This window comes from Stegostoma tigrinum, chromosome 8 (assembly GCF_030684315.1).
Source record: "Stegostoma tigrinum isolate sSteTig4 chromosome 8, sSteTig4.hap1, whole genome shotgun sequence".
Taxonomy (NCBI): domain Eukaryota; kingdom Metazoa; phylum Chordata; class Chondrichthyes; order Orectolobiformes; family Stegostomatidae; genus Stegostoma; species Stegostoma tigrinum.
In genome coordinates, this window is record NC_081361.1 from 92,990,805 (window position 1) to 93,062,893 (window position 72,089).

Below are 72,089 nucleotides of genomic sequence, written 5' to 3' on the forward strand. Positions count from 1 at the left end.
TTCTTCAGAAATGGGGGAGGGGGAAGGGAGCTCTGAAATGAATAGAGAGAGTGGGGTTTGGGTTGGGAAAGGTAAGTGGGATGGTGATAAGTGAGTGCTGGTAGGTAGTAGTGGGGATTGGTCAGTGAGATGGGAGGAGTGGATAGGTGGGAGACTAGACGGACAGGTCAAGGAGGCGGGGATGAGACAGAAGGTTGGTCTTGGGATGAGGCCAGGGTTTGGGGGAGATTTTGAGGCTAGTAAAGTCCACATTGAGACCATTGGGTTGTAGTCAATGTTCAGTTTACCTTCTTAACCAACCATCTACTTGTCCCATTGCCTTCAAAGACATCCACTGCAAGGTTCCTCTGATCCTCCATACATCCATGGGTCCTACCATTCATTGCCTACTCCCTTGCCTTATCAGTCCTTCCAAAATGCATCATTTCACACTTGACAGCGTTACGTTCCATTTGCCCCTGTTCAGCCCACTTGTATTGTCCTGTATTCTATTTCTTTCTTCCTTGCTAGTTACCAAACAATTAATTTTCATGTCTTCTGAGAACCTACTGACTACGCCTTCAATGTTCATGCCTAGATCATTAAGGTATTCTACAAACAGCACCAAACCCTGCAAGATACTACTGGACACAGACTTTCACTCACAAAAACATCCTTTGACTGTGTCAGTCTGTGACTTGGCTCTCCAACCACAACATTTTCCATCTTGGCTCTTGACAATCTCAATGATAGGGAGGCAAATTTTTGTTATGTTCACCACACCTAACAGTACATCTACAATTTGGAAGCCAGGACAGATGAAATTCCCACCATGGGAAAGTTACTCCTCATCCCTGCTCACTCCAATGGTAACAGATCACATTCGGAAAGAACTGGTTGCATCCAAAATTCCAGGGATTTTCCCACTATCCTCCATAACACTGCAGACCAACTTCTGTTGGATTGCATGTCTGGCCTGCTTGTAATTCTGACCTCCACCTGCTTATTTTTCACAAGCTAATGATTGTTTCAGTCTGGCTGGGGAATTCCAGATCAAAGGATGTAGCCTTCAAATTAGACATAAGGCATTTAGTGAAATGGAGAGTAGTACAAATGTGTAACTGTTCCACAAAACAGGCTGTGGGCACTGGGAAAAACTGGGTCTTTTTAACATTTTTCTTAATAGTGTGAAGGGACATCAATCCAGGATAAGTAAATGGAGTTCATGTACAGAGATCCCAACTGAGCTGTGGAATTGTATCTGAATGACTCAGTTCCTGCCCTGTGGATAATGAAGTAAGCAATAGTAAGGGGCTGCTAATAACGGAAGGAATGGTTTATGGGTCACTAAACAGTAGTCGTAACAGGGGACATGATCTAACTCAGAAACTTACAGGGGACTGCTTTAATCATGGATGATCTCAATCTAGACTGGGTAAATCAAATGATCACCAATGCAATGGTAAAAGCATTCTTGGAATGTGTTCCAGACTAACTCTAATTGCTCTAATCCTTAGGACCTGATGATTTTCATCCTGCAGCAGCTACAGAGGCATTGGATGCACTGCTTGGCCACAGCTAGAGTATTGTGTCCAGTTCTGGTCACCTCATTACAGGAAAGATGTGGGAGCATTGGAAAAGGTGACAAAGGAGATTTACCAGGATGTTGCCTGGAATGGAGGGAAAGGCTTACAAGGAAAGGCTGAGAGAGCTAGGGCTTTTCTCTTTAGAACGATGAAGGATGAGATGTGACTTGATAGAGGTGTACAAAATGATCAGAGGTACAGATAAAGTTAGACAGCAAGAGACTTTTTCCGAGGGTGGAGGTAGCTTTTATGAGGGGACATAGTTTTAAAGTGAAAGGAGGTAGATATCGGGGAGACATCAGAGGTACGTTCTTTACTCAGAGAGTGGTCGGGGCACGAAATACATTGCCAGAGAGGGTAGTGGAGGCGGCCTCATTCACAGCACTTAAGTGGCTATCAGATAGGCGTATGGATGATAGTATAAGGTAGGGATGGAGGTTAGATGGACCTTAGGTTTAGGATAAAAGCTTGGCTCAACATTGTGGGCTGAAGAGCCTGTACTGTGCTGTACTGTTCTATGTTGTATGTTCTATTGGTGATCATCTTTCAAAATTCTTGAATTCAGCAATGGTGCTTGCAGATTGGAATATTGCAAATGGATCCCATTATTTAAGAAAGGGGGAAGAGAGAAAGAAACAGGGAGCTACAGACCTGTTGGACTTAACACCATGAGAAGGGAATTTAATATTGTCTACTTTAAACAATGTGATTACTGGACTAGAAATAAACCACTGATTGGGCAGACATTTAATGTGCATTTATAAAGAGAAAATCATGTTTGACAAAGCTGCTATAGTTTTTTGAAGATGTTACTCATAGAATTAAGAAGGGAGAACCTGTGGCAGTGGTGCATTTAGAATTTCAGAAGGCTTTTATTCATATTTAACACAGGAGGTGACTAAACAGGCCAAAGTGCCTGAGATTGGTGGGTGATGTGCTAGTACGTATTGAGAATGGTTTAACAGGCAGAAAACAAAGAGTAGAAATAAATGGGTCATCCTCCAGTAGATCAAGTGTGACTCCAAGGATCAATCAGTGCTTGGACCCCAACAATTGACAATGAACTGCAATGGTTCAAGTAGGCAGCTCACTGGTTCAAGACAAAAATGAATAGATACTAGTTATTATTAGTTACTAATGATGTAGAAACATAGAAAATAGGTGCAGGACTAGGCCATTTAGCCCTTCCAGCTTGAACCACCATTCAATATGATCATGGCTGATCATGCCATTCCCACCCTCTTCCCATGCCCCTTGATCCCTAAAGGTTAACTTTCAGGTAGAGAAAGCGAATGTAATGCTGCCGTTTATCTACAGAGGGTTGGAATATAAAAGCAGCGATGTGCTTCTGAGGCTTTATAAAGCTCTAGTTAGGCCCCATTTAGAATACTGTGTCCAATTTTGGGCCCTACACCTCAGGGAGGACATACTGGCCCTGGATCGTGTCCAGCGGAGATTCACACGAACGACCCCTGGAATGGTAGGCCTAATTTACGATGAATGGCTGAGGATCCTGAGATTGTATTCATTAGAGTTTAGAAGGTTGAGAGGAGATCTAATAGAAACATACAAGATAATACATGGCTTTGAAAGGGTGGACGCTAGGAGGTTGTTTCCGTTAGGCGGGGAGACTAGGACCCATGGGCACAGCCTTAGAATTAGAGGGGGTAAATTTAAAATGGAAATGAGGAGACATTTCTTCAGCCAGAGAATGGTGGGCTTGTGGAATCCATTGCCACAGAGCGCAGTGGAGGCCGGGACATTAAATGTATTCAAGGCAGAGATTGATAAATTCTTGATCGTGCAAGGAATTAAGGGGTACGGGGAGAGTGTGGGTAAGTGGAGCTGAAATGCCCATCAGCCATGATTAAACGACGAAGTGGACTTGATGGGCCAAATAACCTTACTTCCACTCCTATGTCTTATGGTGTTACGGTCTTATAACAGCAACACTATTGTATTCCCTATTCAGCAGCATAGCAGCAACATCGCTTTATCCCATATCCAGCAATATAGCAGGAAAGCTAGTGTATCCTCTGCATTGTAACAGGGAAATCTTTGGAGCGAAATTGATGTTTTGCCTGGGGCAGTGTTGAATTTGAAAGTGAGGACACATCTTTTATTTTTTAAACTCACACTCCATTTTTATCTTTTATTTGCTCATGAGATGTGGGCATCGCTGACGAGGCCAGCATTTACTGCCCGTCCCAACTTACCCAAAGGACAGAATAAACCACATTGCTGAGGGCCTGGTTTCATATGTAGGCCAGACCAGGTAAGGATGGCAGTTTCCTTCCCTCAAGGACTTTAGTGAACCAAAGATAGTAGGAGCTACAGATGCTGGAGAATCTGAGATAACAGGGTGTAGAGCTGAATGAACACAGCAGGTCAGGCAGCATCATAGGAGCAGGGAGGCTGACATTTTGGGTCTGGAAATGATTTCTGAAGAAGAGTCCAGACCCGAAACGTCGGTTTTCCCGTTCCTCTGACGTTGCCTGGCCTGCTATGTTCATCCAGTTCTACACCTTGTTAGCTTAGTGAACTAGATGTTTTTCTTCCCCTTTCAATTCACGGTCATCATTAGACTCTTGATTCCAGATTTGATAATGTGGTTCCAGCGGGTATCAAAGACCTCGTATTCAAAGCATCCTAAGAGATCTGTTGGCCAACATATACCCCTCACGAATGAGCATTCAACATGGTTGCCAACTTTGTCTATGTATTCATAGTTACTGAACTTTGAAATGGCTCATTGCAGATGCAATTCCTTGCAAACATTCCTTTCATTACTGGACTGATAGTTCAGAGGCCCAGGCTAACTCTATGGGGTCACAGGTTCAAATAAGGCTGCAGCAGTGTGTTGAATTTAACTTCAAATTATTAAATTTGGAATTGAAAACTCATCATGGCGATTGCCATCATGAAATGTTGTTGACTGTCTCAAAAACCCATCTGGTACACTGATACACTTTAGGGAAGGAAATGTGCCAGTTTTATCCCTGGCCTATCACTATCCTACATGTCACTCCAGACCCAGAGCGATGATGATGACTATAAACTGCCCTCAGCAATTGACTAGTGAGTCACTTGGTTTGAGGGCAATTAGGAATGGGCAATAACTGCTGGCCTTGTGGTTTCCCATGGAAGAATGAAAAAAGCACAGCTGGGAGAACAGAAAGTGGAAAACTGGACAGCACTGTTACTGACCTCATATCACTGTTCATTTCTTAAAATGGGGAAATCAGCTAGTGCTGTATATGCCCAAACCCCTTTCCCTTTCTATTTTTCCCTGGCACTAAGTCCAAAATAGAGACATAGAGCCAAACAGCAGGGAAACAGACGATTCGGCCCAACTCGTCCATGCTGAACAGGTTTCTGAAACTGAATAAGTTCCATTTAAGATAATAAAATGTGAGGCTGGATGAACACAGCAGGCCAAGCAGCATCTCAGGAGCACAAAAGCTGACGTTTCGGGCCTAGACCCTTCATCAGAGAGGGGGATGGGGGGAGGGAACTGGAATAAATAGGGAGAGAGGGGGAGGCGGACCGAAGATGGAGAGTAAAGAAGATAGGTGGAGAGGGTGTAGGTGGGGAGGTAGGGAGGGGATAGGTCAGTCCAGGGAAGACGGACAGGTCAAGGAGGTGGGATGAAGTTAGTAGGTAGCTGGGGGTGCGGCTTGGGGTGGGAGGAAGGGATGGGTGAGAGGAAGAACCGGTTAGGGAGGCAGAGACAGGTTGGACTGGTTTTGGGATGCAGTGGGTGGGGGGGAAGAGCTGGGCTGGTTGTGTGGTGCAGTGGGGGGAGGGGATGAACTGGGCTGGTTGAGGGATGCAGTGGGGGAAGGGGAGATTTTGAAACTGGTGAAGTCCACATTTATACCATATGGCTGCAGGGTTCCCACGCGGAATATGAGTTGCTGTTCCTGCAACCTTCGGGTGGCATCATTGTGGCAGTGCAGGAGGCCCATGATGGACATGTCATCAAGAGAATGGGAGGGGGAGTGGAAATGGTTTGCGACTGGGAGGTGCAGTTGTTCCATTTGCCTGCATTTGGCTCATATCCCTCTCGACCTTTTCTATTCATGTACCAGTCCAAATTTCTTCTAAATGTTGTAATTGTGCTCTCCTCTGCCACTTTGTCTGGTAGCTCATTCCATGCACACAACACTGTCTGTGAGAAAAACTTGCCCCTCGGGTCCCTTTTAAATCTTTCCCTAGTCACCTTAATAAGATAACGAAATGTGAGGCTGGATGAACACAGCAGGCCCAGCAGCATCTCAGGAGCACAAAAGTTGACGTTTCGGGCCTAGACCCTTCATCAGAGGCCTGCTGTATTCATCCAGCCTCACATTTCGTTATCTTGGATTCTCCAGCATCTGCAGTTCCCATTATCACCTAGTCACCTTAAACCTGGTTTTGGACTCCCCTACCCTGGAGAAAGGACCTTGACTACTCACGCTATCTATGCCCCTCATGATTTCCTAATAAAGTTATCCCTCAATCTCTTACACTCCAGGGAAAATAATTCTACCCTATCCAGTCTCTCCTTTTAACTCAAGTCTTCCTGTCTCAGTAACATCTTGGTAAATCATTTTTACACCCTTTCCAGTTTAATAATATCTTTCCTATAACAGGGTGATGAGAATTTCCACAGTACTCCAAATGTGGACTTACCAATGTCCTGTGCATGACATCCCAACTCCTGTACTCAATGCTCTAACCGATGAAGACAAGTGTGCCTAAGGCCTTCTTCACCACCCTATCCACCTGTGACGCCACTTTCAAGGAACTATGCATCTGCATCCTACGTCTCCCTGTTCGACACAACTCCCCAGGGCCCTACTGTAAACTGTGTGGGTCCTGCACATTACTCATCCCTTTCTGAGTCAAGCTACACCATAAGGCATCAAAAAAATGGGATTTAGTTTGCTTTAAACAAAAAAAATTCCAAAAGAACTCTGGATGCTGGAAATCTGAAACAAACACAGAAATTACCGGAAAATTTCAGGTGATTAGCAGCGTTTGTGGAGAGAAATCAGAGTTAACATTACAGCTTCGGTGATCCTTCTTCAGAACTTCAAAGCTCAATTCTGAAGAAATGTCACTGGACCTGAAACGTTAACTCTGATTTCTGACCACAAATTTTCCAGCAATTCCTGCTTTTATTTAGTTTGTATTGGTTTTCCCATCCACAGTGATTCCAATTCAGTCGTCGTTAACCACACACTGGCTTTGAAATAGGGACCTTTAAGTAAATTTCATGGATCACAATGTTTGCTGATTTAAATGGAAGGCGCACTTCACATGAAAATGAGAAAGCGCATCAGAATTGCTTGAGAAGATGAGTAGTTCTACTCTGCTTTTTTTTTCTCATGATTCTTTCAATTATAGAAAAAAAGTCCTGTTTTAAACAGCAGCTGATATCTGTTTTTAATGCTCACTACTGGAATGGTCAAGAAATTCTGATGGGTTGAGGAGTTTGCATTCAAAGTCACCATATAAGACAATGGAGCAGAACATGGAGGAGTAAAACGCCTTGGGTCTGTTCCATGAAAGAACTCTCAACTTTTGACTTTTCATTTCTTCTTTACTCAGCATTTATTTGAAAAGCTATCACTGATTTACAGGCAGCATGGTGGCTCAGTGGTTAGCTCTGCTGCCTGACAGTGCAAGGAATCTGAGTTCAACCCCACCTCTGGGTAACTGTCAGGATGGAGTCCGCACTTTTTTCTACTGGTCTGTGTGGGTTTCCTCCTTATGCTTTGGTTTCTTCCCATAGTTCAAAGGTGTGCAGATTTGGTGGATTGGCTATGGGAAATAGCACATAGTGTCCAGGGATGTGCAGGCTAGGTGGATTAGTCATGGTAAATACAGGATTGCAGGGATGGGGACATTGGGTTTGGGTGGGATACTGTTTAGAGAGTTGCCGCTTGATGGGCTGAATGGCCTTCTCTCACCATGCAGGGATTCTATGATTCCATTGCTGTATTTTGGTAGGAAGGGAAAATACACACAAGGACCATATGACATAAGAGCAGGAATTAGTCCATTCAGCCCATCAAGTCTGCTCCGCCATTCAATTGTGGCTGATAGGTTCCTCAACCCCATTTTCCTGCTTTCTCCCCGTAACCTTTGATCCCCTTGATAATCAAGAACCCATCTATCTCAGTCTTAAATGTACTCAATGATCTGGCCTCCACAGCCTTCTGTGGCAGTGAATTCCATAGATTCATCACCCTCTGCCTGAAGAGTTTTCTCCTTATCTCTGTTCTAAAAGGCCCCTTTACTCTAAGGCTGTGCATTTGTGTCCTGGACTCTCTTAACAATGGAATCATCTTCCAAACATCCACTTTGTCCAGGCCATTTGGTATTTTGAAAGTTTCAATTAGATTCCCCCTCATCCTTCTAAACTCCAATGAGTGTAGACCTCAAGCAAGAGCATGTTAAAGGTATAACAGTCCAAATGTGTGATTGGCTCCTTGTGGCCTGTAATTTGTCTGATCAAATGTAATTACTGGAAGGGAGCTTGTGCATTATAATCCCATAAAATCTATTTATTGTGTCAGTTACTGCGCCAAAATCAGAAATAATTTAACCAATCCAGCCCGCGAGGATTAGTCTTAGTCCCCCAAGGCAGGTCTGGTGTAAATGGGTTAATTGCCATTATGATTAGTTGGAGGAAATGAATTCAAACACTGCTTAGAAATGTCTGCTCCATGCTGAATACCACTGGGTCCAATTTTTGCCACAACATCACCATGAGTGTGCAACTCAGTTGGAATCATTACTCCACCGCTACATACCACTTGATGTGTCAGAAAGCAGCTGATCCTATCAGTGTGTGCTGTGCTGTTCTGCATTAGTGCAGATCAAAGCCTGGATCAAATTTATTAACAACTTTTTACCGCAGTGTCATTTCACATTTCTACCTCCTCAAGGCATCTTTGCTGTGTCAGACTTGTCTGTGCGAGAGGGAATGAACCTATCAAATGGTTAATTTATTTTCTGCTGTTAAATGTTCAGTCCAGAGATGAATGACAATTGACTTCTGAGTTCAAAGCAAAAGCGTACTGAACTCTTACAAATTATATCTTCAATATAAATAGATGTGGGTTAGCATTTGTGTCAAGATCTAATCTTCATTAAACAATATTTTGGAAATTCCGAGAGTAAAAAACAGCTACAGATATTCATGGTAATAAAATGTGGGGCTGGATGAACACAGCAGGCCAAGCAGCATCTCAGGAGCACAAAAGCTGACGTTTCTCCTTGTGAAATGTGAGCTCACTTTCCAGTTTGTGCTTTGCCTAATTTATGACTATATTAAGGGAATTCAATAAAAAGAACCATTCAGATTCATATAGCTTTTTATTATTTAAGATATGCAAGTTCCACTCTTTATCATTTTTCCAATGAAGTATTTTGAAGTATGAAGAACTAGAATTCAAAGGTTGACAATGAAAAGACAAGGCATTACAAAAAGCTCAGTATATTGTAATAGGTCATCATCAGAAATAAGGAAAGATCCACTATTGATTTCTAGATTGCTGCAATATCTAGGTTCAAATATTTTGCTGCTGCTTATAGCTACTTTTGGCATGGGATCTGCTATCATGGAACATTACATTCATCTGCCTTATTCGATTCTCGCATGCTCACTTCAAGCACTCTGTGCCAACAGGATGGTGGTAGCATAGAGGTAATGAGTTGGTCATTCAAAGTGCCAAGCTGATATTCAGGGGTGTGTTCAAATTGCAACATAGCGGATAGAGAAAGTTAAATTTATTAATAAATTTGGCATTAAGACCCAGAAAAAACCCATCTGGTTCACTAATGCCTTTTAGAGAGCGATATCTGCCATCCTTACTTGATTTGATCTATGTGTAAATCCAGATCTACAGTAATGTAGTTGAGTCTTAACTTCCTTCGCCAATGGCCAAAAAAACACTTAGATACAGGGCAGAGGTAGTAGGAGCTGCCAATGCTGGAGAATCTGAGATAACAAGGTGTGGAGCTGGATGAACACAGCAGGCTAAGCAGCATCAGAGGAGCAGGAGAGCTGACGTTTTTGGTCTGGACCCTTCTTCAGAAACTGAACTGAAACGTCAGCTTTTCTAGATACAGAACAATTAGATTTGGGCAGATAATGGACTTGACAGTAACACCCACACCCCCTGGACAAATAAAAAGAAGTCTGTCACTCAATTATGTCCAGGTTGACCTCTCTTACTGTTGCCTTCCAGAATTGATCTCTCTAGCTTTTCAGTTCTGATAAAATGGCTGAAAGACTGACATTTTCATTTCCAGATGTCACTTCTAAAAATTCTTTTTTACTCTTGCAATTTCAAGCACGTCTTCATTTCTCTAATGGTATTTGTCTTTGGGAGTTTCCTTTATATGGAACTTTTGGTGCAGGAATTTGGATTGAAAACAGATGAGAGAAATATGGTACAATTCTGTGAATAGGAACTCTAGGGAAGCCTTTAACATATTGCTGACTTGTAATCAGGCAACACTTCAAATTTAAAATTCTCATCATTGTGTTCAAACCATTTCCTGACCCTGTCTCTCACCGTATCTATAGCCCCTGCCAGTCTGTAACTTCTCAAGAACTTAGCGTAGCTCCAATTCTGATGTCTCGTCCACCCCAACTGCCTTTGTCCCACTGTTTCTTCAGCTCCCCTTTTATCTTTGATACGTTTTCCTCACTTCCCTTTACAGAGTTCAATATCAAATTTCCTTAAGTGGCACTTCTTGAAGTGCATTCGGAGTTACTACATTAATGGCGCACTACACATTGATTTTTATTTATTTATTCATGTGCTGCGAGCACCTTATTGACCTTGGGAAGCTGGTGAGTGACCATCTTGGACCACTGTAGTTTGTTTCGTGACAGTTTGGGACTTTGATCAAGCCACAGTGAAGGAACAGCAACAAATTTCCACCTTAGAAGGTGCATGACTTGGAGTAACTTATAGAGATACTCCCATGCACTGTGTCTTGTATCCTTGCCTGGCAAGTAAGGTTCCTTCTATTTACAAAATTTCACCCATCACAGTTTCTCTCTGATATAACTTCCTTTCCCAATGAAAAGACTGTAGATAAATATTGTCTTAGCAATTCTGTCATGCTCTTTCTATGGGCATGCAAGATCTATTCCTAGTGATCCATCACATTTAAATTTGTATCCACTCTGTTTGGAAATATTCTTGATCCTCTTGATAACCACTGCAACTTGTTATTAATACACTTTTTGCCACCGTTCCCATTCTTTGTAAAACTCATTTTGTGCATGTCTTTGACAAGGCCAGCATTTGTCCTCTGTCACTAATTGCCCTTGAATAGTTTGTTAGACCATTCCAGAGGGCAGTTAAGAGTTAATTACATTGCTGTCAATCTGGAGTCACATATTGGTCAGATAAGGATAGCTATGTTCCTACCCCTAAAGGCCATAAGTGAATTGGATTGGTTTGTCAACATTAGGAGATAACCATCACGGTCACTATCACTGTTGCTAATTTCATAGTTACAGATATTATTAATGGAATTTAAGATTTTTCAGGAATCCGTGTCCCCAGAAGATTAGCCTGGCCTACTGGAAAGTCCATTACACTTCAATCTTGCCTGTTTTGTGTAGCAATTGATCTTACTCAACCATTGACTGATTTATCTGACTGGTTCTTGGCCAGGCATAGCTTTCTTTGTCTGTTGTTCTTTTCTGACTCTGTTTCCCATAACCCAGAGTAGCTCAAATAAGGCTGTGCATTTTCCATACCCCACAACTGAGCCAAAGTCCCACTGGCAGCTGTAGGAAAATAATCAAGACGGAATGCTGGCCTTAAATCGAGAGGACTGCAGTATAAGGAGAAGATGTTCAGGTGCAACTGTACAAAACACTGGTTAGACCCTGCTTGAAGTACTGTGAGCAGGTCTGGACACCACAGTTTAGGAAGGATAAATTGGCCTTGGAGGGAGTATAACATGGAGTACATCATTACAAGGATGATACCTGGACTTCAGGGCTTAGGTTATGAGAAGAGATTACATCAATTGGGCCTGGTTTCACGAGAATTTAGAAGGTTAAGGGAGGATCTGATCGAAGTCTTCAAGATATTAACAGGAAAAAAACAGGGTAGATAAAGATAGGTGTGGAGCTGGATGAACACAGTGGGCCAAGCAGCATCAGAGGAGCAGGAAAACTGACTTTTAGGGCCTAGACCCTTCATCCAGCTCTACACCTTGTTATCTGCGTTTATCCAGCTCTACACCTTGTTACCTGCGTTTATCCAAATCTACACCTTGTTATCTGCGTTTATCCAGCTCTACACTATTCTTTACACAGAGAGTTGTGAGAGCATGGAATGCGTTGCCAGCAGCAGTTGTGGAAGCAAGGTCATTGGGGACATTTAAGAGACTGCTGGACATGCATATGATCACAGAAATTTGAGGGTGCATACATGAGGATCAATGGTCGGCACAACATCGTGGGCTGAAGGGCCTGTTCTGTGCTGTACTGTTCTATGTTCTATGTTCTATGTTCTACACCTTGTTACCTGCGTTTATCCAGCTCTACACCTTGTTATCTGCGTTTATCCAGCTCTACACCTTATTACCTGCGTTTATCCAGCTCTACACCTTGTTATCTGCGTTTATCCAGCTCTACGCCTTGTTACCTGCGTTTATCCAGCTCTGCACTTTGTTATCTGCGTTTATCCAGCTCTACACCTTGTTATCTGCGTTTATCCAGCTCTGCACCTTGTTATCTGTGTTTATCCAGCTCTACACCTTGTTATCTGCATTTATCCAGCTCTACACCTTGTTATCAAGAAGAGTCTAGGCCCAAAATGTCAGCCTTCCTGATCCTCTGATGCTGCTTGGCCTGCTGTGTTCAAACTCTACACCCTGTTATCTCAGATTCTCCAGCATGTGCAATTCCTACCATCTCCTAGATAAAGATAGACTACTTCTGCTGGTTGGGGATTATAGAACTAAGGGGCACAGCGTCAAAATTACAGCCAGATCATTCGGAAGAGATATTCGGAACCACTGAGAGTCATAGATTAATAAAGCCCAGGAACAGACTTCTTGGTCCAACCAGTGTATGCTGACCAAGTTCCCAAACTAAACTAGTCCCACTTGGCTGCATTTGGTGCATATCCCTCCAGATCATTACTATTCATGCACATGTCCAGGTGTCTTTTAAGCATTGTATCTGTACCTGCATCCATCACTTTCAGTTCATTCCACACACCACTCTGTGTGTAAAAGAGCTGCCTCTCATATCCTTTTAAAATTTTTCTCCTCTCAGCTTGTAAATGTGCCCCTAGTTTTGAACCCTCCAGTCTAGAGAAAAGACGCTTGTCAGTCACCTTATTCATACCCTTCATGATTTTATAAACCTGAATAGGGTGAACAATGTTTAAAACTCTCTTCCACAAGCACAGTTGATGCTAGATCTATTGTTAAGTTTAATTTTGGGTTTGGTAAATCTTTGTTCAGCAAAAGCATTAAGGAAGATAGGCCAAAAGCAGGAGATGGACTTAGGCCACAGATTAGCTGTGACCTCATTGAACCGCAGAGCAGGTTCAAGGGGCTCAATGGCCTACTCCTGTTGCCATGTACTGTTTTCATGACCATTAATAAGAGTTGCTAAATTTCAGAACAGGAGGTGCTGGAGGTCTTAAAATGCATAAAGCTAGATAACTCCCTGGGACCTGATCGAGTGTAATTGGTAAATAGGGGACAGTGAAGAGGTTATCTGACAGCACAATGGGATCTTGATCAATTGAGCCAGTAGGTCAAGGAATGGCAGATAAAATTTAATTTAGATAAATGAGAGGTGTTTCATTTTGGTAAGATAAACCAGGGCAGGACTTACACAGTTAGTCATAGGATCCTATGGAGTTTGGTCGAACAGAGAGACCTAAGGCGCAGTAAAATGGTTTCCTGAAAGTGGCGAGACAGGGAGGCAAGGTGGTGAAGGAAGCATTTGGAGCATTGAGTATGTCATGGTAAGGCCACATCTGGATTACTGCATACAATTTTAGTCGTCCAGCTACAGGAAGGATGTTATTCAACTGGAAAGAGTGCAAAAATGTCCTTCAAGGATGTTACCAACACCAGAAGCTTTGAGTCATAAAGAGAGGCTGGTTCAGCTGGGACTTATCTCCGTGGAACCTAGGACGCTGAGGGGGGACTTTGTAGGTGCTTATAAAATCATGAGGGGCATAGATAAGGTGTATATCCAAGAATGGGAGAGTCCAAAACTAGAGGCTATGGGTTTCAGGTCAGAGGGGAAAGATTTAAAAGGGATCCGCAGGTTCACCTTTTGGTGCAGAGGGTGGTATGTGTATGGAAAGAGCCGTCTGAGGAAATGGTGGAGACTGGTACAATTACAGCATTTAAAAGCCATTTGGATGGGTACATGAATAGGAAGGGTTTAGAGGGATAAGGGCCAAATGGTGGCACATGAGACTATATTAATTTAGGATATCTGGTCAGCATGGGCGAGTTGGACCCAAGGGTCTGTATCCATGCTTTGAGATCTATGACCTCTTTCTGCTTTGTCCACTGGTATGTGTGATGTCAGTCGACCACACCTTATATAGAGGATAGCTCCTCAGTCTCTCTTAGCTCCACAGGCGTTTAAAGTCAGTCTTTATTCTCTCTCTCTGTGTGTGTGTGTGTGTGTGTGTGTGCTCCTCATGGTTCCTGGAAGAGGTGGAGTGAGCAGTCTCCAGGGTAACGGGGCGGTCGTTACAAATGTTGGTTCCCTAGCGTCGGGTACAATCGATACTGAAATAATAGACTGGACAATAAACTTAGCGAAAGCAGACCAGCGTGTACTAACCTCCAGAATTCCACCCAAACTCTGCCAGGCTGCGGGAACTGTCAAAAGTAAGTTTCATCTTAATGCGCACGTTTTAGAAAGCTAAAATAAAAAGTTGTTACAATAAAATCGCGGGGAGTTTCCACCGATTGAATTCTGGAGATTGCCAAATAATTGAAAGTAGCAGGAGGGGTAATCTGTGCTAGAAATGCATTTAAAATAAGCGAATGATGTTTAGCTTTTTCTTAGTGTTAAATACAATTCGGATTTCTGATTTAAATCGGGTATTCGGCTTGAATCCGAACTGAATTGGGGGCTTCACTGGTGTTCTGTTGAATGGAGAGGCAAGAACAGAAAATGCTCGAGAACCTCAGCAGAACTGGCAGCATGCAGAAAGAAACTTACGTTTGGGTCCAGTGACCTTGATTTTGGGAGACTTTTGCTTTGCACCTTAAAAATGTTTTTTTTTCTGGACAGACACGGACGGCCCTGTCCAAAACAGAGTGATAGCGAGAACGGCAGATGCTGGAGCCCTGTCCGAAATAGGCAGAGACACATGTTCCTTTAGTGGATAATTAGCGAATGAACGGGAGAGCCCCTTCTCTCTCACACACTCTCTCTGGGAGATGGGGGCTCAGTACAGTTCCGTGCTGGGAGATCAGACACACTGGCTCATTGCTCACAATGTCGCCGGGGTCTGTGTCCCTGCTCCTCAAAATTCTCCAACCGAATATTTCCCACGTTGCTCTCACCCAGTGAAGCATTTCCTTTATGAAAATCAGAAACAAAAACAGGATTTGCTGGAAAAGCTCAACAGGTCTGGCAGCACCTGTGAAGGAAATATCAGAGTTAACGTTTCGGGTCCGGTGACCCTTCCTCAGAACGCCTTTATCAAAATTAATTTGACTTCTTACTTTTTATGTTCAGAATTGGTCTTGGCAGTGAACGCCCCAGTGAGTGTTGATTGGTATTAATTAATATTTTGGTGTGTAATTATTGGAGGAATTAAAAACCTGAGGAAAGTTCTTTGGCATGGATTTCTTGATGTGATTAAGGCTGTATGTATCAAACTGTCAATCTGTCTACCAACCAGCTATCTATCTAGCTATGTCTGTCTGTCTGCACATCCATCTAGCAGCTATTTAATTTGCTCCTAAGGGGAAAGATATAAAAGGGACCTAACGGGCATGCTTTTCATGAAGAGGGTGGTGTGTGTATGGAATGAGCTGCCGGAGGAGGTGGTGGAGGCTGGTACAATGCCAACATTTAGAAGGATTCTGGGTGGGTACATGAATAGGAAGAGTTTAGAGGGATATGGCCTAATGCTGACAAATTGGATTAGATTAATTTAGGAAAGCTGGTGGTTGTCGATGGGTCTGCTTTCATGCTGTACACACACTCTCTCTTACCTATCATCCAAACTCTGTGCATTCAGTAAACTCATTATCAACTTTATTGTGTTAATATTGTGGTTTTTTAAAGTCATGGGGTAAAATTGGACTTGACAAAGATCCAAAACCAACTGCATTTGTGTTTCAGTTGAGCTAAGTACCGCACAGGGCTATAAGCTGGTGGTAGATCGGATGCATCTGGTGCTATCTTCCTGTAAAAGTGATTTCCATTACCACTCCCCTATGAGTCCAGGGTAAAACTGTGCCCTTGTAAATATCTTGTCTCGGTTGCAGACCATCATATTGGATGATGTTGCAGGATACATTTTGATGAGTCAGGCCTCTCCTGCAAGATGCTTCACATCAACATCATTGCAAACGTATCGACCTCCAATGCCACCAACGACACTTGTGCCGATGAATCGAAATCAGTTCACATACCAATTATCTTCATGACTATTGGCATTCTCTCCAACGGCGTCGCCCTGGTGATCCTGGTGAAAGCCTACAAAAGGTTCAGACAGAAATGGAGAGCATCCTTCCTGCTGTTTGCCAGCGGACTTGTCTGCACGGACTGCTTGGGCCATATCATCACTGGTTCCATAACCATCAGGGTGTATGCCATGAACAAAAACTGGACAAGGATTGACTCCTCGGGACACCTCTGCCCGTTTCTCGGAACCAGTATGGTTTTTTTTGGCCTCTCAGCCTTGTTCCTTGGCAGTGTCATGGCAATTGAGCGGTGCCTCGGCATCACTCAGCCACTTTTTCACTCTGCCAAGGTGACTGCTCGCCGTGCCATGTTTATCCTGGGTGGCACTTGGCTGTTTGCTCTGGTAATCGCTTTGCTCCCTAATTTCCACTTTGGAAAATATACGGTTCAGTGCACTCGGACCTGGTGCTTTCTGAGCACAAAGGACGTCAAGTTTGGGATAGACAGTGGAATTCTGCTCCTGTTCTCCTCGTTGGGATTGACTGCCCTCAGCACTTCCTTCCTATGCAACACCATTAGTGGCGTGGCTTTGCTAAGATCTCACATCAAGAACAAGCTTAACAGACAAGGAAAATCACACCATGTAGAAATGTTGGTCCAGTTAATGACAATAATGCTCGTCTCCTGTGTTTGCTGGGGTCCATTCCTGGTAAGCTATCCCGTCTATACTGTCTCTTATTGTACCAAATACTTGCTTCCAAATATTTGCCATCGCTGATTAACATTTTTATGTAGAAACTTTTTCTTTATTGTATGTTATTGTTGTTTGTAAAACCCTTTTACACCAAAACTAGAAGATTGGGTAAAATATAGTTATGTTTTATATCCAAATGCATAAGCATGTGCAACACCAAGAATATTAACTGGCAATTTTATCGCATTTATGTTAATATCTCATGGTTAATTATACAAGAATCTGTTGAGCTTTAAGTTGGTTGAAAAGGCAAGTTCAAAATTTCATAATTAGCAAAGCACTGTAAATTCATTTTCTTATTAAATAATCCTTAGGGAAATGATTTGCCTTTGTACAATTTTATAGGAAATCACTGAATCATTTTTACATGTCTATGATATTACAGGACCATTTTAGATCTATGATTCAGTCATTGCAGTTTTAGGCAGTATGCATGCCGGAGTGATTGGAAATTGGCAGTGACAGAAAGGCTATGCAGTTTTCTGACTACCCGACGGACATTAATGCTCTTTATTCGAAAGCCTAAATAATTCAGTATTTTAGCACAGGGAAGTGAACTACGTAGACTGTCCATATCCTCTACTATCCAGTTAAAATTGATTCAATTTGCTTGCATCTGTTCCCACGGCCTGCCTTAATACTCCGATCTGGCATGATCATCATACTTAGTAATGAGTAACTGCACCTAAATCCTCTGCCCTTTCCTCTTCAGCACTTTTATCCATGTCCCTGGTTTTGAGGTTTGCAAGAATCTTACATATGGGTTCAATTCCATTAACGACCTTGAATACTTCATTAAAATGTTCCATTTCTCAGCTGTACGTGAGGCCGCAGTGCTAGTACTTACTCCTAATGTACAGGGTTTTTAAAAAGAAAATATATGAAAGTCAAGTGACGGAATTACGACAATAATTTGCATGTACAGTAGTATTTTCAGAAAGAATGTTCTGAAATTTTTGCTTTTTGTCAAACAGTTTACAGCATTCTGACACATGAGAAAAAATACATTCAAAGCAAAGATTTCTGGAGTAGGTTTCTTTGATTTAAAAATGAGCATGAGATTACAAGTAAGCCTCTGTTCATATTATTACGCAGTAATCCTAGATTGTACGCATATGCACAACCTCCTCTTTGACTTTAAACTCAAGCAATTATAAGGAAGGCACATCAAATGTGTGAACTCTTTGGGGACTGTGAATAAATGTAGCATTCTTACGGGGAACGAATTAAGTTTCCTTGCAGTAGGGACTGCAGTTTTTTTTCTGAAGAAGGGTCTACACCCAAAACGTCAGCCTTCCTGCTCCTCTGATGCTGCTTGGCCTGCTGTGTTCATCCAGCTCCACACCTTGTTATTTCAGATTCTCCAGCATCTGAAGTTCCTACTATCTCTGCAGTAGGGACTGCCTTTTTACTACGCCTTTTGCATATTTTTCCCAGGAGTGTGTTTTGGATGGTATATTGACAGGGCGTTATTTTATTTAAAGATTATTAGATCGCTATGTGGACAGCAATCTCAAGATTAGAAAAAAAAAGCAGAATGAAGGACATGGGTAGCAACTCCAGGGAACTCTGGATGTCAAGGGATATTCGAGAGTTTGATAAAGATAAAGAAGGAAGCATTTGTAAGGTACAGCACATTAAAAACAGGAGAGGCCCTTCAAAAGTATAGAGAATATGGGTGGTTACTTAAAGAGGAAATTAGGAATGTAAAGAAATATTTTTGTCAGATAGGTTCAAGGAAAACTCTAAGGCATTTTTAAAATGTATTACGAGCAAAAGGATAACCAGGAAAAGAGTGGGCCCCTATTAGACATCAAAGGGGCAATAGAACCAGGGGACAGTAGTGAGGTCTGAAATGAATCCTTCTCATCTGTGCTCACATTGTAGCTGAGAATTTCACTTGGGATGGTGAGGTTCTAGAACACGTTAATAAGGAGGGGGTATTACATGTTTTACCTGGCATGCAGGTATGCATGTTTTTCCCTTTATTCATTCAGGGGATGAGGGTGTCGCTGGCTAGGCAGCATTCATTGCCCATCCCTAATTGCCCAGAGGGCGGTTAAGAATCAACTATACTGCAGTGGGTCTGGAGTCACATGTAGGCCAGACCAGGTAAGGATTAGATTAGATTCCCTACAGTGTGGAAACAGGCCCTTTGGCCCAACAAGTCCACACCACCACTTGAAGCATCCCACCCAGAACCATCCCCCTATAACCCCCACACCCCTGAATACTACTGGCAATTTAACATGGCTGATCCACCTAGCCTGCACATCTTTGGACTGTGGGAGGAAACTGGAGCACCCGGAGGAAATCCATGCAGACACAGGGAGAATGTGCAAACTCCACACAGACAGCCACCCGAGGCTGGAATCGAATCTGCGTCCCTGGCGCTGTGAGGCTGCAGTGCTAACCACTGAGCCACCCTGCCGCCCGGATGGCAGTTTCCTTCACTAAAAAGGATTAGTGAACCAGATGGGTTTTACCCAACAATTGACAATAGATCCATGGTCATCATTAGACTCTTAATTCCAGATATTTATTGAATTCAAATTCCACCATCTGCCATGGCAGGATTGAAATCCAGGTCCCCAGAACATTATCTGAGCCTCTGGATTAACAGCCTGCAATAATACCCCTAGGCCATCACCTCAGTGCCTGATGAGGTATATCCCAGGCTGCTAAGGAAGGAGATTACTGCGGCTCTGGTGGAGATATTTCAGACTTTGCCAGCCACAGGTGAAGTGCAAGATGACTGGAGGATAGCCAATGTGGTTCCTTTGTTCAAAAAGGGCAGCATGGATAGGCCAGGTAGAAATATCTTTATTTAAAGACTGGTGAGATGATGCAACTCGCTACAGAAAGTTTAGTGAATGTGAACAGCAGAGGTATCTTTAAGGGGAACTGTGCTAAGTATAGGAAAGGGACAGGAATAAGATGATACACTGATCAAGTGAGATGAAGAGGGATAGGAGGAACTGCTGAAGTTGAATTGTTCACGATAAAAAAAATCTCAGAACTCTCAGGCACAGGTTTAATGATCTTTTATTGAATCAGTGTTAGCTAAGGACTATCTCAGAAAGAATTCTGAGGAAGGATGTGCCAGGCAGAGAGAAAAATCAAATATTTATACTTTTTAAGTTATGTGGACAAGTGCATTACACAAATTCTGAAATGTCCTGGTTCAGGCAAATAATTTGTTTTCCACATATCTTGATTTGTATATATTATGTATATTTTTTACCATATATACCATATAACAAAAATGGCAGATGTGCCGAAAGTCTCTGGCCTTAATCTTCTCTCTCAGCCTTAAAATCTCATTCTGCTACTTCAGCAGCATTTCGAGTTAGCTTGCGTTTTAAAATTCTTTCTTGACAACCTTTCTCGAAAAAGAATAATATGAATATGAATTTTATAAGTCAGGCTGACTATGTCCCCTGAATAAAAAACCAAAAGAACTGCAATGCTGGTAATCAGGAACAACAACAGAAATTGCTGAAAGTGATCAACACCTATGGAGAGAAATCTGAGTTAATGTTTTGGACCAGTGACCCTTCTTCAAAACTGAGGAGTTTGACTTCTCTCCACACATGCTGCCAGACCTGCTGAGCTTTTCCAGCAATTTCAGCTTTTGTAACCACGTTCCCTTCTTCTTTCACATGTAATTGCTTACGCCATCTTAAGATTTTATTAATCGTCCCAAAATAAATTGGTTTGGGGTTAACCCATGTCATACCGAATATCCTCCTCTGACAGAATGTTATCATCAGCATTGACTGGAGAGACTGAATGGCCTGTTTCTGTGCTGTATGTTCTATATAACTCCTAGTTGGGGTAAAAACCATAAGTGCTTTTGCTGCTAGAGATAATGGGAACTGCAGATGCTGGAGAATCCAAGATAATGAAGTGTGAGGCTGGATGAACACAGCAGGCCCAGCAGCATCTCAGGAGCACAAAAGCTGATGTTTCGGGCCTAGACCCTTCAGGCCCGAAAAGTCAGCTTTTGTGCTCCTGAGATGCTGCTGGGCCTGCTGTGTTCATCCAGCCTCACTTTTATTATCGTGCTTTCGCTGCATTTTGTTGATCTACTTGACTATGCCACTCTGATGTAAAAAATAAAAGTGTACCTGTTACCCAAAATTTGGATACCTTCAAAGCTGTTCCACTCTTTGGAATGGTTTCAACATTCTGTCTGCTCTAAACTGAGACCATAAAGAACTCAACAGATCAGGGTTTTGAGCCCAAGGTCCACAGTTTCCATCCCGTTGTGTTTCTGACACAAGACAATAAATTTTAACCAGCAAGCAGATGACTTTTTCAGAAACAAAAGCAAAGTTGCTGGAAAAGTTCAGCAGGTCTGGCAGCAATCTGTGCAGGACAAAACAGGGTTAACATTTCGGATCCGGTGACCCTTCCTCAGGACAGTTCTGAGTTTTGAGGATGGGTTGTTGGACCCGAAGCGTTAACTTTGTTTCTTCCTATACAAATGCTTTCAGACCTGCTGAGCTTTTCCAGCAGCTTTGTTCTTGTTCCTGATTTAGAGCATCTGCAGTTCTTTTGGTTTTTATTGACTTTTTCAGAACCCTGAAAAAGTGCTGGCCCTTTTCAAAGTTACATCAATTGCACTGATTTCAAAATGAAACACAAATTCATGTAAATTCTCTAAAAACAGCAGTCTGAAGAAAAATAAGATTGCTTGTTTTTGTGCTGTGGTGTTTTTGGCTTTGGGGTTTACTTGAATTGCGTTTGTGTCTTTATCGAAACAGGGGACTGAAGAATTTTAGACAAAGAATTAGCATTTATATAGGTCCAGCTTTTAAAGTATCTAAAACTGTAGTCATACTTTTGCCACTGTTGCAATGCAGGAAATGATAAATTTCAAAATCAACAATGAGACAAATTGTATTTTGCTGATGCATTTGGGGGATAAATATTGGCCTGAATATGTACTCTCTTCCTCTAAATAACCCCATGGGACCTTTTAGGCCAAAGGTACACAAAGTGTCAGTTTAATGTCTGATTGAAAGACAAAACTCCATTTGTATAGCATTGGAGTAGCAGCCTGGATTATGTACTCTGTGTGAGTGAGACTTAAACCTCAGAGGCCGATGTGCTGCCATTAAGTCATAGCTGTTGGACTACAGTATTAACATTACCCACAATCGAGTCTTTAGTTGATGTCACAGAGCTTGAAACAAAAATGGAAGTTGCTGGAAAAGTTCAGCAGGTTTTGCAGCAGTTCTGGCTGTCCAACAGAAGACAGAGGGTGGTAGTAGATGGCAAATATTCATCCTGGAGCTCGGTGACCAGTGGTGTTCCGCAGGGATAAGTTCTGGGACCTCTTGCTCTTTGAGGTCTTTATTAATGACGTGGATGAGGAAGTGGAAGGGTGCGTTAGTACGTTTACAAATGACATGAAGGTTGGTGGAGTTGTGGATAGTGTGGAGGGCTGTTATAGGTTGCAACACGATGTTGACAGGATGCAGAACTGAGCAAAGAAGTGGCAGATAGAATTCAATCCAGAAACGTGTGAAGTGATTCATTTTGTAAGGTCAAATTTGAATCCAGAATACAGGGTTAATGGTAGGATTCTTGGCAGTGTGGAGAAACAGAGGGATCTTGGGGTCTACATCATTAGATCCCTCAAAGTTGCTACACAGGTTGATAGGGTTGTTAAGAAGGCGTACGGTGTGTTGGCTTTCATTGGCAGAGGGACTGAGTTTAAGAGCCGTGAAGTTATGCTGCAGCTCTATAAAACCCTGGTTAGGCCACACTTGGATTAATGTGTTCAATTCTGGTTGCCCCATTATAGGAAAGATGTGGAAGTTTCAGAAAGGGTGTAGAGGAGATTTACCAGGATGCAGCTTGGACTGGAGGGTAGGTCTTATGAGGAAAAGTTGAGGGAGCGACGGCTTTTTTCGTTGGAGCGAAGAAGGCTGAGAGGTGACTTGATAGAGGCGTACAAGATGATGAGCGGCATAGATAGAATGGATAGCCAGAGACTTTTTGCCAGGGTGGAAATGACTATTACGAGGGGGCATAATTTTAAGGTGATTGGAGGAAGGAATAGGGGAGATGTCAGAGGTAGGTTCTTTACTCAGAGAGTGGTGGGCGTGTGGAATGTGATGCTGGCGGTGATAGTGGAGTCAGATACTTTAGGGACATTTAAGTGACTCTCGGATAGGCACATGGAGGATAGTAAAATGCAGGGTATGCAGGGTAGATTGATCTTAGAGTAGAATAGACTAGGATAATAGGTTGACACAACATTGTGGGCTGAAGGGCCTGTACTGTGCTGTACTGTTCTTTGTATCTGTGAAGAGAAATCAGAGTTAATGTTTTGGTCTGGTGACCTTCCTCAGTCACCAAACCCGAAACATTAACTTTGATTTTACTTCACAGATGCTGCCAGACCTGCTGGACATTTCTAGCAACTTCTGTTTTTGTTTCTGATTTACAGCATCTGCGGTTCTTTTGGTTTTCATTTCTTGATCTTGATATGCCTGATAGACTCTGCTTACTTCTTTTATTTATTCATCAGATCTGGCATCACAAGTGTTTTTGGACTATCCCTAATTGTTCTTGTGACGATGGGAGTATGCTGCCTTTGTTAATTAAAACTGTCCTTGGGGTGTAAGGACACCCGCAGTGTCAGGGAGGGAAGTTCCAGAATTGGATCCAGCAACAATTGAGGAATTGGGATAGAGTCGCGAGTCAAGTTGGTGTGTGATTTGGAAGGGATCTTGTAGGTGGGTGGTGTTCCCTTGCATCTTTGGTCGCCTAGACGGTAGGGATTGTGAGCTTGGAAACTACTATTGATGCCTTGTTGTGGAGTTGGAATGCTATGAACAGTTTTGGGTCCCTAATCTAAGGAAACATAAAGTGGCATTGAAGTCAGCTCAGAGAAGGCTCACTAAGCGAACATTAAGTATGGACAGACTGTCTTATGGGGAGAGGTGAGTTGGTTAGGCCTGTGCTCATTGGAATACAGAATAATGAGAAACATATAAGATTCTTAGAGGAACAGATGCGGAAAGGCTGTTTCCCCTTGTGGGAGAGTCTAGGACCAGGGAGCATAATCTCAGAGTAAGGTGATCACACATCTAAGACTGAGATGAAGAGGTATTTCTTCTCTCAGAGGGCTGTGAATCTGTGGAATTATTTACTGTAAAGAGTTGTTGTGGTCTAGGCATTAAGTACATTCAAAACTTAGATAGATACATTTTTAAACAATAAGGCAATCAAAGGTTGTGGGGAAAAGTCAGGAAAGTGGAGGTGAAGATGATCAGTTCAGCCATGATCTTACTGAATGGTGAAGTAGGCTTGATGGGCTGAATGGCCTACTTCTTACATTCTATTGTCTCTTAGCACACTCCAGACATTATATGCCAGGGTGGAGGGAGTGAATATTGAAGGGGTGGTGTGAAGCAGGTTGCTTTCTCCTGGATGGTGTTGAAGTTCTCGAGTGCTGTTGGAGTTGCCCTCATCCAGAGAAGTGGGGAATATTCCATTCCAGTCCTGATTGTGCCTTGTTGATGGTAGGCAGGTTTTGAGGAGCCAAAAGGTGACTTACAGCATTTCCAGCCTCTAGCTTGCTATTGTGGCCACAGTCCTCATATAAGTGAATCAGTTCAATTTCTAGTCAACAGTAAACCCCAGTACATTGATAGTGGGAGGGTTCAATGATGGTAATGCCATTGAAAATGTCAAGGAGTGATCCTTGGATTCACTCTTTTGGAAAATGCTCAAGGACTTGTCAATCTTTTGTTCTATTAATTCTCTTGGTATTCTTTCCCCAGTGATTGTGATTATTTCTGGGATGTTATTTGTACCTTCTACAGTGAAGGCAGTTGCAAAATATTTGTTCAGTTCATCTGCCATTTCTTTAATTTTCATTATTATAGAGTCACTCTCTAGATCACCAAAGGTCACCACTTTTCTTTTCCTTTCTACGTAGCAGTAGAAACTCTTCCTATCTGTTTAATATTTCCAACTAAATTTTTATCATACTCTTAATAGCTCCCCCTCCCCTTTATCTCTTCATCTGTTCTTTATGTTCTGTCCAATGTTTTGACTTGCCACTCAGGTTTGGGGAGGTATGCGTTTTTTTCTTTCATTTCAATACAATTTTAACTTCTTTAATTAGGCACAGATATTATCTCCTTTCCTTGGATATCATATCATGAATCGAATTGGTTGACAGCTGGTATTTCAGGTGTTGGGGACTTCACGAGATGAATCACCTTCTTGGCATTTCAGGATGAAAATGGCCACAAATGCTGCATGCTTGTGTTTTGCACTGATGTGCTAGGACACCCAATCTTTGGACGGTGGAGATATTCGTGGCACCTCCTCTGATTAGTTGGTTCATTGTCCACCATGAGGATGGCAGAGCTTCAATCTGACCTGTTGGTTGTGGAGTCTCTCAGCTTTGTCCATCAGGTGCTGTTTCTGCTGCTCTGCATGCAATTTATCACCAGGTAGGCACATCATTTTTTTTGGTATGCCTGTGACTGCCCTTGCCCACTCTCATGCATTCTTCCGGGAAGCGTGGTTGATTGACACACTTGATGTGAAAGGTAGAGCGAGGGATATGCTGGACCATGGGGGTCATAAATTGCAGTCAATTACAATTCTGCTGCTGATGATGGACCACAGCACCTCATGGACTTTGATGAGTTATCAAAAATTTATTTTAAATCTAGCTACTAAATCCCTTGCAATGGGTGATAAACAATGCTACGAATAAGTTGACTGCTTGTACTTATTTTAATCAAGCTGTTTGGACGTGAACTCAGTCATTAGGACATGACCATGACATGAGGGATTTGGATAGAGTGAATAGGAGGTATCAATTCCCTAGGTTGGGGGATTTTCAATAATACGGGTGCATATTTTTAAGTTGAGAGGAGAAAGAATTAAAAAAGGCTGGTGGGGCATTTTTTTGTGTGCGGAATGGGCTTCCAAAAGAAGTTGTGGATCTGGGTACAGTTCCAACACTTAAAAGGCATTTAAATAAGTACATGAAGAAGAAATGTTTGGACGGATATGGGCCAAACACAGACAGGTGGGCCTGGTTTAGTTCGGGATTGTGGTCAGCGTGGACTTTTTGGACCGAAGAGTCTGTTTCCGTGCTGAATGACTCTTATGATTCTGGCTGAGTATTTGTGCACCTCCATTAACAATACCAATTTCTAGGTTTTCCTGTAAATTAATATAAAAACCAACCTGCCCAAAGCTTAACTAAATACTCGTCCTCCGGTTATCTGTGTTGTTCGACAAAAATGACTCAACTTCTGATGTCAATGACAGCATCACTTAACTGATGACAATCTGCAGGGACTGAAAAATAAAAGCCTCACCGTGCATTAACTCTATAGATATTTTTTGGTTAACCTGCTCAAAGATGTTATGACATACCTCTGGAGCAGTTGGTTATAAACCCAATCCTACTGGCTCACCACTATTGTACCACGACAGTCCCTGCATCAAATCTTTAGACTTTAACATTTAGAAATATCCATGGCAGTAATTCAAACTTAATGGAAGTTTGTAAATACATCCGTATGCTCTTGCAAAACATTAACAGGGTCAAAACGCTTTATAACTGAATTGTTTCAGGCAGGTTTTAAAAGGAAAAGTTTAAATAACTACTTTTCATGACAACTGAACATCTCAAACCACTTTACACCCAATTTTGAAACATAGTCACTCTCGTAGGAAAACAGCTGCCAGTTTGATTGTAGGAAGCTCCCACTCACAGCAGGGTGATACTGGCCAAGTTATCTGTTTTAGTGGTGTTGATTATTGGATAAATGTTGGCTAGGATACACAGATAACGTGTTCTGCTTGGAAACAGATTTTTCTTTTGCCCAAGAGGACAAATGGCTCCTTGATTCAGGCTTATTTCTCAATTTACTTCTAGATTTTTTACAGCTATTATATTTCAGTAGTACACATGAATAAGAACTTGAAAGGATATTGGCCAAGCAAGCAGATGGGACTAGTTTAGTTTGGGATTATGGTCGGCAAGCACTGGTTAGACCGAAGGGTTTGTTTCAGTGACATATGACTCTATTACTCTGCACTCAGTCTTCTTTTCATTTAATGACTTTTACGTTTTTGAATGCAAACTTGTCTAGTCATCACTTCCTGCTTCTTTACCCTCAATTATTGAGTTTTTAACTTTGCCTAATCCTTGGTATAATCCTGCAGTCTGAATCACAAACTGGACATCTGAATGATGAAAGAAGGCACAGATGCTTATTACGTATCCAACACAGTGATAGTTGACTGGGGAATAACTACTGCATGACCATGCTGCCTACAAAGAGGCCATTTGCCTCTCAGGCTCCTTTTAATGGTCAAGACTGTGGCACCTTAGGATACTCTGGTCGGACCTCTTTTGTTCGCTGGTCACTTTACATTTTTTTTCTCTCCTTTAAGGTTTTCCCTTTCTCCCCAACGGAGAGTCACACACTGAGTCCCGAGCAGAACCAGGATGGGCAGCATAACCTCATGCTCTGGGGCCTACAGGCACATTCTGTGAGCCCCAGAACACCGCGAGCTGTGAGCCGCAGAGCAGCGTGTGGGCTGTGAGCCCCAGAGCAGCACGGGGGCTGTGAGCCTGGAGCAGCGCGTGAGTTGTGAGCCCCCGAGCAGTACGTGGGGAAGTGAGCCTGGAGCAGCGCATGGGCTGTGAGCAGCAGAGCTGTACTTGGACTCTGAGCAGCAGAGCTGTACATGGACTGTGAGCACTGGAGCTGTATGTGGGCTGTGAGCCTGGAGCAGTATGTGGGCTGTGAGCCTGGAGCAGCTCGTGGGCTGTGAGCACCGGAGCAGCCCGTGGGCTGTGAGCACCGGAGCAGATTGTGGGCTGTGAGCACTGGAGCTGTACGTGGACTGTGAGCATTGGAGCAGCATGTGGGCTGTGAGCCTGGAGCAGCGTGTGGGCTGTGAACCCCAGAGCAGCATGGGGTCTGAGAGCCTGGAGCTGCACGTGGACTGTGAGCACCGGAGCAGCACATGGGCTGTGAGCCTGGGGCAGCGCCTGGGCTGTGAGCACTGGAGCTGTACGTGGGCTGTGAGCCCCAGAGCAGTACGTGGGGCTGTGAGCCTGGAGCAGCCCGTGGGCTGTGAGCACCGGAGCAGATTTTGGGCTGTGAGCCTGGAGCAGCGTGTGGCCTGTGAACCCCAGAGCAGCATGGGGTCTGTGACCCTGGAGCAGCGCATGGGCTGTGAGCACTGGAGCAGCACATGGGCTGTGAGCCTGGGGCAGCGCATGGGCTGTGAGCACTGGAGCAGTACGTGGGCTGTGAGCCCGGAGCAGCATGTGGTCTGTGAGCCCAGAGTAGCATGTGGGCTGTGAGCCCGGAGCAGCATGTGGGCTGTGAGCCCGGAGCAGCATGTGGTCTGTGAGCCCGGAGCAGCATGTGGTCTGTGAGCCCAGAGTAGCATGTGGGCTGTGAGCCCGGAGCAGCATGTGGGCTGTGAGCCCGGAGCAGTGAGTGGGCTGTGAGCCCGGAGCAGTGAGTGGACTGTGAGCCCGGAGCAGCATGTGGGCTGTGAGCCCGGAGCAGTGAGTGGGCTGTGAGCCCGGAGCAGTGAGTGGGCTGTGAGCCCGGAGCAGCATGTGGGCTGTGAGACGAGTGCAGCATGGGGGCTGCGTGCAGGCAGCGAGTCCTGGACAGAGACCGCTGTGAAGGGACAATCCTTACCTTAGAACTCTGTGATGGTAACTCCTTAATATTTTCCTACATTTATTTTCAACGCTATACTTAAGCAACTGCTACTATTCCTCTGCTGTATCCAGGAATTGTACCTGGGTACAAGTACTTAAGAAAGCAGATATTGTAAAGGTTTCTCACTGTACTCCTACAGTGGAGTACACCTGACAATAAAAAGACATTGTATTGTATTGTATCCACCCCTGGTGCCTCTTGCCAGCTCTTTGAAAGAACTTCTGAAGAAGGGTCTCGACCGTCTGATGCTACCTGTCCTGCTGTGTTTCTCCAGCTGTGCACCTTGCTATTCCTAAAGGACTTGATGTTTTGTGAGCTGATTGCAGCTTGCTCCATCTCACGTGTTTTGGTGATGAGGCCTGAGTGGTTAGTTAAACGTCCAATTGGTCTAGAGGAGACCATTCAACAATGTTCCTTCAATCAATATCTACAAGAACAACGGGCCATCTGCTAATTATCATGTGACTGATGAAAAACGCTTGGTTAAGTGTCCCTTCACAACAATCACATTCTAACAAAGCATTTCATTGTGTTATAAACTTTGAGATGTCTTAGGGATGAAATGGCAACATCTTCAAAGCACATATTTCTTTAAAAAGCCCAGCGGAATCGGTAATAGATAGATAATAGAGCCAGTACAGGCCCAATGGGCCAAATGGCCTCTTTTTGCACTGTAATAATTCTGTGATTCAGACAGAATCAAATCACCTAACATTAGGTGTCGTCCAATAAATGACATAACTGAAGACATTTTAATCAACAAAACAGAATGTGCTGGTGTAACTCAGCAAATCTGGCAATGTGTTGAGAAAAACATCGAGTTAGCATTTTGAGTCCAGCACCCCATCGTTAGAACTTTCCTTTATATTAAACTTTAATTCAATTTATAAGCTATATTCCTTTAAGAGGCAAAGAAGAATGAATTGGGACCCTGTCCAATTCATTTCTGTGACTTGGCTGTTGTCAATCTTAATATTATTTAATGCAGTGCGTTACAGATATGAATGATCACTTTAAAGAAATCTGAAACTATAAAAGCATCTTGGATTGTTCTGTTCAACTTACTCATTGCATTTGTTCTTGCTCATTTGGACATGAAAGGTAATTTATCACCATGTTTAGGAATTCCAGAATAAAGCTACAAAGAAAAGAAATATGTTCTTCATTTAGATAGCATCTTTTAAAACCTTACAATGTTCCAAAACACTTTGCAGTCAATGAAAAGATTTTTAAGTATTATATTTTCTGGAAAGGCTGTAGAAAAACTGTGCGGAGGGAATTTAGTGTGAAACAAACTGATGATTTGTTTTTGTTATGTTGGTTAAGAGATGAATGCTAGAACAAAGGCCAGTAGGTGTCCCTTGCTAAAAATGCTGTGAAATGAATTACATCCATGTGACAAGATAGATGGGAGATTAGTTTCACACTCCTGAAAGAGGGTTCGCTAGCAATTCAGAACATCCTCAATATTTGTGAAAATCCAATATGAATAATTGCTTCCACGTGCATCATATTGAAATGCTTTGCTCTTTAAGGTCAGTGATAATATGCTATTCACCAAACAGCGAACACTGCAAATTCCTCAAAGTTTAATCACTACTTGCACTAATGCACGTGTGCAGGGAAATGGCATTAAGGTCAACAATTCAAGTTGAATAACCAGTACTGCCGCAAAGACAATAGGCCAAGGGCTTTCCTCTGAGCACACATTTTTGTGGTTGTATGGATTTAATGAAATGAACTCTCTTAATGTCTCTGATTCATTTGGGAATCAAAGCCAGATTGCAGTTGTGAATGTAGGTAGCAACTAAAGTACAAATAAGCTTATCTTTTAATGAGTTTTCTGTGGTAGAGGTGGAACAACGCTTACAAGCTTGGTACCAGCTTTGTTTAATCATTCTTCTGTCAAGGGTTACTCACAATATCAAAGGTGCTGCCTAAATACAAGTTGTTGTTGCACATGCTATGCATGTTTACATTGCAGGTTAGAAGAATAATAGGTAACCTTGCTGACACCTTTAAGTTCTCGAAGGGACTTGACAGGATGGGGATGTTGAGAGTGTGTTTACACTAATGACAGAAACTAGAATTATGGGCATGGTTTAAAAATAAGGCATTTCTGGCTTAAAATGAAAATGAGGAGAATCTTTTTCTGTTGGAGGGTCATTGGTCTGTGGAGTTCTGTTCTTCAGAAAGCTGTAATAGTTACATCCTTAAATATTTGTCAGGCTGAGTTACTCAGATTCTTGGTTAGAGATAGAGAGAAAAAAACTGCAGGTGCTAGAATCCAAGATAGACAAATAGGAGGCTAGGAGAACATTGGAGGAAAGGTGCAGGAAATGTTGACTGTGTTCTTCCAGTTTCCTGTTTGCCTTATTCAGATTCTTGACTGAGTCAAGGATATTTCAAGGAAGCAAGAAAGTAGATGTAAGACCATTATTGTAAAATAAGGGCTTTTGGATCCTGGAGTAAGATAGCGATATCATGGAGCTGCACATCTGAGTGTAAATAGCACAGTAGGTAGAGAAGCAGAAGGCTTTCATAGCAGAAAGCACATGGGCATGAGCACTTGAGAAAGGCTGATTCATCTTTATCATACATAAATGTAAGATAAGAACAAAAACAAAGTTGCTGGAAAAGCTCAGCAGGCCTGGCAGCATCTGGGAAAGAGAATACAGAGTTAATGTTTTGGGTCCGGTGACCCTTCCTCAGAATGTGAGATAAGAACCTGGTGTGTCTACGATTATTGTATATGGCTATGTTTAATATTATTGTCTAATAAATTGTGTTACTTTGAAGTCTAAGTTTCAAGACAGCCCTTGACATTACTGTTTCCTTGAGCTAGTCAGCAATGAAACCAAACTTATGGACTAGCATCAAACCTCTTGATAAAAACAGCAATCAGAACAGCCAAATCTTATTGAATGGTGGAGGAAGTGCAAGGGACAGAGAAGCCTACTCCTGCTCCTTTGCCATATTTTTATATCTATTTGTACATTGCCTACGACATGAGTAAATGCTTTCAGGTACTTGCAGACGTGAGGTTTGACAGATGTCCCAAAGTGTACGCAGTCAACAGGGAAAAAAGAACAAAAGTTCTCAACCCAAACTGAAAACTGGAGACACTATCTTGTGCTTCTGAGATGCTGCTTGGCCTGCTGTGTTCATCCAGCTTCACACTTTGTTATCTTGGATTCTCCAGCATCTGCAGTTCCCATTATCACATTTTATTATCTTGGATTCTCCAGCATCTGCAGTTCCCATTATCACTGACACTATCAATATTCTGTGTTTGAATACAGAGGAAAGTGAGTCAATGTCCTCGGTGTGGGTGCTGGGTTAGTACTGGTTATAAGATGGCAAAGGAGGGATTTTGGTGCAATTCTGGAGAAAATAGTTGGTTTCTTCCATAACTGACTCATTACTCCTGGCAGAGAACTGCATATTATAATGGGAAGGGTTTATGACCTAAACCAATGATCAAAAATTCAGCAAATTTTACCATGACTAGGATCACCATCAAATAGTTGGCTGTGTGTCTGGACAATGTTTACTGTGAAGATGTTCAAATCATTCGCTGTTGTTAAGGGAAGACAAAGAGGCCTGGACAGCTCATTGCTTCATTTGGCAGTGTGATTCAAAGCAGACTGCATTTCTGAGCCAGTTAACAAAGGAGAGAAATACTGAGTTATTAAGGATGTGTTGTTATGTTCCTAACCTGAAACTCAAGAATAAAATCTTTTGGGGAGGCAAGCCAGCCCTCGATTTGTGGTTTGTACTTTCAACACATGAATGTGGACAATATCCAAGGCATTTGATGATGGCAGGGAGGTGGGAGCAGATTACCTCGGTCACAGTAACCTGGAGAGTACTGTTTGGTCCCCACCATTAACTCTGTTCCTTAGCCACCAGTTTCACTCCTCTCGCTAGCCATTGTCTGAGGCTGAGCCAGATTGTTTGAGCTTTGGCACACAATCTAACATTGAACTGAAGCTCCAACACCATATGCTCTCAATTAACTGCTCTGCTTTCAACTCTGTGTTAAGCCTATCTCTGCCCCTACCTCAGCTCATCTGCTGCTAAAACCCTCACCCTTGTTACTGTTATACAGAAGCATTCCAAAGCTCTCCTGGCTAAACTCACAACTTCTTTGCTTAGTAGACCTAAGCTCATACAAAACTCTGTTGATTGATCCTAACTGGCACCAATCCTATTCATCCATTTCCCTAGTGCTCTCTGACCAATATTGCTCCAAATTAATAGATAATAAAATGTGAGGCTGGATGAACACAGCAGGCCAAGCAGCATCTCAGGAGCACAAAAGCTGATGTTTCGGGCCTAGACCCCTCTCTGATGAAGGGTCTAGGCCCGAAACGTCAGCTTTTGTGTTCCTGAGATGCTACTTGGCCTGCTGTGTTCATCCAGCCTCACATTTTATTATCTTGGAATTCTCTAGCATCTGCAGTTCCCATTATCTTTGCTCCAAATTTGTCCAGTTTTAACATTCACATTTTTCTTTCTATGGCTTTGCATTTGACTGCCTCACTCCCTCTTGCATGCACACTCTCTCTCTGCAAGCTCCTCATTAAACCCTCAAAGATCTCTGTGTTCCTACAGTTCTGGCCTCTTTTGCATGCTCAAATTCCATTATTCCATCATTGACAGCCATGTCTCCAGTTATCTTGGCCTTAAGCTCTGAAATTCCCTCAACATCTCCATGTACCTATCTGTCTTCCTTTAAAATGCTCCTTAAAAACAAATTCATTGACCGAGCTTTGAATTATCTGACATAATATCTCATTATGTGGCTCAGTGTTACATTTTTATTGACAACACTCTTGTGAAGCACTTTAGGATGGCAAACAATGCGAAAGAATTCAATGCAGTATGGCAGGAATTACAAGCTATAAATACTTAATTGGCTGTAAGGTGCTTTGAGATGCTCTAGGGTTGTGAAGGCAGCTGTACAAGTGCAAACAGTTGGGTTTGATGTGTGCTTCCTTGATGTTGATGTGATCCTGCGCAGCATGTTAGTTTCTAAATCAACAAATCACACTCCATCTTTCATTGAATTATGACAAGGTGGTTTTGCACTGTCCATGGGTCTTATCCTTTGGATGAGATTTTAACCTGAGGCCCTGCCTTTCTAGCTGTAAAGATACTATCCCACTCACTTTGGGAAGGCAGTGACTGGCGGTACTATCACTAGACTATGAATCCAGAGAGCCAGGTAATTTCCCAGGGACCTAAGTTCAACTCCCGCCTTTGCAGATGGCAGAAATTGAATTCAGTAACCATCTGGAATTATGTGTCTAATGATGAGCATGAAGCCCATGTTGATTTTTGGAGAAGAATCCATCTGATGCCATCCTTACCTGGTCTGGCCTATATATGACTCTAGACACTTAGGTGGACTTTTAACTGCCCTCTGGGCAATAAATGTTGTCCTAGCCAGTGAAACACACATCCTGTGAATGAATTAATAAACAACTTTTTTCATTGAGCAATGTTTGTTCATTATCCAACATTTCTAAAATGGGTTAGTTCATTATTTAAGGGACCTCACAATGACCACTATGAGCAGAATTAGGCCATTCAGCCCATTGAGTTTGCTCCATGATTCGATCATGGCCGATATGTTTCTCAACCCCATTCTCCTGCCTTCCCCCCACCACCCCAGTAACCATTGATCACCTTACTAATGAAGAACCTATCTATCTCAGTCTTACATGCGGTCAATGACTTGGCCTCCATTGCTGTCTGTGGAAATGAGTTCCATAGAGTCACCACCCTCTGGCTGAGGATATTCCTCCTTATCTCTGTTCTCAAGGGCAATCCCTTCAATCTGGGCAGTGCTCTTGGGCCCTAGTCTCTCCTTCCAGTGGAAACATCTTCTCCCTGTCCACTCTGTCCAGGCCTCTTGGTATTACCTAAGTTTCAGTCAGATCCCTCACTTGTCCTTCTAAATTCCAAGAGTACAGACCCAGAGTCCCCCAGTTCCAGAATACATTATTTTGGCATGAATGCATGGTGATGGATCATTTGGTTCCTTTCTTTATTAGTAGAAGGGGTGACTACATAGGCTGAAGTAGAAATAAATCAGAAAGTACTTGAGGAGCTCAACAAGTTTGGCAGCATCTCCTCTTCTGAGTTCTGCTTTTTGCTTTAACTGTGCTGGAGGAGTCTCCATGCCTGACTTCAGCAGGAAAAGGTGCTTTTCATTGCTGACCTTGTCAGCACCATTCTCTTCCAGTGAAAGAATCCATCTTTGAAGTGCATGAATCCCTGGGCACTATCAGAGTATTGGTAATTTTCTAACATCATTGCGGCTCAGTTTTGTAGTTGGAGATAATGAGGAGGACGGAAGGGGAGGAAGTCAGATGGTGAGAGCATCGGAAGTGGATGAAGGAGGCCGATCTGGGAGTGAGGGGCTGCCCTGGACAGGCATGGGAGTACAAAAAAGAAGCTGAATAAAGACCGAAAAGCCTGCGAATGCTGTAAATTAGGAACAAAAACAGAAGTTGCTGGAAAAGCTCAGCAAGTCTGGCAGCATCTGTGAAGAAAAACTTGGAGCTAACATTTCGGGTCTGGTGACCCTTCTTTAGAACTGCAGCACCTCCAGTTCTTTCAGATTTTTGCTTTAGTTCACACTTGATGCAATCTGTTGAGCATCCCATAAGCTCTTTGAGTTTTTGTGTTAGTTCAGTTTGTACTTGCAAGATGATACAATTGTTTATATATTCAAGTGTCGGTCAAACCCTTCACTGGTTAAATTCTATCCGACAGCTTGGAATAATCATTACTTTGTACAATTCTAAATTGCTCAGATGCGGCTTCAACGTGTGTTTACTTTAGTCACAGGATGGATTTTAAAACTTGCCCTAACTGGGAAGTGACAATGCATTCATGTTTAGTGTATATATAAAGCAGGAAAACCTGTTTGAGTATCGGTCTGTTTATCTCATTGAAATTTGATGAGTGTTGGAACAGAAATAAATAGGAAAATGTTTGAAATACTCAGCAGGTCACATAGCAGCTGTGAAGGGAAAATGAAAGATTAACTTTCTTTGAATTCGTTTACAGGATGAGGAATCACCGACTAGGCCAATATTTATCACCCATCCCCAATTGCCCAGAAGGCAGTTAAGAGTCAACCGCAGTAATGCCCACAGCCAAAGGAGTGTCATGCAACAAGTAAAGATATAAAGGGTGTGATTTAGAGGAGGTGTAAATGGCAGAATGCTATGGAGCTTCCTATTCGAGGTGAAGACAAAGTTGTTGAACTGTCTGTTTGAAAGGTGCCTAATCCAGACATGAATTGTTTTTTCTTGAGTTTACATTGAGCTTAATTTGAACAACACAGCAGGCCAAGAACAGACAGAGATAATGGGAACTGCAGATGCTGGAGAATCCAAGACAACAAAATGTGAGGCTGGATGAACACAGCAGGCCAAGCAGCATCTCAGGAGCACAAAAGCTGACGTTTCGGGCCGAGACCCTTCATCAGAGAGGGGGATGGGGTGAGGGTTCTGGAATAAATAGGGAGAGAGGGGGAGGCGGACCGAAGATGGAGAGAAAAGAAGATAGGTGGAGAGGAGAGTATAGGTGGGGAGGTCGGGAGGGGATAGGTCAGTCCAGGGAAGATGGACAGGTCAAGGACGTGGGATGAGGTTGGTAGGTAGATGGAGGTGCGGCTTGGGGTGGGAGGAAGGAATGGGTGAGAGGAAGAAGAGGTTAGGGAGGCGGAGACAGGTTGGACTGGTTTTGGGATGCAGTGGGTAGAATGGAGGAGCTGGGCTGGTTGTGTGGTGCAGTGGGAGGAGGGGACGAACTGGACTGGTTTAGGGATGCAGTTGGGGAAGGGGAGATTTTGAAACTGGTGAAGTCCACATTGATGCCATTAGGCTGCAGGGTTCCCAGGCGGAATATGAGTTGCTGTTCCTGCAACCTTCGGGTGGCATCATTGTGGCACTGCAGGAGGCCCATGATGGACATGTCATCTAAAGAATGGGAGGGGGAGTGGAAATGGTTTGCGACTGGGAGGTGCAGTAGTTTGTTGTGAACTGAGCGGAGGTGTTCTGCAAAGCGGTCTCCAAGGCTCCGCTTGGTTTCCCCAATGTAGAGGAAGCCACACCGGGTACAGTGGATGCAGTATACCACATTGGCAGATGTGCAGGTGAACCTCTGCTTAATGTGGAATGTCATCTTGGGGCCTGGGATAGGGGTGAGGGGAGAGGTGTGGGGGCAAGTGTAGCATTTCCTGCGGTTGCAGGGGAAGGTGCTGGGTGTGGTGGGGTTGGAGGGCAGTGTGGATCGAACAAGGGAGTCGCGGAAAGAGTGGTCTCTCCGGAAAGCAGACAGAGGTGGGGATGGAAAATTGTTTTGGGTGGTGGAGTCGGATTGTAGATGGCGGAAGTGTCGGAGGATGATGCGTTGTATCCGGAGGTTGGTGGGGTGGTGTGTGCGAATGAGGGGGATCCTCTTTGGGCGATTGTGGCGGGGACGGGGTGTGAGAGACGTGTTGCGGGAAATACGGGAGACGCGGTCGAGGGCGTTCTCGATCACTGTGGGGGGAAAGTTGCGGTCCTTGAAGAATTTGGACATCTGGGATGTGCGGGAATGGAATGTCTTGTCATGGGTGCAGATGCGGCGGAGGCGGAGGAATTGGGAATAGCGGATGGAATTTTTGCAGGATGGTGGGTGGGAGGAGGTGTATTCTAGGTAGCTGTGAGAGTCGGTGGGCTTGAAATGGACATCAGTTACAAGCTGGTTGCCTGAGATGGAGACTGAGAGGTCCCGGAAGGTGAGGGATGTGCTGGAGATGGCCCAGGTGAACTGAAGGTTGGGGTGGAGAGTGTTGGTGAAGTGGATGAACTGTTCGAGCTCCTCTGGGGAGCAAGAGGCGGCGCCGATACAGTCATCAATGTACCGGAGGAAGAGGTGGGGTTTGGGGCCTGTGTAGGTGCGGAAGAGGGACTGTTCCACGTAACCTACAAAGAGGCAGGCATGGCTGGGGCCCATGCGGGTGCCCATGGCCACCCCGTTAGTCTGTAGGAAGTGGGAGGAGTCAAAAGAGAAGTTGTTGAGGGTGAGGACGAGTTCGGCTAGGCGGATGAGGGTGTCGGTGGAGGGGGACTGGTCGGGCCTGCGGGACAGGAAGAAGCGGAGGGCCTGAGGCCATCTGCATGCGGAATGCAGGTGTATAGGGACTGGACGTCCATGGTGAAAATGAGGTGTTGGGGGCCAGGGAATTGGATGTCCTGGAGGAGGTGGAGGGCGTGGGTGGTGTTACAGACGTAGGTGGGGAGTTCCTGGACCAAGGGGGAGAAAATGGAGTCCAGATAGGTGGAGATGAGTTCGGTGGGGCAGGAGCAGGCTGAGACGATTGGTCGACCGGGGCAGGCAGGTTTGTGGATTTTGGGAAGGAGATAGAAACAGGCCGTGCGGGGTTGGGGAACAATGAGGTTGGAGGCTGTGGGTGGGAGGTGCCCTGAAGTGATGAAGTCATGAATGGTGTTGGAGATGATGGTTTGGTGCTCGGGTGTGGGGTCATGATCGAGGGGGCGGTAGGAGGTGGTGTCGGAGAGTTGGCATCTGGCCTCGGCGATGTAGAGGTCAGTGCGCCATACTACCACTGCGCCACCCTTGTCTGCGGGTTTGATGGTGAGGTTGGGGTTGGAGCGGAGGGAGCGGAGGGCTGCCCGTTCTGCAGGGGAGAGGTTGGAGCCGGTGAGAGGGGTGGAGAGGTTGAGGCGGTTAATGTCTCGACGGCAGTTGGAGATGAAGAGGTCGAGGGAGGGTAGGAGGCCTGGGGGTGGTGTCCAGGAGGAGGACTTGTGTTGGAAGCGGTTGAAGGGGTCAGTGGGGGGAGGGTTTGGCTCCCGGTTGAAGAAGTAGGCATGGAGGCGAAGACGGCGGAAAAACTGCTCTATGTCCAATCGTGACTGGTATTCGTTGATGTGTGGTTGTAGGGGGACAAAGGTGAGCCCCTTGCTAAGGACTGACCGTTCGTCCTCAGTCAGTGGGAGGTCTGTGGGGATGGTGAAGATGCGGCAGGGCTCAGGGTGGCTGTCTTCTCTGGGGTTGCTGGCTGTGGAGGTTGTGGGCGGAGCGATGAGGTCGTCGGCTGTGGGCGGGGTTCCGTCGGCGTCGGCCGTGGGCGGGGATCCGTCGGCGTCGGCCGTGGGCGGGGTTCCGTCACCTCACCATCAAACCCGCAGACAAGGGTGGCGCAGTGGTAGTCTGGCGCACTGACCTCTACATCGCCGAGGCCAGATGCCAACTCTCCGACACCACCTCCTACCGCCCCCTCGATCATGACCCCACACCCGAGCACCAAACCATCATCTCCAACACCATTCATGACCTCATCACCTCAGGGCACCTCCCACCCACAGCCTCCAACCTCATTGTTCCCCAACCCCGCACGGCCCGTTTCTATCTCCTTCCCAAAATCCACAAACCTGCCTGCCCCGGTCGACCAATCGTCTCAGCCTGCTCCTGCCCCACCGAACTCATCTCCACCTATCTGGACTCCATTTTCTCCCCCTTGGTCCAGGAACTCCCCACCTACGTCCGTGACACCACCTACGCCCTCCACCTCCTCCAGGACTTCCAATTCCTTGGCCCCCAACACCTCATCTTCACCATGGATGTCCAGTCCCTATACACCTGCATTCCGCATGCAGATGGCCTCAGGCCTTCCGCTTCTTCCTGTCCCGCAGGCCCGACCAGTCCCCCTCCACCGACACCCTCATCCGCCTAGCCGAACTCGTCCTCACCCTCAACAACTTCTCTTTTGACTCCTTCCACTTCCTACAGACTAACGGGGTGGCCATGGGCACCCGCATGGGCCCCAGCCATGCCTGCCTCTTTGTAGGTTACGTGGAACAGTCCCTCTTCCGCACCTACACAGGCCCCAAACCCCACCTCTTCCTCCGGTACATTGATGACTGTATCGGCGCCACCTCTTGCTCCCCAGAGGAGCTCGAACAGTTCATCCACTTCACCAACACTCTCCACCCCAACCTTCAGTTCACCTGGGCCATCTCCAGCACATCCCTCACCTTCCGGGACCTCTCAGTCTCCATCTCAGGCAACCAGCTTGTAACTGATGTCCATTTCAAGCCCACTGACTCCCACAGCTACCTGGAATACACCTCCTCCCACCCACCCTCCTGCAAAAATTCCATCCGCTATTCCCAATTCCTCCGCCTCCGCCGCATCTGCTCCCACGACAAGACATTCCACTCCCGCACATCCCAGATGTCCAAATTCTTCAAGGACCGCAACTTTCCCCCCACAGTGATCGAGAACGCCCTAGACCGTGTCTCCCGTATTTCCCGCAACACGTCTCTCACACCCTGTCCCCGCCACAACCGCCCAAAGAGGATCCCCCTCGTTCTCACACACCACCCCACCAACCTCCGGATACAACGCATCATCCTCCGACACTTCCGCCATCTACAATCCGACCCCACCACCCAAGACATTTTTCCATCCCCACCCCTGTCTGCTTTCCGGAGAGACCACTCTCTCCACGACTCCCTTGTTCGCTCCACACTGCCCTCCAACCCCACCACACCCGGCACCTTCCCCTGCAACCGCAGGAAATGCTACACTTGCCCCCACACCTCCCCCCTCACCCCTATCCCAGGCCCCAAGATGACATTCCACATTAAGCAGAGGTTCACCTGCACATCTGCCAATGTGGTATACTGCATCCACTGTACCCGGTGTGGCTTCCTCTACATTGGGGAAACCAAGCGGAGGCTTGGAGACCGCTTTGCAGAACACCTCCGCTCAGTTCGCAACAAACTACTGCACCTCCCAGTCGCAAACCATTTCCACTCCCCCTCCCATTCTTTAGATGACATGTCCATCATGGGCCTCCTGCAGTGCCACAATGATGCCACCCGAAGGTTGCAGGAACAGCAACTCATATTCCGCCTGGGAACCCTGCAGCCTAATGGCATCAATGTGGGCTTCACCAGTTTCAAAATCTCCCCTTCCCCAACTGCATCCTTAAACCAGCCCAGTTCGTCCCCTCCCCCCACTGCACCACACAACCAGCCCAGCTCCTCCACTCTACCCACTGCATCCCAAAACCAGTCCAACCTGTCTCCGCCTCCCTAACCTGTTCTTTCTCTCACCCATCCCTTCCTCCCACCCCAAGCCGCACCCCCATCTACTTACCAACCTCACCCCACCTCCTTGACCTGTCCGTCTTCCCTGGACTGACCTATCCCCTCCCTACCTCCCCACCTATACTCTCTCCACCTATCTTCTTTTCTCTCCATCTTCGGTCCGCCTCCCCCTCTATCCCTATTTATTCCAGAACCGTCACCCCATCCCCCTCTCTGATGAAGGGTCTAGGCCTGAAACGTCAGCTTTTGTGCTCCTGAGATGCTGCTTGGCCTGCTGTGTTCATCCAGCCTCACATTTTGTTGTCAAGAACAGACAGGTCAAGGAGTGAGGGTTCAGAAGTGGAGGATTATAATGCTAGGCCAACAGAAGCTCAAAGTTAGGGTCATAGACTGAGCAGAAGCAAACAGGAAGGCTGAGGAGATGGTAAGCTTCATTAGGAGAGGAATTAAACATAAAAGCAATGCTCACAAACTGTGAAGCTGGATGAACACAGCAGGCCAAGCAGCATCTCAGGAGCACAATAGCTTTTGTGCTCCTGAGATGCTGCTTGGCCTGCTGTGTTCATCCAGCTTCACACTTTGTTATCTTGGATTTTCCAGCATCTGCAGTTCCCATTATTTCTGATAAAAGTAATGATACTGTGCTTCAGTTATCGACTGCGTTGGTCTAATACTGTGCACAATTTTGGACTCCTTATTTAAAGAAGGATGTAAGTGCAATACAGGAAGTTCAAGGAAGGTTTATTAGATTGATATCTGGGATAATGGGTTGACTGTTGAGGAAAGGTTAGACAGGCTGGGTGAGTTTTCATCAGAATTTACAAAAGCAAGGGATGATTTGTTCGAAATGTATATGCTCCTAAATGGTGTTGATTTGATTCAATTTATTGTAGTCACATGTACCTAAGTACAGTGAAAAGTTTTGTTTGGTGAGCAGTATAGACAAATCATAGCAAACAAAGACATAAAGATCTAGGGTGCTAAAAGAGAGTGAGGCATACAAGTTTACACTGCACAGGAGGTACGCAAAGCAACATTATTTGAAGTTAGAGAGGGCCATTGGTCAGCCTAATAACAGCAGGGAAGAAGCTGTTCTTGAACCTGTTGGTGCGTGTATTCAAGCTTCTGTTTCTTCTGCCTGATGGATGAGGTAGGAAGAGGTTAATGAAAGAGATCTGGAAGGTGAATCTGTGATTGTGAGTGAGGCCAGGCGAGGCGACACAGTTTTAAAGTGAGGAGCTAGGCTGTATGAGGAAGTGATGGCTTCGTGGTATTATCCCTAAATTCAGAGGTCCTGGTAATCTTCTGCACATCTGGGTTCAAATCCTGTCATGGCTGATGTAGATTTTGAATTCAATTTAGAATAATTTCTGGAATTAAGAGTGTAATGATGACTGTGAAACCATTATCAATTGTCAAGTAAAGCCCATCTGGTTCATTAATGCCTTTCAGGGAAGGAATTCTGCTGTCCTTAGCTGGCCTGGCCTACATGTGACTCCTCATTCCCCTGTGTAAGAAATGCTGGCTTAGCCCCTAGTGCCTATGCCCAATGAATAAGAAAACAAAATGGCCCTTTTGGGACAAAGATGTGGGGAATATTTTCCTTCTGGAGTGCAGTGGGTCTGAGGGTGTTAAAACAGCTGTATTAATCTCCTTCACATTAATGGTCCCCATTAATGGATATTGAATTTCCCACCTGTCCTTTATCCACTCTTTTCTCTACCCAACTGTTGCTCTCTGTGTCTCTCTGGACTCAATTCCCACCTTAGGGTGGCACGTTGGCTCAGTGATTAGCACTGCGGCCTCACAGCACCAGGGACCCGGGTTCGATTCCTGCCTCAGGCAACTGTCTGTGTGGAGTTTGTACATTCTTTGCACATTCATTGCACATGCGTGGGTATCCCTCCCACAGTCCAAAGATGTGCAGGCTAGGTGGATTGGCCGTGCTAAATTGCCCGTAGTGTTCAGGGATGTGTGGGTTATAGGGGGATGGTTCTGGGTGGGATGCTTCAAGGGGCGGTGTGGACTTGTTGGGCTGAAGGGCCTTTTTCCACACTGTAGGGAATCTAATCTAATGTTTACTCCTCTCACCCCCCTCCCCTGGCCCACCATCTTTAGCATATATACCAACATTTTCTAATCTACAAAACAGTTCTGAAGAGGATTCACTGGACCCAAAACATTAACTGTATTATGCTTGCGGAGTTTTTTGTTCCAGCAATTTTTATTTTCATTTCTGACTTCTAGCAGCTGTTTGGGGATTTTTTTTTGATGAATTAGTCTTTCATTTCATGACTATGGGACCCTGCTGTGCTAAAATTGGCTGCAGCCATTTTTATTGATGTCAATGGTGACCGTAAATGTTTAGGAGTTCCATGGAATGAAACACTAGGTGGAGTAATTGTATATGTGCCAAGTTTCACCGTAACAATAGTTCAGAAAAATAGGTACACAAATAAAAACAGAAAATTCTGGAAATGTTTGGCAGGTCAGGCAGCATTTGTTAAGAGAGAAATATCTTCAGGCTCTCTCCCCATTGAACATTGTGGAGGTTCACTCTCTCCACAAACTGAAGCTCAGACTCCAGCTCATCAACTCTGAGCCAGAGTTCCTCAAGCAACCGACACTTTCCACAGACATGTTCACTGCAAACCACAATGTGGCACACCATCTCCCAAAACGTGCATTTACCACACGCTGTTGGGCCCTGCATTACTGTTCTATTTACTAAATTCTTAATTTTATATTTGAAGTCCAGTGACACTTCCTCAGGACCAGGATATGAGTGGTAAGGCAACGTCACCATAGGGCTGCTCTCTCATTACAGAGAGACATTGGTGGTGGTTTGCCCTGAGGGTCACCACACCTCAGGTGAGGGGAGAGATGACAGGGAGTGTCCTTCATGGTAACCTCAGCCAGTGCAGGAATTGAACCCATAGCTGTTGAACCAACTTCACTAATTGACCTGCATCAGCCTGAACAGACCCCAAAGTGGTCTTTGCTAACTGAAGAGCATCGATTGAGTCAAAGTTGACCATACCTTCTGGCACCTGCCTTGTTGCTGGCAAAATGCCAACAGTGGGTGATGGGCAGCTGTTGGGACTTTTGTTCTCTGGCAGCTCCCTGAAATTATAAGCCTCTCCCAACTGCCTCCCAAAGTGGGCCTTCTAATTGCTAGCATAAATTCTTAAATGCTGGCTGATCCAGTTAGACAAGCTCTGAGACAAATTCTTCATTGTTGAAGTCCACGACAACGAGGCAACAGAAAGCGCTGATTTCAATATTATTTCTAGATTGGTTTTCTAAACCTGTCTTCTTCACAGTTCGTTTTAAGAACTGTCGCGGTATTTGTTTGTGTACTGGGACCCGATCATTGATGCATGACTCGGAACATTTTACCGTGCATGTTTTTTTGCAATTAATGTCAGGTCTCAGTCTGAGGAAGAAGGAAAGCTCAGCGTTAATTGCTTTTGGTCACCTCATTTGGAATTTTTGACATGAAACCTTGAGCTGAAAGTCGCCCCAAAAAGTGATCCCGGTCCAAAAATACTTGTGATCCACAAGTTGAACTGTCACATATCCGGTAATAGTTAACGTGCAGGTGCAAAATGTAATAATGTAGGCAAAAAGAATGTTTGTGTATATGCGTATGCTTGTGTATACTGTGTTCCTGAGTATATTTAAGGCTGGGAGATGTAAATTCTACATCATTTGGGGAATCAAAGGGTTAAGGGGGAAAAGGAAGCAAAGCGGAAATAAGCAACAGAGATAGTAGGAACTGCCGATGCTGAAGAATCTGAGATAACACGGCGTGGAGCTGGATGAACACAGCAGGCCAGGCAGCATCAGAGGAGCAGGAAGGCTGACGTTTCAGGCCTAGACCCTTTTTCAAAAAATCTGAAGAAGGATCTAGGCCTGAAACGTCAGATTTCCTGCTCCTCTGATGCTGCTTGGCCTGCTGTGTTCATCCAGGCCTACAACTTGTTCCTATTTCTTATAGTTTTATGTTTTGGTTATATTGTTTGGGAGATGGAGTTAAAAGTAGGCAAGTCTTGCTGTAACCAGATATAGCATACTGCGAGCAACTTTAACCGCCAGGATATATTTGTGTTGGAGTTAGTTTCTTCTGAGGAGTGATTAAGCAGATTGGCAAATACCTATCAGAGTTTAAAAAAAGACAAAAGATATTTCTTGTATTAATTTAACAGTCTCAGATGGCATGCTGCTGAGAACATGTTTCTCCTCTTGAGAGAGTCTAGATCAAAGGAAATGATAGTAGGAACTGCCGATGCTGGAGAACCTGAGATAACATGGCGTAGAGTTGGATGAACACAGCAGGCCAAGCAGCATTAGAAGAGCAGGAAAGTTTGACGTTTCAGATTGGGACCCTTCTTCAGAAATGGGGGAGGGGAAGAGAATTCTGAAATAAATAAGGAGATGGGGGGAGGCAGGTAGAGGAAAAGATAGGGTGAAAGGAGACAGACAGGTCAAAGAGACGGGGTTAGAGCCAGTGGAGGTGAGTGTCAGTGGGGAGTTAGGGAGGGGATAGGTCAATCCAGGGAGGATGGGCAGTTCAAGGAGGCGGGATGAGATTAGTGGATAGGAGATGGGGGTGGGGCTTGAGGTGGGAGGAAGGACAGGTTAGGGAGACTGGGATGAGCTAGGATAATAAAATGTGAGGCTGGATGAACACAGCAGGCCAAGCAGCATCTCAGGAGCACAAAAGCTGACGTTTCGGGCCTAGACCCTTCATCAGAGAGGGGGATGGGGGGAGGGAACTGGAATAAATAGGGAGAGAGGGGGAGGCGGACCGAAGATGGAGAGTAAAGAAGATAGGTGGAGAGGGTGTAGGTGGGGAGGTAGGGAGGGGATAGGTCAGTCCAGGGAAGACGGACAGGTCAAGGAGGTGGGATGAGGTTAGTAGGTAGCTGGGGGTGCGGCTTGGGGTGGGAGGAAGGGATGGGTGAGAGGAAGAACCGGTTAGGGAGGCAGAGACAGGTTGGACTGGTTTTGGGATGCAGTGGGTGGGGGGGAAGAGCTGGGCTGGTTGTGTGGTGCAGTGGGGGGAGGGGATGAACTGGGCTGGTTTAGGGATGCAGTAGGGGAAGGGGAGAATTTGCTTGGCCTGCTGTGTTCATCCAGCCCCACACTTTGTTATCTGGGATGAGCTGGGCTGGTTTTGGCATGTGGTTGGGGGAAGGGGAGATTTTGAAGCTTGTGAAGTCCACATTGATACCCTTAGGCTGCAGGGTTCCCAAGTGAAATATGAGGTGCTGTTCCTGCATCTTTTGGGTGGCGTCATTTGTGGCACTGCAGGAGGCCCAGGATGGACATGTCGTTTGGGGAGGGAATTGAACTTGTTCACGACTGGGAGGTGTAGTTGTTTGTTGCGAATTGAGAGTAGGTGTTCCGCAAAGCGATCCCCAAGCCTCAGTTTGGTTTCCCCGATGTAGAGGAGGCCATAACGGGATACAGTATATAGCATTGACAGATGTGCAGGTGAACATCTGTTTGGTGTGAAAAGTCTTCTTAGGGCCTGGGATAGGGGTGAAGTATAGGGGCAGGTGTAGCACTTGCTTCGGTTGCAGGGAAAAGTGCCGGGGGTGGTGGGGCTGGAGGTGAGCGTGGAGTGAACAAGGGAGTCATGGAGAGAGTGGTCCCTCCGGAAAGATCATAGGGTGGAGAGGGAAAAATGTCTTTGGTAGTGGGGTCGGATTGCAGATGGCGGAAATGTTGGAGGATGATGCGTTGGATTTGGAGATTGGTCGGGTGGTACGTGAGGATGAGGGGGTTTCTGTTTTGGTGGTTATTGCGGAAACATGGTGTGAGGGATGAATTGCGGAAAATGTGGGAGACACGGTCGAGGGCATTTTCGATCACAGTGGAGGGGAAGTTGCGGTTTTTGGTAAAAGAGAACATATGGAATGTTCGAGAGTGGAATGCCTCATCTCAGGAGCAGATGTGGCGGAGGCGAAGGACTTGGGAATAGGGGATGGCTTTTTTACAGGAAGGTTGGGGGGGAGGAGGAATATTGTAGGTAGTTGTGGGAGTCGGTTGGCTTAAAATGGAACACAAGGCGGCGCCAAAACAGTCATCAATAGCCATGGGTACCCACATGGGCCCACGCTATGCCTGCCTCTTTGTAGGGTACTTGGAGAAATCCCTCTTCCAAAGCTACACTGGCTCTTTCCCCCATCTCTTCCTGCGTTACATTGATGACTGTTTCGATGCCGCCTCGTGCTCCCACGAGGAGCTCAAACAGTTCATCCACTTCACCGACACCTTCTGCCCCAACCTTAAGTTTACCTGGACCATCTCTGACACCTCTGTCTCCTTCCTGGACCTCTCTGTCTCCATTTCTGGCATCCACCTGGAAATCGATATCCATTTTACGAAAATGCCCTCGACCGTGTCTCCCGCATTTCCTGCAACTCATCCCTCACACCCTCTATCCTCAATAATCTCCTGATCTCTCTTGATCAGAGGTTTCAGAATAAAGGTGTCTCATTTCAAAAAGAAAGACGAGGAGGAATTTCTCCTCTGAGGATCAACAATAGAGGTTGGGTCATTGAAAATATTCAAGATTGCGGCAGATAGATTTTAAATTCACAAGGATTTCAAGGGTGGGAAAGAGGAACTCAGGTCATGATGGGACCAGACTTAATCCGATTGAATGGCAGAGCAGGCTCACGCAGACCAAAGACCCACTCTTGTGTCACTGTCACTGGGTGACATGGCGGCTCAGTGGTTAGCTCTGCTGGCTCACAGCACCAGAGACCTGGGTTTAATTCCAGCTTTGGGTGACTGTATGGAGTTTGTGTGTTCTCCTTGTGTCTGTGTGGGTTTGCTGTGGATCCATCCCACAGTGAAGATGTGTAGAAGATTGGTCATGCTAAATGTTGGGTTGTAGGGCTGGGTCTGCGTACGATGCTCTTTGGAGGGTCAGTGAGGCTATTTTTTTTGTACAGCAGGGATTCTATGACCTGATTATCGAGCTGAAAGATCTTAGCCAGTGGTGAAATTCCAAATTTGCCATTTCCCACAGCTGGAACAGTTCAACAAGTATAAGAAACTTCCCCATAATATACTGGGTTGTGATTTCAAAGGTGCTAAATTTGACATAAATACAGTCATAGCGTCATACAGCAGAGAAACAAACCCTCCAATCCCACTCACCTAAGCCGACCAGCTTTCCCAAACTAATCTAGTTCCACTTGCCTGTGTTTGGCCCATATCCCTCTAAACCTTTCCTATCCATGTACCTGTCCAAATGACTTTTAAATGTTGAAATTATACCTGCATCTATCACTTCATGGTACCTTCCATATAGGTGCGAAAAAGTTGCCCCTGAGGTCCCTTTTAAATCTTTCCCCTCTGACTTTAAAACCGTGTCTTTTAGTTTTGGATTTTCCCTATCCTGGAGAAGAGACTTTGACTATTCACCCTATCCATGCACCTCATGATTTTATAAACCTCTATAAATGTTTGTAAATTTTACATGCCAACATTGAGCTGAAGAATAGTCATTGCTTCTGCTGACAACTAACTTATTTTCTACTTCATTTCAGGTATCTGTGGCAACGATAGGGAGCTTAAATGCGGGCCCAAAAGCAATAACTTCACTTCTCCTCAGTGTTCGCCTGGCTGCCTGGAATCAGATCTTAGATCCCTGGGTTTACATCTTGCTTCGGAAATCAGTTCTAAAGAGAATTTGGAAAATTACTAACATGTGCATGGGGAGGCAAAACATTAGACTTCACAACTGGAACTGTAGCTCACTTCAAAGCACCATTAAGACAGCTGCTATGGAAAGGTCACTGTCTGCCACTAAAAGACCATCACAGATATCGAGAATAAGTTAAAACAAGTGATAATTTGTTGTCTATAACTGTGTGTTATATCAGGGCTGTTGAAGCCATAACTGGGCCTTCGAGGCTTACGAACCTTGTCAAGTCCAGCCTTCCAACTGTTTGGTCTCAATTGTGCTTAAATTTCTCATTGACTGGCCTGAGCCCTCTTTGAACATAGTGGGTCTGGAGGTTTGAAAAATAAATCACAAATCACAAACCCAAGATCTGTTACTAAAGACCACCAACAGAATACCTGCAAAAAAGTTGAAATGCTAATTTGCATTTTATTTGTGGCTCATGGAGTTGTGCAATATTCACATTTGGTTCATGGAGGTAACAAGGTTGGACATCTCTGCAAATTATAATTGTTGATGTATTTGCACAGTTCACTATTATAGAATGGAGGTCTTTATATCGATGCTCTCAGATAGATGTATATGAGCTGTCTTTATCATCTTTGTTTTCCATAAATATATATGCACTTTTAATCTGCTTCCAGGACTCTAGTAGACAAATCTTCAAACAGAAATTTCTGAGTGTAATTGCTGGTGTCATTTGAAATGTAGTAGCACTAGGAGCTGGCAGTGTTTCAGCAGGCTGAATGGCCTTCTGTGCTTTAAAATTTCCATAATTGTTTGACTTCTCATATCTATATCACCCCCTGATGCTCTCCTCAACTCATAGAAGGCCTTTAATATGAAATTTTATGGGTAGACGCACCAGCTTGCTGTACACAGAAAGATCCCAGTGATGGCTGTGTAGTGGAGCAGATGATCTGTTTTGTTGGCGCAGGTTTAGGGAGGCTTATTGACCATGATTCTGAGAGAATTGGCTGCTCTTCTTCAAACAGTGCCATGGAATCTTCTGCACCATTCTTGTCAATGCAGTCCTCCACAGGTACTGTATTGTAGCTTCAACCTGCTCATGTCCCAGCTTGGAGCTTGAAAACAAGTGAACATTGCGGGGGCAAACTGGTCCTTTTTTTTTTCATTTGTTCATGGACTCAGGGCATCATTGAGCTTGGTCAGTGGTCATTGCTCATTCCAAATAGCCCACAAGACAGTTGAGAGTCAACCACATTGCTCATGGGTTGGGAGTCACATTGTGGAGCAGAGCAGGTAAGGATTCCAGTTTCCTTCCCTAAAGGGGATTAATAGAATGGATGGATTTTTCCTGACAGTGGATTCATGGTCATCAGTGGACACTTAATTCCAGATTTTTGTTGAATTCACAATCTGCCATGGTGGGATTTGAACTCAGGCCTCCAAAGCAACAGCCCAGATAATGGCAACTCATATTCCGCCTGGGAACCCTGCAGCCATATGGTATCAATGTGGACTTCACCAGTTTCAAAATCTCCCCTTCCCCCACTGCATCCCTAAACCAGCCCAGTTCATCCCCTCCCCCCACTGCACCACACAACCAGCCCAGCTCTTCCCCCCCACCCACTGCATCCCAAAACCAGTCCAACCTGTCTCTGCCTCCCTAACCGGTTCTTCCTCTCACCCATCCCTTCCTCCCACCCCCAGCCGCACCCCCAGCTACCTACTAACCTCATCCCACCTCCTTGACCTGTCCGTCTTCCCTGGACTGACCTATCCCCTCCCTACCTCCCCACCTACACCCTCTCCACCTATCTTCTTTGCTCTCCATCTTCGGTCCGCCTCCCCCTCTCTCCCTATTTATTCCAGTTCCCTCCCCCCATCCCCCTCTCTGATGAAGGGTCTAGGCCCGAAACGTCAGCTTTTGTGCTTCTGAGATGCTGCTTGGCCTGCTGTGTTCATCCAGCCTCACATTTTATCAGCCCAGATAATGGTCTCTGGATTAACAGCCCAGTGATAATGCCACGAGTCCATTGGCTCCCGTATATCTTCTAGCTGCCTCATAGCCGTGCAATACGCTTGCAAAACAATCTCTAGCAATGCACTTAGAACAGAAGCAGGCACAAGGTAAGAAAAACTGTCAATGACAGACAGATTTGGAAATCATAGAACTGAAGTGATCTTGCCCTGCCAAGTGCTACGTGCATTGCACATTATCTCTCAGATTGCTCATAACCTCTTTCATTTCTCCCTTTGCTTGCTACCAATCATTGACCAACTCTTGAGTTGACAAATCCCTCCATGTCAGGGTTCAAGTCAAAAGCACAGACATGAGTCCTTGATTTGAGGCAATGCCATTGGCAGTGACCAGGGGTAGCAAATGGGCATTGATGTCGGCGGTTGAAAGTAAGTGGCTCTGCTGTTGCAACAACTCTGTGATCTGAGGACATTGTTGAGGGGGTAATGTCCAGAGGGCAGCGAGGATTTGAAATTGACAAACCTGCATAGGCCGGAACACTTAGAACCTAACAAAATAAAAATGCAATGCTTTCAGAAAAGGAGAAGATAAAGGTCAAAAATTAAAAACTGATTCGGTTTGAAAGATTATGGAAAATCATCAGAGTTGATCATTCAAAACATTATAAGGAGCAACATTAAGATCAAGTCCTCCTGCCTGTAGGGGAGTCATTGTCAGTTTCGGCATGTGTCTGAAGATCTGCACGTACACATTGATCATGAAGCAGCAAGTGCATGGTATTTGAAGTTTATGCTTTGGATTGTATTTTCTTTGTAAATATTGACTCAATATTCTTGTTTTGATACCTGCCATATTTATTTATTTCTCTGTGAATTTAGAAGCTGGGCCTGGGATGATGGAGTTGAACCTGCTCGATGTGAACAGTGGTTGGGGAGAGGGGTAAAGGTGGACACACATGTCACACCACACCTGACTTTTATTTCCGTTCTTTCAATGGAAGAAGCAGATGAGTTGCATTTATATCGTGGCTTCCACATCTGCAGGAAAACCCAAAACATTATATAGCTAATTAAGTAATTTCCAAGTTGCAATGTAGGATATGCTGCAACCAATTTGTACGCAGGAAGCCACAGTGAGATTCTGACCTGATCTTAGTTGTAGAATAAATATTGCCCAGGACATCAGGGAGGTAGGGGTGGGTTGGGGGGGTTGGAGCTGGGGGTTGGTGTGGTTTGGAGAATGCAATTGCTCCTTTTGTAAATAGCATTGTGAGGTATTTTACATTCACTTGAGATGCCAGACAAGGTTGAGGTTTAATGTCTCTGTCATAAGACAATCTATCCAAATCGCACCACTCTCTCAGTACTTTACTAGAGAGTCAGCTTGTGTTTTGTACCCAAGACATTGGAGTGGGACTGGAACTCCCAACTTGTTGACTCCGAGGTAACTCAGAGCGAAAATTGCATGCAGTGTGACCAGGCAGTCGACTTGACATACATGTGCTTGACATACACGTGCTTGACATACATGTGCTCGGCATACGTGTTCTTGACATACATGTGCTTTGCTCTTCCATGTCTGATGAATTTCTTCTCCCATTCTTCTGTAAGGAGGGTTAATGTGAATTAATTCTTTAAATTAAAGTTGCTGACAAGATTTTCGTCTATACTGCGGTAAATATTTTGCTCTGACAACCACCCAAACCAGTACACACCTGCAGCCCCACCCGGCACATTGCATACATAGAAATCCAAATTACCTTTCAGGCTATAGGGAGAGGCTGAGTACTCTGGGCTATTTTCCCTTTAGCACCGAAGGTTGAAGGGCGCCCTTACAGAGATTTACAAAATCATGAGGGTAATGGAAAGGGTGAAAAAGCAAGATATTTTTCCTGGGAGTAGGGGAGTCCAAAATTAGACGGCATAAGTTTAATCTGAGAGGAGAAATATTTAGAAGGGACCTAAGGGGTAACATTTTCACACAGAGGGTGGTCCATGTATGGAGTGAGTTGCCGGAGGAAGTGGCTGAAGTGAGTACAATTACAACATTTAAAAGACATCTGGACAGATAGACGAATAGGAAGGGTTTGGAAGGATAAGGGCTGATGCTGGCAAATAGGATGAGATTTATTTAGGATATCTGGTCGGCATGGACGAGTTGGACTAAAGTTTCTGTGCTGTAGAACTCTATGACTTTATGATTTCCTCAGTGTCCATTCAGTAAATTTCCATCTCAGTAGTGTCTTTCTGATATTATATTCACTCAGTACATTGCGCATTTGGTGTAGTGTCCAAATGATCAAATTATCTGGAAAGTATCAACACAATGTTGACTGTTTATGCTTAAAGCCTCACATCCATCTGACTATGCCTTAAACTCAATGCATTATCAATTGAAGGAAAGCAGCTGATTCTTGCTGTAACATTGTTTCCTGGAGTCTGGCTCCCCAATGCAAGTTCCCTCCCACCTGACAGCACATGGTTCCTGAGATTCATTTTCCAACATCCCATTATAATGGTCGGCAAAATATCATGGGCTAAGGGGCCTGTTCTGTGCTGTACTGTTCTATGTTCTATGTTCTATGTTCTATGTTATTACCCCCACCTCCAGATACTCCTCTCAGTCACCAGTCGCTACATTGGTATGAAACTTGCAGAGTGGATGGTCAAGCCATGATTAAACTATCATATGAGCCATGAAAACAAAATGGGCACTATACCAAGAGGATACAGTATAAGATGGTCACTATCTCAGGTGAACAATATACCAAAAGACCATATGAGTTGGTCACTTTGCAAAATGGACTCAGTTCCAGGTTGACACCATACCAAGAGGGCACTATGCTAACAGTGCATTATACTGAGCAGGCAATAAACCAAGGAGACAGTATACTGACAGATAGTAGGAACTGCAGAGGCTGGAGAATCTGAGCTAACAAGGTTCTGAGAAAGGATCTCGGCCCGAAACATCAGCTTTCCTGCTCCTCTGATGCTGCTTGGCCTGCTGCGTTCATCCAGCTCTACACCTTGTTATCTCAGAGACTACACCGAGTAGACATTTACCAAATGTACACTATGTACATAAGTACCATGCCAGATGGACTCTGTAGTGGGTGGAAACTATAACAGGTGAACACTATAATGCATGGGCACCAAAATGTGTGAACACTCTTCTGGATGAATATTATAACTGGCAGATACTACATTTGATAGATGCTATAGTGGATGGACAAAATTGTAGGTGGATACTATATTGGGTAGATACTATAGTGGATGGGCATAATAGTAGGTGGACACTGTAATGGATGGATATTATGGAGGGGTGGACACTGCCAGATGAACGTTATAATGGGTGGACACAGTAGTGGTTGGACACTATAATTGGTGGAGACTACAGTTGGTGGATGCTACCAGATGGGCGTTAAAATGGGTGGACATTATACTAGATGGACACGATACCATGGTGGGTCTATACCATGTGGTAAGTCTTTCAATATATCAGATGGTTAACGTTATAACAGTGAACAGCAGAGTAGTTGGGCACTGTAATAGGTGAACACTATAAAGGATGGACTCTATCACAGTTGAAAACTATACTGAGTAGGTGCTATAATGATTAGACACTATAATGCGCGAACACTATAATGTCAGGACACTATAGTAGGTGGACTCTATAGCGGGTGGTTAATATAATGGTGGACTTTATTATGGGTGGACACGATAGTGATAGAACACTACTAGATAAGACACTATTATGAGCGGACGTTATATCAGACGGATTCTACTCATAGTAGATGGACACTCTTCCAAGATGGCATGAGACAGTAACGGCTGCCAAAATGTCAGATCGTGACCCTGCTTGGGGCCCCTGACCCCTATGCTGGGGACAACAGAATGAAGATATAGCTATTGGGCTATAAACATGCATATTGGGCAATTTCTGTTTTGGTCAACAAGTATAGATTTTAAGGAGGGCATTTTAGTGTTGACTAGGTGGAAAGGTAGAAGGTTTCAGATAAAGAATTTTAGTGTGTTGGACCTAAGTGACTCAGTGACATAACAAAGACAACACTCATGGGGTCCGAAGGCTCAGGCTCTGCTAAGGTTGAATACTGCCTCAGTAGTTAACACTGCTACTTTGAAGTGTTAGAGGACAAAGAACAAAGAACAAAGAAAATTCAGCACAGGAACAGGCCCTTCAGCCCTCCAAGCCTGCGCCGATCAAGATCCTCTGACTAACCTGTCATCTATTTTCTAACGGTCTGTGTCCATTTGCTCCCTGCCCACCCATGTACCTGTCCAAATATATCTTAAAAGATGCTAACGTGTCTGCATCTACCACCTCTGCTGGGTTCAATTCCACCCTCAGGCCACTATCTGTGTGGAGTTTGCATGTTTTTCCCATAGCTGTGTGGGTTTTCTCCTGGTGCTCCAGTTTCCTCCCACAGCCCAAAAAAGTACAGGTTAGGAGGATTGGCCATGCTAAACTGCCCGTAGTGTTCAGGGACATGGAGCTTAGGTAGGTGGGAGGCTGTGAGGGCCAGCGTGGACTTCTTGGGCTGAAGGGCCTGTTTTCACACTGTAGGGATTCTATGATTAATATTGCAAAATGCTTTCAATTTTAATAAAGTTATTAGCTACTTGTTAGTTATTTTTCACTCCTTGTTTAAATATATTTATGAGAGATATTTTTGTGAGTGTACTTCCTCCTGCATGTTAGCAAGCTCAGCTTTTATGGCCTGCACAGCACTGTCCATTTTACAACCCAAAACTGGACTGTTACTGCTCAAAACACACCACGTTCCAAGTGCCCGAACAGAAGACATGAACTCACAATTTACTGACCCAGTGCTGATTGACCCACTGGAACTTGATGACAATTGCCTCATCCCTTGGTGAGATATTACTGTTCATTTTTCTTCTGTTTGTGGGAGTCCTTTAGGGTGGCCTGGTGACACAGTGGTTAGCACCGGTGCCTCACAGCGCCAGGGACTCAGATTTAATTCCAGCCTCAGGTGACTGTCTGTGTGGAGTTTGCACATTCTCTTCATGTCGGTGTGGAGATCTCTCTGGGTGCTCCGGTTTCGTCCCACAGTCAAAGCTGTACAGGTTAGTGGATTGGCCATGCTAATTTGCCCGTAGTGTTCAGGGAGGTGTAGATTAGGTGGGTTATAGGGGGATGAGTCTGGACAGGATGCTCATCTGAACTGTCACAGTGTAGACATTGTACAAAGATGGGACTGCACCAGGTGGACATCATAATGGGTGCATTCTGCAACAGGTGGGACCTATACGAGGAGAGCAATTTACCAGGGATGTACTGCACTGTGATGTGCTGTACATTTGGTAGGAATTACATTAGACATGCAGCTCATCAGGAGTGCCCCTTACTGGGTGGACACTATATCAATTGACACTGCACTGATTGGGTGCTACTCCTGGCCAGTATTACATCAGATGGATTCTAAAGCAGGCAAAAACCTTACCAACTGGCTACTCTCTCAGGTGAATTCCTCTTGTCATAATTCCGGCTCACATCAAGTGGTGAATGGGATAGCTAGTCTCCATGTTCTGTGATGACTCAGTTCTGTGTGAGACGAGTTCTGTTGTCTCTAGCAGATCCAAAGGCAGAATCATTTCCAAAAGCTTCCCCGTGAATTCCCCACGTCCACACCAGGGTTTAAACGAGATTTGATGTCAGCATGTAGCCGCCACCTACAAAAGTAGTATTTGTGCTATCTGTGTTTCCCTCATCCCCTGGGGGGATAAACAGTAGCAACAGCTGTTCAGTCATCATTGAATTTCAGAGCAGACTCAGTGGAGCGAATGGCCTAATTCTGCTCCCATTCTCATGATTTTATGGAAGGCAACCTACAATAGATAGTGAAATTGGCAGCGATTACAACCAATGAACTTATGAGGAGGAGACCTGTGAGAGAGGGGCAAGGCAGCGTACAGGGTGCAAAGTTCCATAGTAGCTATTGACCTCTTGGAATTTCCACCAGCATATCACCAAACTTGAGGTCCCAACCCGTTACCCCGGGCGTAGATTACACATTCAAGTGCCTGAACCGTGTACGTGAATACACAATTCTGTGACTTAACAGCTAACAGTTTTGCTGGCTGACACTCAGCATCAAGTGCAGCTTCACTCATCAGGCTGTTACTGTTTGCTTTTGTTGGCATCTACCCTCTCCTGTGATCATAGCTGGTCCAACTCAAACATTTTTTGCTTCTTCCTGCTCCCTTCTCCCAAAGGCCTGGCAACTGTTCTGAGAATTTCAGTTAGGAATATAGATTACAGAATTTGGGACCGATCTTCCGGGAGAATACAAAGTTGACAGCGGATCTGATTGAAATATTTATAAATCCTGAGAGATCGTACAATCCCTACAACGTGGAAATAGGCCCTTCAGTCCAATAAGTTTACACTGACCCTCAGAGCATCCCACCCAGATCCTTCCCCCGATAACCCACACTTCAGTGAACATGATGGGTAATTTAGCACGGCCGATCCACCTAGCCTGCACATCTTTGGACTGTGGGAGGAAACCGGAGCACCCGGAGGAAACCTACACAGACACAGGGAGAATGTGCAAATTCCACACAGACAGTCTCCTGAGGCTGGAATTGAGCCCAGGTCCCTGATGCTGTGAGGCAGCAGTGCGAAGCACTGACTCACCGTGCCGCCCCAAAAAGATTTTACGGATCACTAGTCGGCATCGGTTATGGTTGGAACTACGACGGCATCTGATCGTCTTCAAAACTCTGACTTGATTTGGACAATCAGGAGAAAATTTAGATTTAGGTTTTATCGTCATGTTTACTTAATTACAGGAATGAAGTGAAAAGTGTATAATGTTGCCAAACATGGTGCCATTTGTAGGTACCCATGTACAAATAGCTTAGGTACAAGGTCATAAAAGAAAGTTATAAATTTAAGCATCAGTTTCTTGGAATAAGAAAAATAAAGAAATAAAGTAACACACCATTAAAGTCTTTCTTAATTTAAAGTAGAAAAATAAAAGAATTATGTAAAAGGTCAACTGTCTTTGATGGGTCCTGCACTGAGCTTGTCCTCTGGGAGACCTCGATGCTGCCGTTACCGGGAAATCTCTATCACCGCTTGTTCTTCCCACGCTGGAGCTGTGATGTCACCGCTTGTTCTTCCCATGCTGCTGCTGTGATGTCATTGCTTGTTCTTCCCACGCTGCTGTTGTGATGTCACCGCTTGTTATTCCTGTGCTGCTGTTGTGATGTCACCGCTTGTTATTCCTGTGCTGCTGCTGTGATGTCACCACTTCTTCTTCCCCTGCTAGGGCTGTGATGTCACCGCGTGTTCATCTGTGCTGCTGCTGTGATGTCACCACTTCTTCTTCCCCTGCTAGGGCTGTGATGTCACCGCGTGTTCATCTGTGCTGCTGCTGTGATGTCATCGCTTGTTCTTCCCCTGCTAGGGCTGTGATGTCACCGCGTGTTCATCTGTGCTGCTGCTGTGATGTCATCGCTTGTTCTTCACGCACTGCTGCCATGGTGTCATCGCCGCCATTGTGATGTCATCGCCGCTGATGTGATGTTATTATAGACAATAGACAATTAGTGCTGGAGTAGGCCATTCAGCCCTTCGAGCCAGCACCACCATTCATTATGATCATGGCTGATCATCCACAATCAGTATCCATTCCATATATCCACCACTCTCTGGGTGAAGAAGTTTCTCCTCAACTCCGTTCTAAATGGCCTACCCTTTATTTTTAAACTGTGTCCTCTGGTTCCGGACTCCCCCACCAAGGGAAGCATGCTTCTTGCCTCCAGACTGTCCAATCCTTTAATTATCTTATATGTCTCAATCAGATCCCCTCTCAACCTCCTAAACTCAAGTGTATACAAACCCAGTCGCTCCAATCTTTCAACATATGATAGACCCGCCATTCCAGGAATTGACCTTGTGTACCTATGCTGCACTCCCTCAATAGCCAGAATGTCCTTCCACAATTTTGGAGACCAAAACTGCACACAATATTCCAGGTGCGGTCTCACCAGGGCCCTGTACAGCTGCAGAAGAACCTCTTTGCTCCTGTACTCAATTCCTCTTGTTATGAAGGCCAGCATGCTATTAGCTTTCTTCACTACCTGCTGTACCTGCATGCTTGCTTTCATTGACTGATGTACAAGAACACCTAGATCTCATTGTACTTCCACTCTACCTAACTTGACTCCATTTAGATAGTAATCTGCCTTCCTGTTGTTGCCACCAAAGTGGATAACCACACATTTATCCACATTAAACTGCATCTGCCATGCATCCGTCCACTCACCTCACCTATCCAAGTCACCCTGTATTCTCATAACATCCTCCTCACATTTCACACTGCCACCCAGCTTTGTGTCATCAGCAAATTTGCTAACATTACTTTTAATGCCTTCATCTATATCATTAATGTATATTGTAAACAGCTGCGGTCCCAGCTGCTGACGTGATGTCACTGCTTGTTCTTCCCGTGCTGCTGCCATGATGTCAATGCCGCTACTGTGATGTCACCGCGTGTTCTTCCCGCACTAATGCTGTGATGTCACCACTTGTTCTTCCCGCACTAATGCTGTGATGTCACCGCTTGTTCTTCCCGCACTAATGCTGTGATGTCACCGTTTGTTCTTCCTGCACTGATGCTGTGATGTCACCGTTTGTTCTTCCTGCACTGATGCTGTGATGTCACCGCTTGTTCTTCCCGCACTAATGCTGTGATGTCACCGTTTGTTCTTCCTGCACTGATGCTGTGATGTCACCGTTTGTTCTTCCTGCACTGATGCTGTGATGTCACCGCTTGTTCTTCCCGCACTAATGCTGTGATGTCACCGTTTGTTCTTCCTGCACTGATGCTGTGATGTCACTGCTGCTGCTTCCGTGATGTTGCTGCTTGTTTTTCCCACTCTGCTGCCGTGATGTCATCGCTGCCGCTGCCTTCACAATCTCATCCCCACACCCCTGCCACGATGCCTCTGGAATATGTACAGCATGATCTACTTTGACAGCGAGAGATTGCTTGTTCTTCCTGCGCTACTGCAGTGATGTCACTGCCACTGCGGCCGTGATGTCATCGCTTGTTCTTCCTGCACTAATGCTGTGATGTCACTGCTGCTGCTTCCGTGATGTTGCTGCTTGTTCTCCCCACTCGGCTGCTGTGATGTCATCGCTGCTGCTGCCTCCCCGATCTCATCCCCACTCCCCTCCCATGATGCCTCTGAAGCATGTCTGGCATGATCAACTTCAACAGCGAGAGACTGGGCTGACACTCCAGTGCGAGCTGCTGAGAGACTGTGTGGAAACACCGAGAGAAAGAAAGAGTGGAAAAGAAAAGAGAGAGAGACAGATGGAGCCGCCATGCTGCAGCTGGAGTGGTCTCTTCCGTCGCCATCTTGGAAGGCATGTCCCACCTCGCAGAGAATCAAGAATGAGATTGCACTGGTTGAAAATAATTAGTAACAGAGATAGGAGAGATATGCGGAGTAACGTTTTCTAGCATGAATTTTGGGTCTGGCATCCAATCTGCTGGACACCAATTCTATCCAGGCTTTCAAAACGGAATTAGATGGTTATTTGAAAGGACAATTGCGCAGTGTTATGGGGAAAAGGCAGGAGAAAAACACTAATGAGAGCTTCTGAGGTACTTTATAAAAACCAGTGTAGATAATTTGGTCAATGGCCAGTTTCTCTTAGTTTCCCTTCAAATCAACTGCTTCAATATTAAGGTGGAGGATGCCATCTAATGGCTGCTACACAGAATAGCTCCATGACCAAAGTGAACAGCCAGAATGAATTCAGATCCCTGCTCAGTTTATTTTATTTTTTATAGAATCCTCACTGTGCAGAAACAGGCCATGCAGCCCAACAAGTCCATACCACCCAGATCCAGATCCATTCCCCTACCTCAGCATTTTCCTATGTCTAAGCCACCTGACCTAAACATCCCTGGGCACCGTGGGTAATTTAGCATGGCCAATCCACTAGCCTGCACACTTTTGGACTGTGAGAGGAAACCACAGCACCCAGAAAAAGCCCCACACAGATGTGGGAAGAACATGCAAACTCTGCACAGACAGTCACCTCAGAGTGAATTCAAACCTGGTTCCCTGGGGCTGTGAGGCAGCTTGACTAACCACTGAGCCACTGTTTCATTTTAACTTTCGCTTTAACCTTGCCACGTAACACCTCCTCTGACCTTCTCCCTGTTCTTGTTCATGGCCAGCTCTGCCTGTAGCTCAGTTGGTAACATGCTTGTGTCTAAACCAGGGGGTTATGGGCACAGTGAAACATTACAGAATTGAATACATAATGATGCAGGCTCATGTCTCAGCATGGCTCTGAGTGAGCACTGCACTCTGGGTCTGCTGTCTTCTCGATGGACAGCAAGAACTGCAGACGCCGGAGTCTTGAGTCAACATGGTGTAGAGCTGGAGGAACGCGGGTGGTGAGGCAGCATCAGAGGAGCAGGAGAGACAACATTTTGGGTTGGGACCCTTTAACTGGACTGAAGAGAAGGTTCGGAGCTGGGGTAATGGAGATTGGGCAGTGGGAAGGAAGGGGCAGATAGCTGGGAGAGAAGATGGGTGGGTTGTGTCAGGTCAAGGAGGCAGGGATGAGATGGAGGGTTGGCCGTGGGATAAGGCCGGTGGGTGAGGAGATTTTAAAGCAGTTGAATTCTATGTTTAGGCCATCGAGCTGTAGGTTCCGGAGCAAGAATATGAGGTGCTGCCCCTCTAGTTTGCGGGTAGTGTCATTGCTGCACAGGAGGAGGCCCAGGATGAATGTGTCACGCAGGGAGTGGGATAGGGAGTTAAACTGGTTGGTAACTGAAAGGCGTTGTTGTTTGGAGCGTACAGAGCACAGATGCCCTGTGTGAATCAGTCACCGAGTCTGCGCTTGGTCTCACCGAAATAGAGGAGACCACATTGAGAGCAATGGACACAGTAGGCCAAGCTGGAGGATGTACAGGTGTTGGGTATGAAAAGTTTGTTTGGGGCTTGGGATGGGAGTGAGGGGGGAGGTGTCGGGTCAGGTGTAACACTTCCTGTGGTTGCAGGGAAAGGTGCCGGGTGTGATGGAAGGGTTGTTGGGGAGTGGGTGAGGGACTCATGAAGTGAGCGGTCCCCACAAAAGGCAGATGCGGTGGGAAGGGAAATATTTCTTTGGTCATAGGGCCGGATTGTAGGTGGCAGAAGTAGCGGGGAGAATGGTGGACTTGATACGGAGGTTGGTGGGATGGCATGTGAGGAGGTGGACCTGGGTTACTATCCCCATACACACACCCACTCCCGGGACAGTCTACCAACCCCACTCCCAGGTTCATCTCAGCACCTAGCCCCAGGCCCAAACCCTGCCAGGTCTTCACCAGCCCCCCTAGACCTTCCCCTCACTGACAACAAATTGTCAGTCCTCAGCAAAGAACTCATCTTCATTCCCCTGTGCCCACAAAAACAAATTCTGTTCATGTCTGAATGCCAAATTCTTTTTCTGCCACCTCTGCCTCTGCACCAATTTCTTTAACTGCTAGTCTAACCCACCTTCTACAGATCTCCTTCTCCTGCCTCCAACACACCCCATCTCCTTGGACACCAGCCCAAGGCATTCGACTCTCCCTCAATCTCTTTATTTCCAACTGCATCTACCTCTCCAACCCTCTCACTCACCCCAACCTCTCTCCGACGGAAAGTGCAGCCCTCCGCTTCCCCCGCCCCAACTCCAACCTCACCATCAACAAGCTGACAAGTGGAGTGCGGTGATGATATGGCATACTGACCTCTACATCACGGAAGCCAGGCTCCAACTCTCTGACACTTGCTCCTACTGCCCCCTCAACTATGACCCTATCTCTGACCACCAAACCATCACCTATCAGACCATTCACAACCTCATCGTCTCAGGAGACCTCCCACCAACAGCTCCAACCTCATAGTTTCCCAACCTCGCACCATCCCATTTCTATCCCCTTCCCAAAATCCACAACCTTGACTGTCCCAGCTGACCCACTGTCTCTGCTGCTCTTGTCCCACTGAACTCATCTCTGCTCACCTTGACTCCATGTTTTACCCTGGTCCAGGAACTCCCCACCTATGTTTGGGACACCTCTCATGACCTCCACCTCTTTCAAGACTTCAAATACTCTGGCCCTAAAACATAATCTCTCTCTCCCACAGACCCAACCTGTCCCCCTCCACCGACACCCGCATTCACTTAACGAAACTTTGCCCAACCACCAACTTTTCCTTTAACTCCTTCCATTTCTTATGAGCATCCGTATGGGTCCAGCTATGCCTGCCCCTTTGTAGGATTTGTGCGGCAGTCCCACTTCCACTGTTACACTGGCACCATCCTTCATCTCTTCCTCTGCTGCATCAATGACTGTAACAGCTTAACTAACACCTTCCACCTGAACTTCAAATTCACCTGGACCATCTCTGATACCTCTCTCTCCATCCTGGACATCTCCATCTCCAGCTCTGGTAACTGCCTCAACACCAACGTCTACATCAAGCCCACTGACTCCCACAGCTACCTAGACTACACCTCCTCTCACCCACCCTCCTGCAAGAATGCAAACCCTTACCCCCAGTTCCTCTGCCTCTGCCACGTCTGCTCCCAATATGGAGTGTTCAACTCCTGGACATCACAGATGTCCTCTGACTTCAAGCACCACAAATTCCACTCCGTAATCGAAATTGCCCTCAATGGAATCACTTGCATTTTCTGCACTTCTGCACCCACCTCCCCTCACCCCAACAAAAATTAAGACAGAATCCCCCGGTCGTCACATATCACCTCAATAACCTCCAATGTTAGCGAGTTTTGAGAAGATTTGTAGTTCAGGTTGAGGTTCTGGATGTGAGTTTGCTCGCTGAGCTGGATGGTTCATTTTCAGACGTTTCGTCACCATTCTAGGTAACATCATCAGTGAGCCTACGGTGAAGCGCTGGTGTTATGTCCCGCTTTCTATTTATCTGTTTAGGGTTCCTTGGGTTGGTGATGTCATTTCTTGCATTGGTGATGTCATTTCCGGTTCCTTTTCTCAGAGGGTGGTAGATGGGCTCCAAATCAATGTGTTTGTTGATGGAGTTCCGGTTGGAACGCCATGCTTCTAGGAATTCTCGTGCATGCCTCTGTTTGACTTGTCCTAGGATGGATGTGTTGTCCCAATCAAAGTGGTGTCCTTCCTTATCTGTATGTAAGGATACGAGTGATAGTGGGTCCTGTCGTTTTGTGGCTAGTTGATGTTCATGTATCCTGGTGGCTAGCTTTCTGCCAGTTTGTCCAATGTAGTGTTTGTCACAGTTCTTGCAAGGTATTTTGTACATGACGTTCGTTTTGTTTGTTGTCTGTATAGGGTCTTTTAAATTCATTAGCTGCTGTTTTAGTGTTGGTGGGTTTGTGGGCTACCCTGATGCCAAGGGGTCCGAGTAGTCTGGCAGTCATTTCGGAAATGTCTTTGATGTAGGGGAGAGTGGTTATGGTTTCTGAGCCCGTTTTGTCTGTTTGTTTGGGTTTATTGCTGAGAAATCGGCGGACTGTGTTCATTGGGTACCCATTCTTTTTGAATACACTGTATAGGTGATTTTCCTCTGCTCTGCGTAGTTCCTCTGTGCTGCAGTGTGTGGTGGCTCGTTGGAATAATGTTCTAATGCAGCTTCGTTTGTGGCTGTTGGGATGGTTGCTCCTGTAGTTCAGTATTTGGTCCGTACGTGTTGTTTTCCTGTAGACGCTGGTTTGAAGTTCCCCATTGGCTGTTCGCTCTACTGTGACATCTAGGAATGGCAGTTTGTTGGTGTTTTCCTCCTGTTTTGTGAATGTTATGCCAGTAAGGGTATTATTGATGGTCTTGAAGGTTTCCTCTTTGTTTTTAATACCCTTACTGGCATAACATTCACAAAACAGGAGGAAAACACCAACAAACTGCCATTCCTAGATGTCACAGTAGAGCGAACAGCCAATGGGGAACTTCAAACCAGCGTCTACAGGAAAACAACACATACGGACCAAATACTGAACTACAGGAGCAACCATCCCAACACCCACAAACGAAGCTGCATTAGAACATTATTCCAACGAGCCACCACACACTGCAGCACAGAGGAACTACGCAGAGCAGAGGAAAGTCACCTATACAGCGTATTCAAAAAGAATGGGTACCCAATGAACACAGTCCGCCGATTCCTCAGCAATAAACCCAAACAAACAGACAAAACGTGCCCAGAAACCATTACCACTCTCCCCTACATCAAAGACATTTCCGAAATGACTGCCAAACTACTCGGACCCCTTGGCATCAGGGTAGCCCACAAACCCACCAACACACTAAAACAGCAGCTAATGAACTTAAAAGACCCTATACAGACAACAAGGAAAATGAACGTCATTTACAAAATACCTTGCAAGAACTGTGACAAACAAGACATTGGACAAACAGGCAGAAAGCTAGCCACCAGGATACATGAACATCAACTAGCCACAAAACGACAGGACCCACTATCACTAGTATCCTTACATACAGATGAGCAAGGACACCACTTTGATTGGGACAACACATCCATCCTAGGACAAGCCAAACAGAGACACGCACGAGAATTCCTAGAAGCATGGCATTCCAACCGGAACTCCATCAACAAACACATTGATTTGGAGCCAATCTACCACCCTCTGAGAAAAGGAACAGGAAATGACATCATCAATGCAGGAAATGACATCACCAACCCAAGGAAACCTAAACAGATAAATAGAAAGCGGGACATAACACCAGCGCTTCGTCGGAGGCTCACTGATGATGCTACCTAGAATGGTGACGAAACGTCTGAAAACTAACCTTCCAGCTCAGCGAGCAAACTCACATCCAGAACCTCCAATGTATTATTCTCTGCCATTTCTGGCATCTATAATCTGACTCCACAACCAAAGAGATATTTCCATCCCCACCCCTATCTGCCTTTCGTAACAACTGTCACTCTGTGACTCCCTTGTCTGGTCCACACGCCCCCACCAACCCTTCCACCACGCCTGGCACTTTTCCCTGCACCCGCAGGACGTGGTACACCTGCCCCTACACTTCCCCTGCCGCCTCCATCCAAGGCCCAAGGCAAAAACTTCGTATCCGACAGAGGTTCATCCTCCAACCTGGTCTACTGTATCCATTGTTCCCGATATGGTCTCCTTGACATCGGTGAGACCAAGCACAGACTTGGTGACAGATTTGCAGAACATCTGCGCTCTGTACACTATAATCAACAACACCTTCCAGTCACCAACCATTTTAACTCCCCTCCCAGCCCCTGGTTGACATGTCCATCCTGGGCCTCCTCCAGTGTCACAATGACACCGCCCACAAACTGGAAGAGCAACACCTCATATCCCGCCTTGGAGCCTACAGCCCAATGGTCTGAGCATAGAATTTAACAGTTTCAAAATCTCCCCACCTCCGGCCTCATCCCATGTCTAACCGTCGCTCTCAATCCTGCCTCTTTGACCTGACACAACCTGTCCATCTTCTTCCTCACCTATCCACCCCACCTTTCGCACTGACCAGTCTCCACTACCCCCGTACCTGTATCCACCTATCACCATCTCAACTACATTCCCCCAGCCCCACCACCTTCTCCATCTATTTATTTCCCAGTTCTGTTCCTCCTCCCCAGTCCTGATGACCTGAAAAGTTGACTCTCCTGCTTCTCTGGTGCTACCCAACTGTCCCTCCATCTTCCCGATGAGACCCGAGACTGAGGTGCCAGCTGCGGGTGGCATAGGGGATACCTTGGCACTGTTTCAAAGAAGAATACAAGTACACTGGATGCTCCCAGCCCCTGAACATTGTGGGGAGTGGTGAGACAGTCAGGAAACAATGGCAAGACCAAAAAAAATGACATCCACAATGTCAAGAAAAAGAATTCAGTTTTTAGCATCTCATTAGTACATAATCTTGGTTCCTTGATACACAGTTTCTCATTCTCCTATGTGTTGGATAGAAACGAGATGGTGACAATTCCTGACGTAACCACCAATGTTCCTCCAGAGCTCTGTTCTGGGCAACAGTCCCCACTATGTCAGAGCATGCTCCAGTGACTGAATGCATCCACACTAAACACACTATCCATGGAGGCTAGAAATAGACACAGAGCACATCATAGAATCCCCTACAGTGCAGGGAGAAGCCATTCAGCTCATCAAGTCTGCACTGACCATTTGAAAAGCGCTTGGTCCTCGATTCAGACCCCTATCTTATCCCAGTAACCCCACATTTACCATGAATCCACCAAAGCTTCACATCCCTGGACACAATTTGCCTGCACATCTTTGGAAGCCCACACAGTCACAGGGAGAACATGCAAACTCTGCATAACCAGTCACCAAGGCTGGAATCAAGCCCAGGATGTGGCACTGTGCTAACCGCTGAACCACCATGTTGCCCCACACCACAGCCTTTGAATAGCAGAGTGGATGTAGTGGCAATCAAAATGAATAGAAAATAAACTCTAAACTGTTGTCTTAGACGTCCAATGCTCTTTGCATTTTGTCGCAGAGTCACATTGCGACACCTTGAAATCGCAGACTACAGCTCTGCACATTAACGCTGCACTTTGGTGTGCACTGACACTTTGCACTGCGATGCTGCTGCCAGGCACCTCTGTACACAGGGACAGGCTCTCAGCTTGTGCTTCGGAGCAGGGTGCACCTTGAGACTCTTTGCTCTCTAAGAGCTGTCTCACTTTCTGCTGGCTTGAATGCTTGCAACGTTTTTTTTGCCTTTTGTTTGTACCATGCCCCTTTGGCCAGAGCTTTAGGACGCGCAGTCCTCACAGCTTGGCCTTGATGTTTGGCAAAGGTTCTAAAGATTAGGTTTGGGTGATGGGATTTCTACCAACTCTCCGTCCCAAGCTGGAAAAGAAAATTAAATCTGGGCATGTGTTAACATTTGGGGGGGGGGGGGGGGCGGGGGGTGGTGGTGTAACATTTACATTAGTTCAGTTGGCTGGATAGCTGGCTTGTGATACAGAGTAACACCAAGAGTGGGGGCTAAATTCCCACTGAAGTGTCCTTAAATATCTCACCTTCCGGATGTCATTTCTTGTCGGAGGTGTGTTACCCCTCAGGTTAAACAAGTGCCAGGTATTCCTAGATAATAAAATGTGAGGCTGGATGAACACAGCAGGCCAAGCAGCATCTCAGGAGCACAGGAGCCAGGTATTCCTCTCTAATGACAGAAAGGGACCATGGTGACGTTTGCTTTTCATATTGACAGGGAAGGTGGTATGTTTCAGTATTTACACGCTGGGAATGGCACGTGTGAGCTTTTACAATGAGGTGGTGGTTGTGAATGTTTCCAGATTTTATGTTTGTCAACATTTATGGTGGGGTGGTGAGAATTAATACTTACGGGCAGTTTAGAGGTGTCTGAATAGATACAGGGTTGCGAATGGTAATATTTACGAGCGTGTGTAAATATTTGGAGGACTTATGGATGTGCGTGAACATTAGCATGGTTTGTGTGTGTGTGTGTGTGTGAATATTTATAATGTTTGTGTGTGAAAGAATATTTACAGGGTTTGTGCAAGTGTGAAAATATTTCAAGGTTTGTGCGTGTGTGTATGTGTGCATGAGTGTATGTGTGCATGTATGTGTGTGTATGTGTGCATGAGTGTATGTGTGCATGTGTGTATGTGTGTGTGCGTGTGTGTATGTGTGCATGTGTGTGTGTGCGTGTGTGTGTATGTGTGCATGTGTGTATGTGTGTATGTGTGCGTGTGTGTGTATGTGTGTGCGTGTGTGTGTGTATGTGTGCATGTGTGTGTGCGTGTGTGTGAAGATTTACAGCGTTTGGGTGTGTGTGTGAGTGTGAAGATTTACAGCGTTTGGGTGTGAGTGGTTATTTTACGGGGACTGGCTTCCAGAACATGAAAGGACCTGCTCCTGAACCGCCCTCGCCAAGTTTCATTTTCCTGTTCGGCTTTACCGGAATCGAAACTTAATTCTGAGATTGAATCTCTGTCTGCTGGGAGTTCCTTTTCCAAGCGGCAGTGTAAGCATTCCAGTCTGTTGCTTAAAACACATCTCTTCAGTACATCGTTGTACGTCTGCGATCGAGTTTGGTTTTCACACTCGCTGTGTTTTTGTTTGATATGTAAATTAATTTGGGAGAGGCCGCGTTAAACCATTGGTGAGAATTTCCTTTGGTTCCTGCGTTAAGAATTGAACGGAGTACAGGTTGAATCTTCTACGGACACCCAGCAGGATGTTTCAAAGGGTGAGTATTCACAGATAGTTTTTGAATTACGGGGCTGTCCTGGAGCTCTTATGTAAAAATATCAGGGATTTGGAAGAATGGCTGGTGACTTAATGTGACACAGCAACCTTGATGCATTTCGTTATATTCATTGGTAGGATCTCGGTGTGGTTGGCTGGCTCAGCATTTATTTCCAGTCCCCAAGATGCCCTTGGTAGGTTGGTGGTGAGCTGCCTTCCTGTATTGCTGCAGTCCATGTGTTGGAGGTGCAAGCATACAAGAACTTGGAATGTTAATTAACCTACCTCCTGCTCAATGTATCCCCCAGATTAGGAAGGTAAGATTTGTTGGTGCATGCATTATTGGCATTGCATTGAATGTAAGAGTTGGGATATCTTGCTGCTGCTGTACCTGTCAGGTCCCTTTTGGAATACCACATTCAATTCTGTTTTCCCTGCTATAGGTACGATGTTGTTAAGCTTTCTTATTTACCTTATCCTCCTCATGATTTTATAAACCTCTTTAAGGTCCCTCTTCAGACTCTGGTGCTCCGAAGAAAATAATCCCAGCCTCTCCCAATGGTGCAAACTCTTCAATCCTGACAACATCCTTGTAAAGATAACAAAATGCGAAGCTGGATGAACACAGCAGGCCAAGCAGCATCTCAGGAGCACAAAAGCTGACGTTTTGGCCCTACACCCTTCATCTTTCATCTAGGCCCGAAACGTCAGCTTTTGTGCTCTAGAGATGCTGCTTGGCCTGCTGTGTTCATCCAGCCCCACACTTTGTTATCTTAGATTCTCCAGCATCTGCAATTCCCATTATCTCCGAACATCCTTGTAAATCTTTTCTGAACCCTTTCAAGATTGACTTATCTTTCCTATGGCAGGGAGACCAGAATTGATTGCAGTGTACCAAAAGGGGCCTAACCAATGTCCTGTACAGCTGCAACGTGACCTCCTATACCCAATGCATTCACCAATAAAGGCAAGCATACCAAACACCTTCTTCTCTATCCTATCGACCTGCAGTTTGACTTTCAAGAATCATGAACCTGCAATCCACGTCCTTACCATTCAGAGTATAAGTCCTGCTCTGATTTGCCTTTCCAAAACGGAGCACGTCACATTTATCTAAACTCAACTCCATCTGCCACTCCTCGGCCCATTGGCCCATTTGATCAAGATTCCATTGTACTCTGAGGTAACTTTCTTCAATGTTCAACAGACCACCAATTTCAGCGTCAACTGCAAACTTTCTAACTATACCTCTTATATTCACATCCAGATCATTTATGCAAATGACAAAAAGCAATGAATCCAACACTGATCCTTGCGGCACACCGCTGGTCACAGGCCTCCAGTCTGAAAATAAAACCCTCAACCATCACCCTGTGTCTCCTACCTATTTAATTGGCTAGTTGTCCCATGGAGACTATGTGATCTAACCTTGGTAATCAGCCTATGGTGCAGAACCTTGTCGAATGCCTTAGTGAAGTGAGGTTCTCAGAGAAGGCAGAACCTTCATGGTTACCTCAGTCAACGTAGGAATTGACCACACACAGTTGGTTTCCCTCTGCAATTTAAACCAGTTATCTGAACAACTGAGCAGAGGGAGTGCTGCACTGCAGGACGTGCCGTACTCAGACCTGGTGCTCAATTGCGTCTCCGTCTGCTGGAATATGCCTGGTTGTTGCAAATGAACCTGCGACAATATTTTGAAAAAGAGCAGGTTGAAGTTCTTCTTGTTGACTGCAATTAACATCGCAAAGAAGAAACAGATTCCATGCTCATTACCTTCATTCTGTTTACATGTTTGCTGGCTCAGTTTCAGGTTGCATTACATTGAATACTCTGAGATATCTGGCAGAGAGGGGAAGCCCTAAATGAATGCACCAGGATACCACACGAGGCGGTAATTGAGTTGCGTTAATTTTTGCCCATTGTGTACCAGTCCCCGTGTCTGCCAGGCATTAGGGAACCTGGGAAAGTCTTTCATTCATCTTCATATTCGACTGGAACTCACATAATTTTGACTTTGCAAGAACATCGCACCATTGCTAACATGAGTGTGCCTATCGCTGCTAATGCCTAAACAAAGGGTCTAGGCCTGAAACGTCAGCTTTTGTGCTTCTAAGATGCTGTGTCCATCCAGCCCCACACTTTGTTATCTCGGATTCTCCAGCATCTGCAGTTCCTATTGTCTCTGCCATCCCCACAGACCTCCCACTGACTGAGAACGAACGGTCAGTCCTAAGCAAGGGGCTCACCTTTGTCCCCCTACAACCACACATCAAAGAATACTAGTCACATTTGGACATAGAGCAGTTTTTCCGCCACCTTCGCATCCATGCTTACTTCTTCAACCGGGAACCTAACCCTCCCTCCACTGACCCCTTCACCCGCTTCCAACACAAGTCCTCCTCCTGGACACCACCCCCAGACCTCCTACCCTCCCTCGACCTCTTCATCTCCAACTGCCGTCAAGACATTAACTGCCTCAACCTCTCCACCCCTCTCACCCACTCCAACCTCTCCCCTGCAGAACGGGCAGCCCTCCGCTACCAGCCCAGCCTGTCTCTGCCTCCCTAACCTGTTCTTCCTCTCACCCATCCCTTCCTCCCACCCCAAGCCGCACCTCCATTTCCTACCTACTAACCTCATCCCACCTCCTTGACCTGTCCGTCTTCCCTGGACTGACCTATCCCCTCCCTACCTCCCCACCTATACTCTCCTCTCCACCTATCTTCTTTTCTCTCCATCTTCGGTCTGCCTCCCCCTCTCTCCCTATTTATTCCAGAACCCTCACCCCATCCCCCTCTCTGATGAAGGGTCTAGGCCCGAAACGTCAGCTTTTGTGCTCCTGAGATGCTGCTTGGCCTTCTGTGTTCATCCAGCTTCACACTTTATTGTCTCTGATAAGGGTTTGGTGATGATTTTAAACAGATCTTTGTTTCCTGGGGTGTGTGGGCAATGTAGGCAGGGTCATACACCTTTAGCTGTTAGTGAAGCACTTGCTTAAACCAGTGGATTTCTTCATCTGAACCTGTCTGCAGGGTTACAATAGGCACAGAACTCGAGAATACTGGTCCTGTGACAATAAAGACTCATTAATATCTTTAGCGAGGCTGGTTGTTGCCTGAGGACTAGTGTTGGATGTGAGCAATGATTCAGCATGATGAACAATTCACACACACACACACTCACACACACACACACACACACACACACACACACAAAGCCTGTAAATATTCACAGGGGGTGGAGGGGTAAGGGAGTGGGGAGGGTTCATTGTTAATAAAAATAGAAGAATGACTTG

The 72,089-nt window shown here is 45.3% G+C and overlaps 2 protein-coding genes across 2 annotated transcripts in view; both read left to right on the forward strand.

Moving 5' to 3' along the window:
* Positions 1 to 14,289: 14,289 nt before the first annotated feature.
* LOC125456523 (prostaglandin F2-alpha receptor-like) lies at positions 14,290 to 50,095 on the forward strand. Its single transcript, XM_048539710.2, has 3 exons — positions 14,290 to 14,462; positions 16,080 to 16,927; positions 48,431 to 50,095. The coding sequence occupies exons 2-3, from the start codon at positions 16,139 to 16,141 to the stop codon at positions 48,722 to 48,724; spliced, it is 1,083 nt and encodes a 360-aa protein (XP_048395667.1). The 5' UTR covers positions 14,290 to 14,462; positions 16,080 to 16,138; the 3' UTR covers positions 48,725 to 50,095.
* Positions 50,096 to 68,401: 18,306 nt separating this feature from the next.
* The window catches only part of LOC125456521 (interferon-induced protein 44-like), a 25,326-nt gene continuing 21,638 nt past the window's right edge, over positions 68,402 to 72,089 (forward strand). The window contains exon 1 of the mRNA XM_048539703.2: positions 68,402 to 68,792. Coding sequence (XP_048395660.2) covers positions 68,781 to 68,792 — 12 coding nt within the window. The 5' untranslated portion in view covers positions 68,402 to 68,780. The remainder of the gene's footprint in view (positions 68,793 to 72,089) is intronic.

What these genes read in the sequence shown, in the direction of transcription:
- LOC125456523 (XM_048539710.2), top strand. Translation starts at nt 16,139, where the DNA reads ATGCTTCACATCAACATCATTGCAAACGTATCGACCTCCAATGCCACC. An exon ending in TTTGCTGGGGTCCATTCCTG is followed by an intron (nt 16,928 to 48,430) that starts GTAAGCTATCCC and finishes ACTTCATTTCAG; the next exon opens with GTATCTGTGGCAACGATAGG.